At 47.0% G+C, this 71,414-nt stretch overlaps 3 protein-coding genes across 7 annotated transcripts in view; 1 reads left to right on the top strand and 2 right to left on the bottom strand.

Moving 5' to 3' along the window:
• Positions 1-11,175: 11,175 nt before the first annotated feature.
• On the bottom strand, positions 11,176-30,394 carry erlin1 (ER lipid raft associated 1). Of its 5 annotated transcripts, none has more exons than XM_056292444.1 (12): positions 30,309-30,394; positions 22,715-22,843; positions 15,991-16,072; positions 15,790-15,836; positions 15,563-15,624; positions 15,280-15,405; positions 15,074-15,147; positions 14,815-14,873; positions 14,570-14,661; positions 14,319-14,408; positions 14,086-14,165; positions 11,176-13,978 (listed from the first exon to the last, which is right to left on the bottom strand). In XM_056292444.1, exons 2-12 carry the CDS (start codon positions 22,825-22,827, stop codon positions 13,790-13,792), a joined length of 1,014 nt encoding a protein of 337 aa, XP_056148419.1. In that variant the 5' UTR covers positions 22,828-22,843; positions 30,309-30,394; the 3' UTR covers positions 11,176-13,789. The 5 variants fall into 5 exon arrangements, with proteins under 5 accessions (XP_056148419.1, XP_056148416.1, XP_056148415.1 ...); XM_056292441.1 differs by lacking the exon at positions 30,309-30,394 and adding an exon at positions 24,459-24,694; XM_056292440.1 differs by lacking the exon at positions 30,309-30,394 and adding an exon at positions 24,375-24,470.
• LOC130123268 (inhibitor of nuclear factor kappa-B kinase subunit alpha-like) lies at positions 30,314-50,214 on the bottom strand. Its single transcript, XM_056292418.1, has 22 exons — positions 49,993-50,214; positions 48,988-49,197; positions 48,798-48,892; positions 47,896-48,013; positions 47,527-47,596; positions 47,321-47,409; positions 47,139-47,228; positions 45,945-46,069; positions 44,539-44,646; positions 43,156-43,291; positions 39,160-39,360; positions 37,739-37,841; positions 37,502-37,625; positions 35,828-35,979; positions 35,684-35,745; positions 33,496-33,605; positions 33,344-33,393; positions 33,112-33,220; positions 32,380-32,527; positions 32,000-32,043; positions 31,801-31,900; positions 30,314-30,503 (listed from the first exon to the last, which is right to left on the bottom strand). The coding sequence occupies exons 2-22, from the start codon at positions 49,090-49,092 to the stop codon at positions 30,444-30,446; spliced, it is 2,199 nt and encodes a 732-aa protein (XP_056148393.1). The 5' UTR covers positions 49,093-49,197; positions 49,993-50,214; the 3' UTR covers positions 30,314-30,443.
• Positions 50,215-64,496: 14,282 nt separating this feature from the next.
• Positions 64,497-71,414, top strand: part of LOC130123281 (tissue-type plasminogen activator-like) — a 7,103-nt gene continuing 185 nt past the window's right edge. Inside the window, exons 1-11 of the mRNA XM_056292436.1 lie at positions 64,497-64,708; positions 65,852-65,981; positions 66,103-66,163; positions 66,724-66,880; positions 67,000-67,097; positions 67,783-67,836; positions 67,989-68,169; positions 68,284-68,429; positions 69,053-69,193; positions 70,029-70,177; positions 70,989-71,414. The exon at positions 70,989-71,414 is cut by the window's right edge and continues 185 nt beyond it. Coding sequence (XP_056148411.1) covers positions 65,934-65,981; positions 66,103-66,163; positions 66,724-66,880; positions 67,000-67,097; positions 67,783-67,836; positions 67,989-68,169; positions 68,284-68,429; positions 69,053-69,193; positions 70,029-70,177; positions 70,989-71,183 — 1,230 coding nt within the window. The 5' untranslated portion in view covers positions 64,497-64,708; positions 65,852-65,933 and the 3' untranslated portion in view covers positions 71,184-71,414. The remainder of the gene's footprint in view (positions 64,709-65,851; positions 65,982-66,102; positions 66,164-66,723; positions 66,881-66,999; positions 67,098-67,782; positions 67,837-67,988; positions 68,170-68,283; positions 68,430-69,052; positions 69,194-70,028; positions 70,178-70,988) is intronic.

Genomic DNA, 71,414 nt, shown 5'->3' with positions numbered 1-71,414 from the left:
ACAAGTCCATCTTTATCAGTGGTAGTCTCTACAACTCTGGCCAGCCGCCATTCATTCCTGGGCAGATCATCAGCTTTTTCAATGACTATATCACCTGTTTGAAGATTTCTCCTTGCAGTGTGCCCGTGCTGTCTGGCAGCAATGTTGGACAGATATTCTTTTCTCCATCCACTCCAGAACTGTTCTGCTAGATATTGAACATGTCGCCACCTCTTACGTGCATACATGTCTTCGCTGATGAACTTACCAGGTGGTGGTAAGGCTGTGACAGATTTCATGGTGAGCAGGTGATTTGGGGTGAGGGGTTCAAGGCTGTTAGGATCATTCAGGTTGTCCACAGTGAATGATTGACTTTTTACAATAGCCATAGCTTCATAGAAGTATGTGCGAAGTGAGGCATCGTCCAGCCTACCAGGGGAGAATAACAGAGTGGAACGAAGGACACTTCTCACAGTTTTGATTTGTCTTTCCCAGACACCGCCCACATGAACTGAATGAGGTGCATTCAAGTTGAAATCACACTGCTTCTTGGCTAAAAATGGTGTCAGCCAATCAGTGTCCATATCTCTGAGGGTTTCTGTGAATTCATTCTTGGCTCCTACAAAGTTGCTGCCTTGGTCACATCTAATCTGACATACTGATCCTTGTATGGCAATGAAGCAGCGCAAGCTGATGATGAAGGAATCTGTAGACATGTCATCCAGCATCTCAATGTGAATGACTTGGGAGCAAAAACATATGAACAGCAGACTGTATCTTTTGTGTAATTTATGCCCTTGTTTGGTGAGAAATGGGCCAAAACAATCCATTCTACAGTATTTGAATGGTGGTGATGGACCTACACGTTCTGACGGAAGATCAGCCATTTGCGGTTCTTCTGTGGGTCTCCTGAGCTTCCGACATGTCACACATTGATGCATATAGGATGCCACAGCTCTTTTGACTCCTGGGATCCAGTAGTCATATGATCCGATCTCGTTAATGGTGAGGCCTTTGTCTTGGTGCCTGACCTTCTCATGATAATGAGCAATTATCAATTTGGTGATGTGGTGATCTTTAGAGATAATCACAGGGTGTTTGACTGAGGGGAGCAATGCAGCACAAAGTTGTCCTCCCACTTTGAGCAGTTTATCTTGATCTAGGTAGGGGTCAAAGGGATACAGCTTACTGCGAGATGAAAGTTGGATTCCTTTGCTCAGTGACTTTATCTCTTCAGGATACACTTGTTTCTGTAAATCCTTAATGATGATGCATTCAGCAGTCTCACGTTCCATTACTGTGCTGAGACTGTTTGACTTGTCCTTCTTGGTCTGACGATAAAGACATGCTACTGCTTGAATAGCTTTAGACCATGAAGACAACTTCGACAGACGATCGGAAAGAATGACTCACTCTGCTGTTTGTGTACTCAGTGTCTGAGCTCTTTTCACTTCAGGGTCTCCTATTGTTAATTCTTTAATGACATCTGCTGGAGTGACTGGAGGAAGCTCTTTGACAGTGACCCTGTGACACATATTGCTGACATTTGGTGAGTAGTAGCATGGTGATGAGCGACCCACAATGCTCCATCCTAGGTCTGTGTGAACTGCATAGGGTTCGTCATCTCCTCCTAGAATCACTTGTCTAGGTGCTAGTGCCCTTGAACAGTTGTAGCCTATCAAAAGACCAATCTCACAATCCTGCAGTGGTGGAATTTCATCTGCTGTTGTAGTAAGAGGATTCCATTGCCTGGCCGTTTCACAAGTGGGAATGTGGGTGCGGTTCACTGGTATGCAGTCTTTAGTGTAGGCTAGGGGAAGTTCAATGATGATGGTGGAGCTGTAACCTCTTACTCTGAGACCTGAAACCTTTTCACGCTGCATGACAGAGTCCTTTCCAGCCAGAGTGGTTAACTTAAGTCTGACTGGACATGAGTTAGCTTGTAGTTCATTGCATATTTCCTGTTCAATAAAGACGGTGTCGCTTTGGGTGTCAAGTAAGGCATAGACTAGTTTTTCAGAACATGGATTACTCTGAGAGGATACCCACACTGGCACGATCATTGAGGTGTTAACAGATGGTCCATTAGTATCCACATTGAGAGACATTGTAGTAGCGGTTTCGTGTGTGCTACTTTGGTTTGAAACTGGTGCAGTTTTATCTTTGTTCATGTAATTGTCATCATGCAGATATGTAGGATGCTTTTCTTTACAGGATTCACAGGAGTGTCTGTGACGGCAGTCTGTTGCACTGTGGCCTGGCTTCATGCAACCATAGCAAAGTTTATTTTCTTTCACATAATGTCGTCGCCTCACTAGAGACTTTGTCACAAATTCAGGACAGTTGTGAATCTGATGTTTACAGTCTCGACAGAATATGCATGTCTTAGCATTTCCCTTTGTGGATCTTTGATCCTCGTTCTCTGTAATTGTTTGAGTGTGGAGGACACTGGCCTTACCCTTCTTGTCTCTGGAGTTGCATTTCTCTGCTCTGAAGTGCGAAGAGCATAGAGGGAGGTAATTGGATTGCAGGCAATCTCAGCTTCCATTGACATGAAGGCTGCAAAGTCCTGAAAACTTGGAAATACATTAGTCTCAATTAAGGCCTGTGTGACTTAACGGTTCCATCAAGCTGCTGCCCAATCAGGTAATTTCTGAACAAGCTTCTGGTTCTCCTCACAGTCATTTAGTATGTCAAGTCCTTTAACGTGTGGTATGGCTTCTTGACATGCATTCAGGAAATCGGAGAAGCTCCTGAATCCTTCAGCATCCTTTGACCGGATCTTTGTCCAGTTCGTGAACCTTTCTCTAAATGCTCTCTGTTTAAGAAATGGTTGGCCATAACGGTGGTTGAGTTTGTTCTGTGCATCCTTGTAGGCTTCATCGTCATTTCTGGAGAAGATGCCATCAAGGATTTTTCGAGTGGGGCCACCTACGTACTTCTTTAAATAATACAGCTTGTCTGCTGAGGAGATGCTACTTTTGTCAATGAGTGACAGAAATGAGGCCTTCCACTCAGTGAACTGAATTGGATCACCATTGAACATAGCTGGCTCAGGCATGGGGAGTACTGTTGAGGGCTATGCTATCTTGGGCTGCTTGTGCAAGGTAAAGCACATCTGCCTGTGGAGGTGATGGGGATACTCTAGCCACTGGGACATTAGTGGATGGTTGAATGGAAGCTGAAGACATAGGTTGCGGTGGAGCTACACGCTGCAATGTTCCAGTGATAGGATCAGAACAACAGACACTATTATCCTGCCTAACTTCCTGTTCATACGTTACCAGTCTGACTCATGCTGTTTTTACATCCTTTTCTGCCTTCAGTCTTTCCAGCTCACGTTTGTGAGCTTCAAATTCTCGTCTCTGCTTTTCCTCAAGGAGTTGAATCTTTTCTATTTGTCTTTCCTCCAGTATCATTTCATACTCTACCCCTTTGCCGCTAACTCAGCTGCTGCATCTGCCCGTTTGGCTGCTATAATGGAACTCGTGGAGAATCTATCAAGCAGCTCACGGAGATGCTGTTTTACCCTTTCACCATCGAAAGCTCCCTTCAATGCCTGATATCCTTTCATAAGTGATTTTGACAGTGTCCTTTGTTACTGCCTCACAAGTGTCAATCCGGTGTCTTGTTTCATTGGGTGGAGTGATGTGGTCTTGAATGTCCATGTAAATGCTCATAACATTATCCTTCCCTTTCTCCGGAGCGTCAATAAGTGATATGAGTTGAATCTCAGGAATGTCCGACTTAAGCCGTTCTCTTGCCGTGCGGGCCTGCACTTTCCATTGTTCATACATATGGGTAAATCTTTCTCCCTTTTATGGGCCTCCTCCTTCTGAAATGCAAGCATCTTCTCCGTGGGATTCCGTTGGTGACCAGAGCGGCGAAGCTCCTCCCTTTCTGTTCCATTATGAGGGGCTTCCACCTGCTGGTCTGGTTCTCTACAGTTGTGAGGTAAATTTGCTGACGCTTCCATTTTTATTTTTATTTTTTCACGCAGGAGTACCACAGCTTTAGACCATCACATCAAATCCTTTCATAACAGTCATGGACGTCAATCAGAAGAATAGCAGGAAAAGCTGTTTGCTTTGATTCTCCTCATTCCGGCTCGACACAACAACTGCGCATGAGCATCAGACAGTATAATCGAATTTCAAAATAAAAGTGCATTTTAAGAAATAATACTCTAACAAATATGCATGAGCACAAAAAAGAGCACTTCCCAAAAACAATAATATAACTCACTTTAAGGTTATTTACACACGTATTGAGGGTTGCCAGCTGGGAGAGATTATGCACAACATCTATAACTCAGATGAACATTTCCAGTAAAACATCCCCTTTAAGTACTTTTCTTCAGCTCACACATGGTTTACAAATCAGCCACTGTAACGCCGAAAAAGTTAGGTCAAAACTTCCCAACATACCTTTCAAAAAGGGGGAACCCACGGGGATGATTTACTCTATGAATAGTGCAGTAAAATAGTGGTTGTGAGATCATGATTGCGAGATATTAGTGAAACACAGTTGTGCACGGCACGGCCTACATATGATGACTCTAGGATGACTGCTGTAAGTTTTTGTTTGTTTTTTGTTCGTTTTTGTTTTTTTAGAGGCATCGGTTCAGAAATGTATTGGTCTTGAAGTAAAGCCCAAAAAACAGTTCTGCAGAATCTTCGAGCTAAAATGCACATTAACAATCATTTTTCCATGTGCTTCATGCAGCTCTTCAGACAAGTGTTAAGTCATGTCATACCAGCCCAAGCATTTCTAAGGTTCATTAAGGACAAAGAGAATTAACATATAACCAGAAGAATAGCAACACAACTGCCCTCCTCCTCGCATTCGTTAGCATTCATGAACCCCCTTGTCATTTGCCACATTTATTAAATTCAACAATACTAAACGTCTGCTATCTGACGTTGTGGCAATGCAGCTCTGGTTCTCCGGCTCGGCCTCAATCTTAAGAGGAAGGTTGGGACTGTGCCCTTCACCAGGCCCCTGCGATGTCTGCTTTAAGTGACCTGAATACATGTGTAATGAGTTACGCCACATAGACCAATGTCCACTTCCGGTGTGGGAAGATGGCGGCGCGAATTCATGTTTGTGGCGGCCTCACCCAGTACCGGCCATGCAGTGTCTTTGTCCACGGCTGCGTCTAAGTTTGTCTTCACCTGATGGCTGGGAGAGCTTGGTTCGCTGCGTCCTGTTGGCCCAGGGACCCTGGCCCTGACCGGAGCTTCGCCCGAAGAGGAAACACAGTGGGCGGTCTGACAGGACGCAGTTCCAACAGTCATCCTGGCTGGCGTTTGTTCTCCTGGACACTGATTTTTTTTTTCTTTTCTTTAGTTTAGATATATGTTAGTTTGGATATATGTGGTCTTGTAGTTTCCGGATGTGTTTTTGTCTTTGTGTTGCACTGCCGTGGGCTGGGGGAAATGATGTTTCATTTCATTTCATGTGTGCAAGTGCATGAAAGGAAATGACAAAGTCTTTCTGATCCTGATTCTCAGACGCAAGTGTTTGTGTTCGAAGCCTATGAGACCATGTGGAGGATAACATGAGAGGGTTCACAGACTGATCATTTACATGAGTGACATTCCACAATACTCTGTATTATATATTTGAGAAAATAATTAGTACTCTTTGAAAATGAGTGTCTTGTAATAACTATGTTTTGTGCGACTTATGTGCCTTGACACAACCATGACCTCTAACCATTTCCCTAATAATGCTAAATAAAGAAGCTACTAACCTCTTGACTTTCCTCTACTATGTCAGCTTGAAGATTGCTGAGGAGAGCTAAAAGATGTGAAACACCAACTTCCTGTCATCTTAGCTGCTAAAAGATAGACCTGCCAAGTCATTGTCTTGGGTGTAACAATGATCCCAAGCGCTCTGCTGTCCGGAGCTTGGCTCCTGGTAGGGTCACCCAAGGCGGATAGGTCAAGGGGGAGGTTCCAGACGGAACGCGATCCAACAAAGACCTAAACGGCGGAACTGGTGGAATATGTCTTCAGGTCACACCAGCAGTGAAGGCGGATGAAGGCTGCAACAGAGGGTGGTCCCCAATCGTCTTGGTTCTCCATGCCATTGGACTCTGGCCACCCCCTGCCAAGGACCGTGTGGTGGCTGCAGGCGCATCAGCCACTCCACGTAAAAAGCTGTCATGCACAGGCGTCCTTCCATTATGCAGCTCCAGGATTGGCCTCTATGCCCACCTGAAAATCCAGAGGGACCCAGAGGGAAGACGGTCATACTCGACCCCGAGTGACTACTGATGATAATGATGAAGTCATATTGTCTCAGTGGGGTCTGCCTGGGGGTCTCAATGCCTAGCTTTGTCGTATTGCACCAGATAAGACCCAGTATCCCTGTCAGTCTTTATCTGTTGGTGTGTTGTCTTTGATCGTGGGTGTGAAAGCAGTCAGACAACCTGCTGGTCCATATCAGGGGTGCCAGATGTCGACCACCTGGGTATTGGTCTTTGTGACTTGAGATGTGATTGCAGATTATCTTCACACCAGCCACTCGCCAGCACCCAGCTCAAAGCAGCATATCACAGTTACGCCTACCTGATGTCACTTCATCAGCTGATAAAATCACAGACATCACTGACCCACTTCAGTTTGCTTTTCAGTCATTCTAGATGGATAACTATAAATTGGCAAATTAATCTCTTGGAAAAGCACGACAAAGAACACAGAAAAATATATTTGTGTACTTTAGCATCCGGATGTGGGCCACTTCGGGCAATGGTGCGGCACTGATGGCCTTCTTCTGGCCCTGACAAAATGGATGTGAGCCTGAAGTGGCCCACATGTATAATAGCAAATATGGTCCAAATATGCCAAATCAAATGTGGTCCTTTTTTGGCAAAGATGCGGTGCTCTCGGCAACATGTAATCTGGATGTGACCCTGAAGTGGCCCGTGTGGTAAATGGTGAATACGGCCCAAATATCACAAAACAAATATGGGCCACCTTTGGCAAATATGGGGCACATGCAGCATTGCTATGGCTTGGTTCTGGCCCAGATCTGCCGAACAGGACCACCCAAGTGCCATCATTCCACGCCGTATATGGGCCAGATGAAAGTGTCGGGTGTGGGACGGGTCCAGGCCACAGTCATTTTGCTATCTGGGGGGGGGGGGGTCACTGTCCTTAAGGTAGTGTGATTTCTGATCCACTGGCAAAACCAAAGTTGGCAAATGACATTGTACTAATTAATAACCAGGACATGGGGATTTTCTTTACTCATTGCAAGACAGATATACAAAGCAATCGTGATAGATCAGGGAAGGAAAAACCATAACAGGCACTTAGGTACGGTGCATAAAAGACAAAGTATGATGTGACTCCAAACATAATACACTAAACATACCTTTAAAGGTGAAAAATTACAAGAATTATAGCATGAGCGTGTTGGTACAGGCATTAACAACAGATGTGCAAAGTACTACAGGGTTGATTAAATGGCAAAAAAGGCCTAAGTGGCCGATGTGCAAAACAAAATGTGGCTGATAGATAACCTGAGTAGTACAACGGATCGCCACCTTGACGTCGTGGAGAAGCTTGCGTGTAACAATGATCCCAAGAACTATGCTGTCCGGATCGTGGCTCCTGGTAGGGTCACTCAAGGCGGATAGGTCAAGGGGGAATTTCCAGATGAAGCGCGATCCAACGAAGACCTCAACGGCTGAACTGGCAGAAGACGTCTTCAGGTCACAGCGGCAGTGAAGGCGAATGAAGGCCGCAACAGAGGGTGGTCCCCAACTGTCTTGGTTCTCCATGCCATTGGATTCTGGCCACCCCCTGCCAAGGACCGTGTGGTGGCTGCAGGCGCATCAGCCTCTCCACGTAAAAAGCTGTCACGTGCAGGCGTCCTCCCATTACGCGGCTCCAGCATTGACCGCTATGCCCACCTGAGGACCCTGAGGGACCCAGAGGGAGGATGGTCAGACTTGACCCCGAGCGACCGCCGAAGATGATGATGACCAGTACAACGGAGGCCAGAAGCAGAAAACAAAAGGCTAATCTACCAAAACAAATGCCTCAGTGAGTCAAAAGACCCACAATGGTGCTGGCTCACTTTATGACCCCTCGTCAGACCTGAAGATCTGAGAGCAGTGGCTCCCAAACCGCATGTGGGCCCAGCAGGGTGCCAGGCATGTCCACAATAAACCTACTTTGTGAAGAGACAGGGGGAAAAAAAGGCACACTTAATTTATTTTCTTTTTAGTAATATAGTTTTATTTAGATGAAAAGAAAGAAAACGTTTATTTCCATACATTTTGACTCAATGCAAACGATACCATGATTTAATCGTATTAAAAAAAAATCACTAAAATCATATTTAATGTTGACATGTCCGCTTCATCTGATCATCAGAAGGCCATGTTAAAGACCGAGAAGAGCAATACTGCACTGGCGGACACTGTAGGTAGGATTGTTAATGATCTCACAGGAAATGGGGAGTTATTGCTTATTTTGACTAAACAACATAATTGTTGGGTCCCAGGCCAAACAGTACCCTCCTCAGGTGAGTCACGGCACGAAAAAGAAAGACTCAGTGATTGAAAGATTGCTCTGTCTTTATAGGGATTTAGCATCTGTGTGGTTGTGTGATTGATATGACACCAATGCCAACACACCCACACACCCACACACCCACACACACACACACACACACACACACACACACACACACACACACACACAGAGGATCGGAATGCAGGGCTGACTGTTGGAACAGAAGAGCTTTTGATTAACGTGACTGTTGCTGAATCATTGACTATCATGCTGTTGTGCTTTTTTGGGGGGGTGGGGGGGTGGGGGGGTATACACCCCTCCACACTCCTCTGCCTGCAGACCCTCCCTCACTCTCCGCCAACAGATCGGAGGGACGCCTTGCCTTTTGGCCACGGGTCGGGCCGGGGACGGGGAGGAGGAAAACGCGGGGTCATCCAGGCAGGAAGGAAAGAGGGGCACTGGACCTCACCTTGACCTCGCTTCCCCCGGGAGGGCGCGACGGCGTCAACACGCTGACACGGGTTTCTATCCCCTCGACAGCCTTTCCCCATCCGAGTAAAGACCGCATCCGTCTCAGGTTTGCAAAGTCAACACTTGGGTTGGCCACCAGAGACGGGAAAGAACCATTTCATCCTCGTTAAGCCCAACGACGAGGAGAGACAGTAGGGCCGAGCGCACATTTTTTTTGGCCGGTTTATTTACACGCAAAATGCGCGCGCGGCGTGTTCCAAGAACAAATCTCTCACAAATCTCGAGACGCAGGGTAGCCAAAGCAAAGTCCGGGGTCAGACCGAGGGCCCAAACACAAGCTCACTTCATTCTGGCAGCTGGACCTCCGTGTTATTTCTCGGCGCCAGCGAAGAAGACAGCAGACGCAAAGGATTTGCCGGTGGAGGGGCGCCAGAGGCGTGAGTGTGATGTTGAGAGGTTGAAGGAGAGGAGGCAGGCTATCGTCCATCCTTCATCCACTCGTTCGCGCAGCAGCAACACGCACAGGGGTGCAGCCTAACACGCATAAGAGGCCTCTGTGGGCCCCTTTCCTCTTTTGTCTGTCACGCATCACTTTTTTGGAGCTCTAGCATGCTGTGTACTATATGCAATCGCGGATCGTTAATCTATTTTAACCCCGCTTCACCCATCTCAACTATCTAAGTGTATCACTCCAAACTTTGATACATCTTAGGGTGCCGATGCTGACACCCACCATGTTTATTCCCCAGTAAACTCAACAGTTGTTTTCCCTCATTCCGCCTTCGCTCCCTTCCCTTCTTTCCTTTTTCTGGAACCCAGATTGGGGAAAGACTGCGTCAGCGCCCACTCGCGACAGGATTTACACGAGCCGCATTGAGAGACGCTCGTGGGGGGGGATCGGACTAAACCATTTTGGCACCTTATGTAAGGGGTGAGAGGGGCCTCCACTGTTTTCTTTAAGGCCCTCAACCGACGCACTGGGTCAGTTTTAACTGAAGTTAGGACACTAATTAGCTAGAGATAAGAATTTGCAAGCCGAAACGAACTCTTTTAATTCCAGGCTTCCCGACGCCCCGCCCCCCCCTCTCCTGGGCCCTGGTAGCCCCCCCCCTCGCCATCACGACGCCGCTGAACACGCACACTGTCTGTCATGCGTCTCCAAACGCGTCCTGCTGACCACTTGCGATCAGACGTCGTCACTCCGAAGAGTTCGTTACCGTCTACGTCACTTCCGTTACAAGGTCAAAGCGCCTCAGTCAAGCGCCGGATTCGCCACCTAGCAGTGAAAACAATAGCTAATGTTTGAGGACGTTTCAAGCGCTAACATACACGTACGGACTCTATTCCCACTGTCGAGATTGACATGACACAGTCATTTGTACTCCAACCACGTACGCTCTCCTCGCCCTCCACTTTTGCTAAAGTTGGCGCGCTGCTACCAAAACAACCGCCACTTCCGGCACCGATGACGTATTTTCCTGTTACGTTCTTGTCGGGGACGCATCGGGACGGTTTAGCGTTTGCGCTACAAAACGTGTGTAGTGGCTTGAGTGACCGGTTCACAAAACGTTGTGGTGGTCGTTTACACTTGTATTTAGCGCTGCCCACTTGTGATCCGATCGCAGTATAACTTATTTTAAATCACTTGTGATCCGATCGCAAATAAACATTTTGAATCACTTGTGATCCGATCGCAAAAAAAAAAAAAACTCATTTTAAATCCAAGTGTAAACGGGGTGATTGACCGAGTTTCCCTCCTTGGGGCTGAGCTGGCTGGCCGCGCGGAGGCCGGAACTTAAGGCCTAGGAGTCATTCTCTAGGGACAAATCATCACGCGCGCGTGCGTGCGCGTGCACACAATCTGTCCAATGAGTATTTACGACGCAGAGATATGTAGGTCAGAAGACACGGGCCACGTGGACGTTACCGTGTATGTCGTTTCTCACCATCGGCCTTCCACAGCCACGTTTGTGCGGTCTTTTTGGCCCGTACGTCACAAAAGCGGTCACGTCCTTCTTTCGCTGTAAAACAGCGCCGCTCTCACCCGTCGACTATCGGTGCCATTTACCGCAGTAAATCCTCCCGTTGGAGCCGCCGACTGGTTTTGAGGGTTTAACATGGTCGTGTCGCCACCCTGTGGCGCCTGCCTGTACTACACCACGTTGACAGCACTCATCCACACGGAGGGAGGGGGAGAGGTATCAAAATAGGCTTTATTTTACATTAAAGAACATTGTCAAAAACTTGATGAAAACATCTTGCATATAAACCTTTTAAAACAAGGAGGCAATATTTGAATTTAGCAGATCGTACAAAAGGAACTTTCACAAAATTGCTAATTATTTCCAAAAGAATCACAACCCCCACCGAGTTTTGCACCTTTATAGATAAACCCAACACCAAAGGATAACGAGAGTTTTAGTCGTCAGCTGTGATTCTGAGGTCAAGTACACATCAACACAATCTCCACACTCTAGCTAGCAGCGTTAGCCGTCAGTGGATCCTTTCTCTGAGCAGGCCAGTGTATATGCAATGTATATGTACTGTATATGTATATGTAAGCGCTCCCGTGCGCTGGCAGCCTGTGGCACTGAGCAGGTCTTCATCTGTGTCATACATTCAGCTCATCTACTGGGAGGCGAGGTGACGTGACCTTCCTCCACGTGTACACCCGCACACGCCAAAGACAAAAACGTTCTGTAAAACTCATCTTTTTGGTCATTTTAAACAAAACTGCCCACTGTCACCCTGCACTTAGAAAATACTTTTAAGGCTCAACAGTTTGAACAAACTCAGGAATTTCTGTTCACCTTAAACGCAGGGATCCTAAATGATTCTGGCCCGTGTTTCAGCAGAAACAAGGAAACCGGTCCAGAATTGTCACGCGGTACGATCACATCAGTGTTGCCTCATTTGTTTATAGACTCGTGGTTTATTAGGTTTATCCGTTACTGTACCTCTACCCATTACAAACCTGATGAGCAGGAGTCGATTTAAGAACTGAGAGAGACACTCACAGCAGTGGTTAGCTGATGCCGCTCGAAGCCTTTAAAAGATTTTAAACGTTACTCATCTCATCCAGAAGAGCTGGAAGGCAACCTCTAAAACCTCAGCTTCAACAACTGAATAATCATGACACACTGCAGAAACAGTAAGGATCACGCTGCTCCTGTAATTTTCTTTTTTATAAATACTTGCACAAACCAAAGCAATAAGCAGTACGGCCTTGTTATGACATGAACAGACTCAGATTATTCTACTGCCGAGAGGTCTTCTTATTTTCAGATGCAACAGATTTCCAATTAAAAAAAAAAAGAAAGTTGAAATTTTATGCATTTTGAATGTTAAAAAGCTGTTATGATAGGTTTAATTTCTGCCCCCCCCCCAGCAACATGGGAAGTTAGTAACACGCATGTTGTGTTTACCTTGCATAACTGAGAACACGACAGACTGATGGTACATCTTTAACTCGTTTTGTAAAGTCTTTTCCTGAGAGTTAACAAGCAACCATGCACCACGTGTGTGTTAACAGGTGTCTGGATCACCGTCAGATGGCAGAAACTTCTTCATGTACACAAGACCTTGATGAGATCTTTGTTCAAAACCAATTAGACAAGACTACACATACTGCATGACAGGGTACGTGGATGGTGTTGGCTGAAAGACTCACTTCTATGTGAATGCCAGGGAATCGATATAACGTTTTAACAGAAAATCACTTTCTTCTGCAGCCCTAAATGCTAGACAGGTTTCACAGTAGATGGCGAGGCAGGTGAAGCGCAGCCTCTCAAGAATTTCTGTGGATGACGCCCTTTGATTAAAAACGAATATTAACAAACTTACCCCCGTTCTAACACATCTAATGACCCACGACACTACAGTTTTAACATGACAACACGTACCTATTCCCAACTACAGACCCAGCAGCCCTGTTCAACTTCAAAAACCTAAGGGCACGGACTTATGCACATTTGGATTCAAGTTTTGATGGGGGGGGGGGGGGTGTGGAAGGGCCGGGCTCCTTTCAGTGTCAAATCAAACAACAACAAAAAAACAAACAAAACATTTCACAGTGACAAACATGCATCATCTGCATATTAGGCTGTGACTTGCGTGGAAAAGCCTCAAGACGAATCCTTCTGTCCACAATCTCAGATTTTGGCCAACAAGTGTAGGCAGATAGCTAAAGGCAACCCACACAAGCAACCCGTAGTAGGTGTAACCTCCCAGAGTGCTAAAAAAAGATGGCACAGAGATGACCTGTCCACATTTAAGACACAGACACTTACATATACCTTATTTAGAATTAGTGTCACCTGTCAGATTCCAGTTTAACTAAATCATAGGCAGTGATTCTCAAAGAAAAAAAAAAAAAACTTATTTCGGCATGGATCACTCATCTTGCATATAACAGACAAAAATCAATGGGGTTCAACAAGCAAAATAAAACGCCGCGCTGAATGCAAGCTCATGTAAAACAGTTGAGGCCCGTTAATGTTGGCCTCGCTGAACCTTACCGTCCCCTCCCCAGGCAGAAGCATTTAAAATGCTTTGAAATTTTCTAAGTACGGCGTTGCCTTCATTCTTAAAACATTCCATCATTTCACTTCCTGTTCCTTTTCCCTTTATCTCCAAAAATCCTCTCCACTCCCCCTCAGCCATTTAAGATTAAGACTAAAGCATGCACGGCACCCGACTTGGAGCAAAAGATATTCCACCCATAATCCATCAGTGCTCTCTCCCTCATAGATGGGACAAGCCTCGAACAGGTTCCCCTGCGCTATGCAGAGAGGCGTGGCTGTGGACTATTACAGCCCCTGTGGCTGCTCTTTATGGTCTGGGTCAGCGGTAGAGAAGGTAGGGGGGCGTCCCGACTTAGGGTGACTGTTGCTTCCTTCCACAAACATGTTAGGTATGTCCTGGCCAAAGTAGATCTTACTGTTGGCTGCAATGGCCTGGTACTTCATCAGCTCAAGATATTCTGGAGTCAACTTCAACTGAATAGAGAGAGGAAATGGTTCAGTGAGGATTTCAAGTGTGAGGAATAGATGCAGTGTGTTAAAAAGTGTGTTGGCAAGAATTTCATAGCAGCATCATCATTTACCATATTGGATTCGGCAAATTTGGCCGCAGTGTAATACTCTGCATCTGCCTTAGCCTTTTCTCTTGCCAGGAAGGCAGCATCTGAAACAGAGATGCATTGTTCATGAAACTGCGACAGACAGGCACATGACAAACCAACTGATCAGAGGCCCACGGGTACAGAGAACACTTAAAGACGAGGCCAACCATACATTGCACAGAAGATACAGAAACCAGCAAGCCAAGGGCACGAACCCTCTATCTCAGAGATCCTCTTCTCGGTCTCTTTTTCCATCACCTTCTGCTGAAAATGGATCTCTGCTACCTGGGCCAGCTTCTGAGCCTCTGTGCCAGGCAGAGAAAGAGTGGCATTAACAACTGATGCCAGGCAGGGGCTGTCACTAGGGGTTGTATGTGGATTTCTAAAAGCGCAGAGGGCCACTGCTAAAAACACAAAACGATGACTATGTGAATGAAGGCACGGCATGCTAGACTGTTGCTTTTACCAATTATGGCTTTCTTCCTTTCAGTTTCTGCTTCCTTTTCCACCACTTTCTGAGTCTGAGCAGTTATCAACAGACGAGTCTTCTCTGCTTCCCTGCACACACACACACACACACACACACAAAAAAAGAAGACAGATAAGGGATACAAATATTTGGTTCTGTCTGTTTGTATAAAGGCCCGGTGGGTGGTTCAGAAACATAATCATATACACAGTGACTAATTCACCACAAGTCAACAAACTCACATGAGTTCAAAGTTTCTTCTGATAGACTCAGGAATCTTAGGCTTGGTAACACGGACTGCCTTGAGTACAGAATTTTGAAGGAAGACAGGAAGAGAAGGAAAGCAAATTGACACAGAGGGAAAGCAATAGCTCATTAAACTGCCAAAGAATCTGTCCAGATCAACAGACTGGTATTACTGACATCAGGGCTGGTCTATTGTACTGAATTTGAGTGAATTGTGAGTTAGAAATGTCACGACAATAGTGTTTCAATAGATACCTGTATTGTAAGTCCAGGAGCCATGACGTTGAGGTCTTTCTGCAAGGCAGTCTTCAGATTCTCATCTATGATGTCTATCAGACAAAGCAGACATGTAAACAAAAACAACTGTAGCCAACCTACTCAGGAAATGAAGAGATGAAACACAACCAACATTCACTTTATTAAGACTGGGTGATACTTAGCCATAGTGCAGCTCTACTCACCAAACAGCTCAATGTAGACCTCCTGCAGAGTGTGTACACTGCAGAATTGATTGAGTTCATGGTGAATCTTGTTGAAGATCAGTGTTTTATCATAATCAGCAGTGTAGTTCTTCACTATGTCCACCACTGCAGAGACAGATAAAGAGAGAGAGAGAGACATCAAGAATGGTGGAATGTGCAAAGTCCCAAACCAATGTTCTAACATTGAAACTCATAATGACTCAAGACCAGTACTTGGTTTAGTGCTGAGGAACTGTGAGAATTCATTAAGTTCAATGTGTACCTGCTAAAGGGACCAGCATGTTAACAACCTCTATCCTGTCAAAATAGATCATCACACCTCCACTGTGAAGAAAACAAAGAGTTCAAATCAGGGACATGTTTTTACTCTGATTTATTTCATGCCTGATCAGTTATTATCATTATACTATATTATACCCGATCAGTTATTATCATTATACTATATTATACCCGATCAGTAGCTGTGCCCATGCATAAACTCACACTCACCTAGTTCCACAAGGCACATTCTTGATCTCATCAGTTTGAAGTGTAGTCTGACACACAAAGATTTAAATATGATTTGAATGCCATCCAAATACTGTCTCAAGTTCATATCAGATCTTTTCTGCATTCTTTTCATCAGTTGCCTGAACAGATAAACTGCAAACTTTAGTGCTAAATGTTCTCAACTATGAAAGGTGAGGGTACCTGCACTGATCTGAAGGTGGTGATGAAAGGCAGCATGATGTGGTATCCAGGACCATTGGGACCTGTCAGCAGTGCTCCTCCTCTGAAAGAAATAACTACAAATGATCCAGTCACTTCTAAAATCATCAGGCCATATTTGATTGCATTTTCATGAATTGCATTACAGCCCCGCATGAAGTCTAATTTGGTGTGCTGTGTTTGTATGCACCTTTCTATCCCCAGCAGAAATACCTATGTAATTCAACAAAAAAATCGCCTCTACATCAAAAAATTAGTTTGTTCGAAGATGTACCAACTTTGAGCCCACTGCAAAAGGCAATAGTGAACAGGGTACATGCATCAATTCCTAAATAGACCATTTCGTTCTGGAACACCCTAAATATCACATCTGGGTTTCTTGCAGTCTGGATACAGCCTCTTGAACATCCATCCATTCATCCATCCATTATCCGAACTGCTTATCCTGCTCTCAGGGTCATGGGGATGCTGGAGCCTATCCCAGCAGTCACTGGGTGGCAGGCAGAGAGACACCCTGGACAGGCCGCCAGGCCATCACACAGCCCCCCCCCCCCCCCCCCACACACACACACACACACACATTCACACCTAGGGACAATTTAGTACGGCCGATTCACCTGACCTACATGTCTTTGGACTGTGGGAAGAAAGCGGAGCCCCCGAAGGAAACCCACAAAGACATGGGGAGAACATGCAAACTCCACACAGAGGACGACCCCCAAGGTTGGACTACCCCGGGGCTCGAACCCAGGACCTTCTTGCTGTGAGGCGAACGCGCTAACCACTGCGCCACTGTGCTGCTCGCCTCTTGAACGTAAGTAAGAAAATTGCCTTGTGTCAAGCTTAAAACCAGAATGACTTAGTATTCCAAATTGGGGGTCGACCAATTTATCAGCCTGGCCAATTATCGGATCCAATATTCAGCATTTTTACGATTACTGGAATTGTTATTTTTTTTAACTGATTGCCGATAAAATAAATAAATATAAAAATACACTACTTTGGCTCTGATGCAGCCGCCTCTCTCTGTCTGTAATCACCACTCTGTGGGCTCGAGCAATGTCCCGCCCACAGCACTATTTGATTGGCTACATGTCTTGAGTAATCGCCTGTCAACACTCACGGCTACTGTGCCACAGACGGGCACAGAGGAACATATTTGCAGACTGGAGCAGCTCCGGTGAGCGAGTGGAACTGTGTTTTGAAGGTAAGGCAGCAGATATTGATATTATATTAACGATAATGGGATAATAGTGTTTATTTATGTAGCGATAGCTATATCTTTGAGTAACGTTGGTGCCAGTACAACTGGAACTTAATTTACAATTTCATTTAGCAGATGCTTTTATCCAAAGTGACCTACATCTGAGCGTTAATACAACACAAGCAAGCAAGGATCTAGTTAGGAGACAATGCAAGTAAGTGCCAAAAAAACTAGGTTCGAGTCCGATAGGACATAGGTGTCAACAGGCAGTGCACAAAGGCAATGCATGGGGTGCATAGAAGCGATTTTTTTTTTTAAATACCATCAGGTATGGAGGTGCTTGAGAAAGAGTTGGGTCTTTCGCTTCTTCTTAAAGATGGAGAGGGACTCAGCGGATCGAGTGGAGTTTGGTAACTCGTTCTACCACTGGGGAACTACAGAAGAGAAGTCTGATTTCGGGCCCAGTTGTGGCGGAAGTGCCAGGCACCTTTCATTGGCAGAGCGTAGTGAGCAGGACTGAGTGTAGACCTGAATGAGGGAGTTCAGGTAGGCAGGAGCAGTTTTTGTTGCCGTTTTGTAAGCGAGCATCAAGGTTTTGAAATTGATGCGGGCAGCAACTGGGAGCCAGTGGAGGGATATGAACAGCAGAGCGACATATGCTGTTTTGGGTTGGTTGAAGACAAGACGTGCCGCCATGTTCTGGATCATTTGCAGAAGTTTGAAAGTTCATGCAGGGAGACCTGCCAGTAAGGAGTTGAAGTAGTCAATGTGTGATATTACAAGTGCCTGTACCAGGAGCTGTGCTGCATGCTCAGACAGGTAGGGTCTAATTTTCCTGATGTTGTATAGGGCAAATCGGCACGACCGAGCAATCGAGGCCATGTGTACCTTACAGGTTAGCTGGTCATCAATCATGACACCCAGGTTTCGGGCACACTTTGTGGGCATGAGTTGGGTTGATCCGAGCTGAATATTGATCTGTTGTTGTAAGGATGGACTGGCTGGGATGACAAGGAGCTCAGTCTTAAGATAGGTTGAGCTGAAGGTGGCGTTCTTTCATCCATGCAGAGATATTGGCAAGGCATGATGATATCCGTGCTGAGACTGTGAGGTCATCTGGCAGGAATGATAAGATGAGTTGTGTATCGTCAGCATAGCAATGGTATGAGAAACCATGGGAGCGGATGATTACACCAAGTGAGGAGGTGAGAAGAGGAGGGGAGCGAGCACTGACCCTTGAGGTACTCCTGTGGATAATTTTAGCTAGCATATTGCGAACGTAACGTTACTCGCCCTTATGAGTTGGTGTTTTTACATTGTGGCAAGTCTGTTGCCATGAGGGGGTTTGGACAAAGGGATGTAGGCAAACATCATCGGTCACAGATATATTTATTACGACACATACATACAGACTACACGAAGAGTAGCCCGAACAAGCCACAGATCTGGCTGGCACGGACAGTTTTCTAGTCTTTCCCCAGCACAGCTTGTGCCCCTTCCCCAGCTCCACTTCCTTGTGCCAACAGCCAACTGGCAGGAGCCCCACCCGATGCACTGTGCTGTCTGTGGCCCACATGGAATTTCCCAGCCTGTATCCACAACCCAGAACTCCCCTGCGGTGTCTGTCTGCTCCAGCTCTCTCTCTCCATCCGCGCCAGCCCCCCTGTCTCTACCTCTCTTGGTCATCTGGTACATTCGCCTCCGCCCGGTATGGAGGTGGTAGTGAGGCTCCGCTTGCTATGCTGGCCCAAGAGATTACTCGGGTGGCTCAGCGGGGAGGATAAAGGCTCCGCAATCATGCCAATTCGCTTCAGATGTGTCTTCCTCCCTACTGGCACTAACAAGCCCCAACCCCACTGCCATACATATTTTATAGGTAGCTGATGGGCATAATAACATAAGCTAATGTTGAGTCTCATAGAGCTAACATGAATGCAATAGCGAACATAAACAAGTTTATTTGCTGATCCATAATTTAGCCAGCTGATTAACAAAAAAATTGACAGGTGACATTATTTCTTGCTGCTGGGAGCTCCCTGCACTTTTTATTCTAAGATCATGTTGAAAAGCTCTCTGCTTAAAGGCATTTCAATGAAATTTTGTGTTGGAGTTTGAGTAACTCTAGAATTTGACACCAACATTTTCATTATCTCAGCCAGGCAACAGACTGGAGTGGATAATGGGTTTGGTTGCATGCGCGCATGAGTTTTTTTCGACTAATCTCGCAAACTACTGGACCTATAAGCCCTTTCTTGTTTTTGTGTAGTTATGAGTGTATGATGAAGAACCTCTCGTGGTTGTGGTGATTCAAAGCCTTCAAAAAATGTTTGTTCTTGCTATTGCTGCTCGCTCTCTTCATTCAATCTCTAGCTCGCTCGACCAACACTGCCTGCTCTGAGTCAACCGTGCGCATGCGCAACTCACATCTATGGTTGAGTCAGATCTGGCAGTGATATGATCAAGACCAAAACATTATATATTCAGGTATGAGTCTTGAAAGTAAACGAGAAGTCGATTGTATTTCACAAGCCAGCAAATTGTTACACTGCTGATCTCAGCACAGAAGAACTGGAGGAACACTGGATCAACCAAAAATAATTTGCTGTATTCACCTCATCACCAAGCGGAAGTGACATAATCTCCAATGTTAAAATTCTGCTATAAAAATACAATTTCAAGAGTAGGATTAATTACAGTCACGAGCTGGAAATAATTTCAGTAGCAACAATAAAACATTTCCCATGGCTGAGCTATGTTTTCTTACCACTGTTTTATTAATGAAAGTCAGAGTAGCCATTCGCCTTGATTCATTTTATATTATTAACATGACGGTTAAACAAATTTGAAGTCTTTTCTTAACGTTGTTTTATTGCATTAGAATAAAATGAATGAGTGAATCAGGAAGTAAAGTGGATTAGCAAAGAGGAAGTGAGGGTAGCTATGAAGAGGATGAACAGTGGAAAGTCGGTTTGTCCAGATGACATACCTGTGGAGGCATGGACGTGTTCAGGAGAGATGGCAGTGGCGTTTTTAACTATACTGTTTAACACAATCTTGGAAAGTAAGAGGATGCGGAGTGGAGAAGAAGCATACTGTACCCACTTTCAAGAATAAGGTGCCGACTTTCAAGAATAAGGGTGATGTGCAGAGCTGTAGTAACTTACAGAGGTATAAAGTTTTTTTGTTGTTTTTTTGGATTCCCCCCTCCCCCTTTTCTCCTCAATTGTACCCGGCCAATTACCCTATCTTCTGAGCCATCCCAAGCTGGCCAATTGTGTCTATAGGTACGCCCAACCAAGTCGGAGGTAACACAGGGATTCGAACCAGCGATCCCTGTGTTGGTAGGCAACGGAATAGACCACCACATCACCTGAACACCCCTCAGAGGTATAAAGTTGATCAGCCACAGCATGATGATATGGGAAAGAGTCGTGGAAGCTAGTTTAAGAGGAGAGGTGATGGTTAGCAAGCAGCAGTATGTCTGTGAATGTTCTCATTCATCCGGGTCATGGTTGTCCAAAGGAATTGAATCGAGTGCAACTGGACTTGGTATATATCCGTGAAATAAATAAATAAATATTATATATATATATATATATATATATATATATATATATATATATATATACACACACACACACACCAAGTCCAGTTGCACTTGATTCAATTCCTTTGGATAAGCAGCAGTATGGTTTCATGACACGAAAAAGCACTATAGATGTGATGTCTGCTTTGAGAATGTTGATGGAGAAGTATAGAGAAGGTCAGGAGTTAGATTGTGTATTTGTGGCTTTAGAGAAAGCATATGACAGGGTCCTGAGAGAGGAGGTGTGGTATTATATGAGAAAGTCGGGACTGGCAGAGAAGTACGTAAGAGTGGTGCAGAATATATATGAGGACAGTGTGAAAATGGTAAGGTGTGCACTAGGACTGACGGGTGGGTTCAAGGTGGAGGTGGGATTACGTCAAGGATCGGTTCTGAGCCCTTTCTTGTTTTCAATGGTGATGGACAGGATGACGGATGGGATCAGGCAGGAATCTCCGTGGACTATGATGTTTGCAGATGACATTATGATCTGTAGCTAGAGTAGGGAGCAGGTTGAGGAGAGCCTTGGAGAGGTGGAGGTATGCACTGGAGAAAAGAGTAATGAAAGTCAGTAGGAGCAAGATGGAATACCTATGTGTGAATGAGAGAAAGGACAGCAGAATGGTAAGGATGCAAGAAGTAAATGTGACGAAGGTGGATGAGTTTAAATACTTGGGGTCAACTGCTCAAAGTAATAGGGAGTGCGGAAGAGAGGTGACGAAGAGAGTGCAGGCAGGTTGGAGTGTGTGGAGAAGAGTGTCAGGAGTGGTTTGTGACAGAAAGGTACCAACCAGCAAGAGTTAAAGGGAAGGCTTACAAGATGGTAGTGAGACCAGCTATGTTGTATGGTTTGGAGATGGTGGCACTGACAAAAAGACAGGAGGAGGAGCTGGAGGTTACAAAGTTGAAGATGCTAAGATTTTCGTTGGGCGTGATGAATGACAGGATTAGGAACGAGTGTATTAAGGGGACGGCTCAGATTGGACGGTTTGGGGACAAAGCAAGAGAGGCAAGATTGAGATGGTTTGGACATGCACGGAGGAGAGATGCTGATTTTATTGGGAGAAGGATGCTGAAGATGGAGTTGCCAGGCAAGAGGAAAAAAGGAAGGCCAAAGAGGGGGTTTATGGATGTGGTGAGGGAGGACATGCAGGTGGCTGGCGTGACAGAAGTAGATGCAGAGGACAGTAAGAGATGGAAACGGACGGATGATCTGCTGTGGTGACGCTTAATGGGAGCAGCCTAAAGTGGTAGTAGTAGTAGTGTTATTGCATTGGAATGAATGAAAGTCAATCAGCGGAGCGGCCATTCGCCTTCATTCATTTTATATCATGAAAACCATGATGATAAAACACATTTTAAATCTTTTAATAAGGCCTTTGAAATGATGATAGCTGGATCTCTGTCATTTAATATTAGACTTGCTTTTGTGTGAGGGTCTGCCTATGAAGCTGTGCATCCACAAACACACAGACAAAACAGATTTACTAGGCAGATTTTCTAGCTTGAACACTTCATATTAATTTGTTTTTTCCATATTTCCCGTTCAATCGACTTGCGTGCTGTGCAAAAGTCTGATAGTGGCAGGAAAAACATTGCTTTTTCTGTCTGTATTTCCCTTCTCCTGGTGGTGAGAAGGGAAAAGGGGTGGTTTGTCGCCAAGTCTGACCAACCGGAGAAGGAGAGATATGTCCGCCTGGCGGAGATCTGCACTCTACTGAGTGCACTCCTCTAGTTTTTACTGCAAATGTATATTGGTTCCAAAGATCGGCTATCAGTCTCCTTGATTACTAATGATCAGTATCGGCTTTGAAAAAACCATATCGATGAACCCCCTTTTCCAAATATCAAATATCTTTGGTATCCATGTGATCACAGTAACATGGCAGACATAAGAGGTTACAGTTAAGCATTACCTGTAATATACAGCGAGGTGTCCTTCCTCTATCCTGTGAATTGAGGAGTGCAGTAAGATGGCCATCACCCCCATTACAGATGCAACTACTGCCCCTACATGCGCCATCGTCATCCTCACCAGCACTTGCCTACACACAAATTACATATTTCAGTTGACTAGACATAATTAAGTTAATGCCATTTCATAAGATCCAGCCATAATTCAATGGATGTTACTCAACTTATCTAGGCTGTTGTCTTACTAATGTTACCTAATGAACCAATCCATCAATCAAACAATCTTTAAATAAGGTTTGCACATTAAAAGGCAGTGCAGTGAGTTTCAAATTAAACGAAAGTGCACGGACTAAAAGAATGAACCGGTAAAAGAGCAAAACAGATAGACAAACCACAAACATCTGGCAAAGCTGATGTTCTCAGGGGTTAGACGTCCCTCTCCTCTGGGGTTAGCGACACTTTTGACTCCGGGACACAAACCCGGTTCTTTTTTGTGGAAGAAATCAAATCCCCCCAGCCCCGAGACTCTTAAATGAGGAATAAGTTCACTTTAACCTTTGTTTCAGCGGGACTCGAACCCCCTTCCATCAGCTGTGGTGGTGGTGGCGAGCCTATACAACAGCATGTCACGTGATTGCGAGGGGTATTAATCTGTCACATTACTGCAGTGTTTCTCAACCCAGTCCTCAAGGAACCCCTATCCTGCAGATTTTCTTTGCAACCCTGAATAGGTACCCGTTTGTAGTAATTCAGCAGTGAATGTCGGAGTTTGCACACCTTGCATAATCAAGTGCTGTGAGACGATTGGTTGAGTACGTAGAAGCAGAGCTACGTATGCAGGGTTACAATGAAAATCTGCAGGATAGAGGGGTCCTTGAGGACTGGGTTGAGAAACACTGCATTACTGGAAGTGAACGTGGACACTGAATGTATGGAGATTCTGCAATCTGGCTGCAGAGAAACCCGCCCGGCCAAATTTAAACCGTGTCACGCACACGATCCCAAAATAGCGTGTCCGCGCATACATTAGGTCTGTTAAAACATGTGCTCATTTCTGTAGGGGAGGTTACCGTCCCGTCGCTAACCCATACATATATATATATATGTGTGTGACTAGCAAAGCTTTGCATTTGCTGAAACTCTGTCGTAGTGACACGTATCTTAGCCAGCTTAAAGTCCCAGCACCAGCCTAACACCGCTGAGCTGCTGTCCCTGTAATCTAGCTGGCACTGTTATTTCAACATTCAGGAAACGCCGAGACCTGGAGGAACCGACGCTAGCAAAGGCTGTTAAATTAGCACGTTGCTAAAACGAACCGGAACAACCGACCAGCTCGTACCCCCCTCGACAACGCAGAAATAGTGCAAAGCGCGACTATTTCAAAAATAACAAAACAACCCCCCAAGCGAACCAGTTGACAGGCCATTCGGTAGCACGCATATACGCTATCGACGTTATTTAGCTAACCGACGTTAGCCTAGCTAGTCAGGCAGCAAAGGCTAGCTATAGGATAACGTACAAATCGGCGTTTCCTCTAGCGCGATGCTAACAAACTAGCTCGCTCGTTAGCTGCCAGCCGGGTAGCCGTTAGCCGCGCAACACGCGGCTCGTATTAAACACGGGTGAAACGTGAAGTAAAAGCCACTTGTAGCGAAACATTACCCCGCAGTGGAATCTAGTCACCTCCGCTCTTCTTATCGCTCCATCCACGACGACCCATCCCCCTTCGGTATGCCGCCCACTTGCCTTTCATTCCTGATCCGCTCAGTTCCGTTTCCCAACCTGGGGGCGGAGACCCCGCACGGGGCCCGGTGACATGACAACAGGGTCGCTATGGAACCTCTCGCGCTGCTCCGGACATAACCCCCGCCATGTTCAAGAAAATGCGGGCTCCTTCCCCCGGACCTCTTGCCTATACGTTATCACCTGACTTGTGCCCCTCTGGCAGAACACGTGACTGTTCTGTAATTATGATTCTCGGCAACATTTTCTCGCTGTAAAGCCCACTTGAGGCAAATGTGTAATTTGTGATGTAAACTACTAATAAGGCACGTTAGTCCCTGGCTAACGAGCCGAGCGGTTACAATGTAACCGGTTATTTTCTTGCCCGGTGCGGGATTCGATACCGGGTGTACTGCACCACAAGGCTAAAGGGTCGGACCCGTTAGCTAGGGGTTAACGTGTCTTAATACAGTGTTTCTCAACCGGGGGTCCGCGGACCCCTAGTGGTCCGTGGTGTAATTGCAAGGGGTCCGTGAAAATAAAATATCTTTTAAAAAAAAAGATCCTATGACATTTATGGAAATAGGATTATTTTACTCAAATGTGACTGAGACCTTTATCTACCTAAACTATAAAGGGTAACAGGACTTTTTTCTCTAATTACATGTTTCACAAGTGTAATTTATTGTATTCTAATAAGAGATCTCGCTCCCGTTTGCATTGTTAAAAGTGACTGCATAAAAATTCTGTTGTTACATATATCTGAAAGTTACTGAATACATATTCTGTTTTGTTACATATATCTGAAAGTTACTGAATACATATTCTGTTTTGTTACATATATCTGAAAGTTACTGAATACATATTCTGTTTTGTTACATATATCTGAAAGTTACTGCATAAGAGTTCTCTTTTGTTAACTATATCTAAGTTACAACTGAAAGCTCTTATTTTTGCCCCAAAGAGTGAATAAATGCTATAATGCAATTTAAAATGCAGTTTCTACTGTTTCTATCAAATTGCAACCCCCCTCCCCCAAGATCAGGTGGAGGGGTCCTCAGGGTAGATCAAAAATACGCAGGGGGTCCAGGACCCCAAAAAGGTTGAGAACCACTGTCTTATTAGTAGTTTACAGTGGTATTGGGCTATACAAATACAACTGACCTGACATTGTACTTGTCAGTGATGGCTGGTACTATTTGTTTTGCATCGTCACACTGTGTTGCTCTGTTAGTCATTCTGAACACTGTAAAAACGGCAGGAAAGTAGACGCGTACAATTTCTCTCATTGACCGCACGAACGCGCGTCGTTTATTATTCTCGCACGCTCCACCCGGACAAACATGGCGCCGCGTTGCCACGGCAACGCACCAACCTCTTAAAGCGAGCGCGTCAACTTAACAGGACCAACAGGCTATGGTGAAGTATGTCCATAAGTCCATTAAGTGTCCACTTCCTTCTTACTTGGCATTGTAAAACTCAAACAAAAATAGAATAAAATAAAATACAGAATGTCATGTGGTAGTAATAATAATAATAATAATTTTCAACTTATGAAGAACTTTTCAAAACACGGTTACAAAGTCTCGCACAGAAAAAAAAACTATTTTAAAAAAAGTGAGTCTTAAGAGGAAATGTGAAAAAACAATACTGACTTGGCAAGCCTGATGTCCTCGGGCAGCCCATCCCAAAGTCCAGGGGCCGTGATGGCAAAAGCCGGGCTGACGGCAGCCCCACGCTGGGGGGCGCAGGGATTTATGGGATTGTTAATGTTCAGGTTAAAATTGTGTTTTGGTTCATGTTGTGGTTGTTGTTGTGTTGTTTGTCGGGGGGGTTGGACTCGGACTGGGTAGACGACCATTTTTTTGGGGGCGAAATAAAAGACCACTCCCGGGTCGAGCTGCCATTAAAACGAGATCTCTGCCTCTTGCCACCTTCTCTCAGGCCAGCTCGCCACGCTGGTGTCAGAAGTGGGATCTCGCTGAAAAACGGAGAGGGAGATGCACAGACTGGAGCGGGACCCTGAGCGGACCCGTTGGCGCTTGGAAAACCTGGCACGGAAAAGACGGAGCCCGCCGGGGACGGATGTTTTCCGGCCCTCCTTGATGGCTCCAGTGCACCGCGGCTCCACCGACCACTAGAGGCCAGGAGGCCCAATAGAGGGGAACGCCGGCTGTCATTTGAGGAACTATGTATTGGGTGATGGGGTCTTCGAGGACAACTGGCCCCTCAGGTGGGCGCCATGTAGCGACCGGAGGAGGCAGTCGCTCGGACTGACGGCGGCTCGAGGAGTGCAGGGGCTCGAGGGACTGTTAATGTTTGGGTTCAAATTGTGTTTTAGTTCACGTTTTGGTTATTGTCATGTTGTTTGTTTGGGGGTTCGACTTGGACTGGGTAGACGACCATTTTTGGGGGCAAAATAAAAGAGCACTGCCGGGGTCGTGCGGTGTATGGGACACGGGAGCTGCCATTAACCCACACAGCCTACAGCGAACACGTAGAACTGCTCCTCAAGGAGAAGCAAGTAATACTTGGAACACGTGAGCCACTTCAGAGGGTGCAGATACCTATTTTACATAGACGGGTTAATATAATATGTTTATTGGCCGTGAAAACTGGCTGCAACACAGGCAAAACACCGTGCCCATCGAGAGCCATCGTTTTAGCGTTTTCTGCGGGCCAAACGTCCACCGTTTAGTCTGGTAAGAGAACTTTTAAAAGAGACTTGTCATGAAAGACTATCAGCATGACCAAATCCATCTAAAGGCTACAGTATGCCAATATGCCACATGTATAATAGGCCTACACCTGGACCTTCTCCCGGCCTAGATTGACAAGATGCACAATCCTCCACAACCACCGTAGAATATAACCTTAAGTAGCGCTGTCATTACCATGCCAACATTTTTTAACAGATAATAAAATTCAAATTAAAAACAACATCATGTAAAGAGCAATAGTGTAGCGAATCCTGCCTTGAGATAAATGTGTGTCAGGGCATTCCGTGAAAGTCCTCTTTGGGAATGACAAGGAATGAAAAAATAAATATCCCAAAGCAAAGTTCAGGCAAAAACATTTAAGGCCTTTATCACATGGCTAATTGAAGTGATGATATTCAGATTTCTTTTTTTGACCCCGCACCTTTTTCCTCCCTCATTGATTGTATTTGGCCAATTACCCCACTCTTATGAGTCATCCCGGTCGCTGCTCCACCCCCTCTGCCGATCCGGGGAGGGCTGCAGACTACCACATGCCTCCTCCGATACATGTGGAGTCGCCAGCCGCTTCTTTTCACCTGACAGTGAGGAGTTTCCCCGACTGACCAGAGGAGCCCCGACTGACCAGAGGAGGCGCTAGTGCAGCGACCAGGACACATACCCGCATCCAGCTTCCCACCCGCAGACACGGCCAATTGTGTCTGCAGGGACGCCCGACCAAGCCGAAGGTAACATGGGGATTCGAACCGGCGATCCCCATGTTGGCAGGCAACGGAATAGACCGCCACGCTAGCCGGACGCCCCTAATGTTCAGATTTCTGATGTGTTTCAGTGACACACAGGCCTCCACCAGGGAGTAGTGCGCCGCAACCACAGTGGAAGAGGACAGAAGCGTTTGTAAGTAGGTGAGTAAACCACACGACCAGGTGATAACAACAACTGTAACGTGATACGTCGCCCCCTACACTAGGTACGACAAAACCGATGAGTATAGAAAATTGTGTACTGAGATATTACAGAAAAATAAAAATTAACAAAATGTAAAAACAAACACAGTAGGTCCATAGTAGAGGACAACCGTATTCAAGTATTCTGAGGTTCATCCATGGATGCACTGTGTGTATATATATTTAATTAAAAAATCAAAAAGGGAAAATCCAGATCTTCATTTAGTCCTGGACGGCTGGTTGCATTTGTTTGCGGGGTTACACTCCACAACGCTTATCATCTCATGTAGGTAATCTTCACCAGCCGACCTTAATGGCGTACTTGTCCTGCAGGTACCTCTGTGTGTGACCATTGTGGAGATTACATTAAGCACAAAAGCCTGTAAATAACATGGGCGGTAACTGATATTCCTTATCCAACACAGTACCATGACTTCACTTGAACCACAACGCTCGATGGCCACATCTGAAGTCACCTCTAGGAGCAACGATGTCCAACTGCATCGGCAGGGGTTGGAATAAGTATTCAGAACTTTTACTTAAGTAAATGTACTTAGTTACATTCCACCACTGTGCATCGGTGGGTTTAGAAAGATGGACATAAGAATGTGCTGAATAAAGCTCACTTTTCTTGACAATAGTTCTGATCCTACAAGCTTCTGCGGTGCTGTATTTGGTCCCGGTCGCTGCTCCACCCACTCTGCTGACCCGGGGAGGGCTGCAGACTACCAAATGCCTCCTCCGATACACGTGGAGTCACCAGCCGCTTCTTTTCACCTGACAGTGAGGAGTTTCGCCAGGGGGACATAGCGCGTGGGAGGATCACGCTATCCCCTCCCCACCCCCCACCCGAACAGGCGCCCCGACCGACCAGAGGAGGTGCTAGTGCAGTGACCAGGACACATACCCACATCCGGATTCCCACCTGCAGACACCAAGCCGGAAGTAACATGGGGATTCGAACCGGTGATCCCCGTGTTGGTAGGCAACAGAATAGACTGCCACGCCACCCGGACGCCCCACCTTTACAGTTTTATCTGTTTGATTTCTTCATAATTCAGCATTTTATATAACGTTTGCACATTGTTCCATATGAACCATCTCTGTATCTGGTCTAGTTTCGAGGACTCGCTATTTTCAGGCGACGTTCTACGTGACCGTCACCTTCTGGTCGTGTGATGTACTCACCTATCTACACAGGGTCCTGCCCTCATCCACCGCATGGCTGTAGGATGGGTGGGGGTACAACTCCCTTGTTGCCTGGATGAAGGTCTCCACAGGGTTAAAACACATTTGAGTCTTCTTCACATCAGCTGTGCAATGAAGGAGTTTCACTTTCCATTTTCGATCCCAGGAACAGCAACTCCGCTACTTTGACAAAATGGCTGACTTTTTGCATTTGTCCCCCCCCCCCTTTTCTCTCCAATTGTATCCAGCCAATTACCCCACTCTTCCGAGCCAACCCAGTCGCTGCTCCACTCCCTCTGGCGATCCGGGGAGGGCTGCAGACTACCACATGCCTCCTCCGATACACGTGGAGTCGCCAGCCGCTTCTTTTCACCTGACAGTGAGGAGTTTCCCCAGGGGGACGTAGCGAATGGGAGGATCACGCTATTCCCTCCAGTTCCCGCTCGCCCCCTGAACAGGTGCCCTGACCGACCAGAGGAGGCGCTAGTGCAGCGACTAGGACACATACCCACATCCAGCTTCCCACCCCCAGACACGGCCAATTGTGTCCGTAGGGACGCCCGACCAAGCTGGAGGTAACATGGGGATTCGAACCGGCGACCCCCGTGTCGGTAGGCAACGGAATAGACCGCCACGCTACCCGGACGCCGACTTTTTGCATTTGTTGATGCAAATAAAAGTCTTGAATGTCCTCAACAGTCTACACGTGGCTAGTACCTGGTCGTACTGACAGTAAACTAACTGCAGGCGGTTCAAATTAAACGAGATCTGACTGAATTTCGACGACGGTTTGATTTCCAAACGAAACACATGGCACCTATAAAACCAACACGTCTTCCTTCATTTATGGTTTGACAGCAGCAAATTCTCTCTCGACTCACAATAAAATAAATAAGTAATGTCTACAATCAATTTTGGCTTTCAAGTTTCAAACACACGCTTAAGTACAGTTACACGTTCAAGTTAAAACACGACTAGCTTCCAAGGTTTCGCTGTTTCACACCCCAAAAAGTAAACTTAACTCTAATACGTCACTGTGAAAGCTGACACCGTGCGGGACGTCAACGCTTCCAGCGAGTGTGATGTCAGTGAGGCACTCGTCAGTACATTTGGCTTATTACGCCTGGCCCGCCCTCGCAGAGCCCTCCCATCGGTGTCTACAGCTTCTGAGGTTGGGTTTGCTCCGATCCATGTCGCGTCCAACTCCAGTCCTCATCCTAGAGAATCAACAAGCATGTTTTCACCCTCTTATCGTAAAGACAAAGACCTTTTATTTATTCATTTATTGATTTCCCCCCTTTTTCTCCCCAATTGTACTTGACCAACTACCCCACTCTTCCGAGCCGTCCCGGTCGCTGCTCCACCCCCTCCGCCGATACGGGGAGGGCTGCAGACTACCACATGCCTCCTCCCCATACATGTGGAGTCACCAGCCGATTCTTTTCACCTGACAGTAAGGAGTTTCACCAGGGGGATGTAGCGCGTGGGAGGATCACACTATTCCCCCCAGTCCCTCCCCCCGAACAGGCATCCTGAGCGACCAGCGGAGGCGCTAGTGCAGCGACCAGGACACATACCCACATCTGGCTTGTCTGTAGGGACGCCCACCCAAGCTGGAGGTAACATGGGGATTCGAATTGACGATCCCCGTGTTGGTAGGCAACGGAATAGACCGCCACGCTACTCGGATGCCCCGACAAAGACCTTTATATTGTAAAATGCCCATGATAATAGGGGTGGGAATCTTTCGGAATCTCACGATTCAGTTCAAAATCGATTCTAGCTTTGGTCCATAGAGGTGTTAATTTCAGGATCTACTCCAGTCCGCTGTGCGCTAAGAAAGCGGTGTGGCAAATTATGGCATGAAGCAGACTAAAGTCTGTATAAGATGATGTAGTTATTATGTTGGAAAAAGTTATATTGGGGCATCCGGGTGGCGTGGCGGTCTATTCCATTGTCTACCAACACGGGGAATGCCGGTTCGAATACCCGGGTTACCTCCGGCTTGGTCAGGTGTCCCTACAGACACACTGTACCATGACATATACTATAGCATGAGTATATACTGTAGCATGACATATACTGTACCATGACTATATACTTTACCATGATATACTATACTGTACCATGACTATATACTGTACCATGACATATACTATAGCATGAGTATATACTGTAGCATGACATATACTGTACAATGACTATATACTTTACCATGATATACTATACTGTACCATGACTATATACTGTAGCATGACATATATTGTACAATGACATATACTATAGCATGAGTATATACTGTAGCATGACTATATACTGTACCATGATGATATACTGTACCATGACTATATACTGTAGCATAACATATACTGTACCATGAGATATACTGTACCATGACTATATACTGTAGCATGACATATACTGTACCATGAGATATACTGTACCATGACTATACACTGTACCATGAGATATACTGTACCATGACTATATACTGTAGCATGACATATACGGTACCATGACACTGTGCTGCATATCCTGGGTGGTTTCTTGCAGCAGGGCGGTCAGCTGACCCAGATAACGCTGATTCTCCTCCAGTAAGTGATGTATCGACCCGCTAGAAGATGACAGACGGGATCATCAGCAGATTCTGGTAAACATGCTGTGACATGTGTTGAGCTGTGCCACTGAGCTGCCTGTTTTGACGGAAACTTACACATCAGTGGGACCCAGAAGAGATCTCGGTGTCGGAGAGTGTGCCTGAGGGGACAACCGCCAAATACATTAGCTCCAGGATCCCACTTCCTGCTTGCATGTTTCTACTGTTACACTTCTGTTATACTTCTATCATATGAGCGCTTGTTGGAACTAAAGTGCATCTTTTGTAATCCATCCATCCACTGTGCAAACCGCTTATCCTGCTCAGGGTCGCGGGGAGAACATGCAAACGCCACACACAGGACGACCCGGGACGACCCCCAAGGTTGGACTACCCCGGGGCTCAAACCCAGGACCTTCTTGCTGTGAGGCGACCGCGCTAACCACTGCGCCACCCTTTTGTAATGTATTTTGTAACGTCATTTGTGATATACTTACACAAGTGACCTTCAGCAGGTACCAAAATTCTCGCTGTCTCTTCATTTGCATCTGCATCACTGCCGCCTCTGCGGCTTTTATGTTCTCTACCGCCCTCTCTAACTTGGGGAACAAATCAACGATGCGTTGCTTACACACCAGAATAGTACTGTGGAAGGAAGAGAGAAGAGAAAAATCAGAAAACGCGTGTCCCACCACATGTGACTCATCATCGTCATCGGCGGTCACTCGGGGTCAAGTATGACCGTCCCCCCTCTGGGTCCCTCAGGGTCCTTGGGTGGGTGTAGAGGCCGATCCCAAAGCCGCATAATGGGAGGACGCCTGCGTATGACAGCTTTTTACGTGGAGAGGCTGATGCGCCTGCAGCCACCACACGGTCTTTGGCAGGGGCCAGAGTCCAACGGCACGGAGAACCAAGATGACTGGGGACCACCCTCTGCTTCATCCGCCTTCACTGCCGTTGTGACCTGGAGACACTGTCCGCCAGTTCTGCCGCTGAGGTCTTTGTTGGCTCGTGCTTTGCCTGGAAACCCACCTTGACCTATCCGCCTTAGGTGACCCTACCAGGAGCCAAGCTCCGGACGGCATAGTTCTTGGGATCATTGGTACACACAAGCTTCTCCACCACGACAAGGAGAAGATTTGTGAATCAATAATATACTGCATTGTGTGTGTGTGTGTGTGTGTGTGTGTGTGTGCATGTAGACCAGATGCGAGGGTAAAGTACAGTACCTGAGATGAGTGTACAGATCTTTCAACACCCTGTCCTGGTTCTGAACAGTTTGCAGGATGGCCTTCACCATCTCTAAGCTATCACTGTAGCCATGTGGCGGGTCAGGACCTAAACAACGTATATCGAAATGACAATCGTCACGCCGTGAGTTCAAACACCCACCTTAACCCACACAGTAAATGTCATCTCAAAGTTGCCACCTCAAGTCAGTCGGTTAGAGCCTGTACTTACTTTTGCATTTAGCCTTCATTTGCTTGTAGAGTTCGATGGCCCTCACCTCCCTGTAAAGCAGTTCAAAACTATTATCTGTACACAACTTTTAAAAATGACCAAAAACAAAAAACAAAAAACGACAATGTACAAGCAACACCAGAGGCACTGACAACTGCTCCAAGACGTCTCCTTGTCTCCTGGCGAAGGGACTTCTCTGTAGCTCCACGATCGCCGAATGCAGAGACACGATCTCCTCGTCCAGATACCCCACCTCCGCCACCTGCAGCAGAGGAACACCGTGACGTAGCCACAGCACAGTGAAGACAGGTGCGACGGGGGTCGCCCGACCCGCGGAGCACCCGCTGTGCAGCACGGCCTTGTGATGAGACAGGAAGTACGGGTTTAATTACATTTCTTCGAGCCGAAAACATGTTGGTATTATTTCCCTAAGGTGGTAGGACGGATTGCCCCGTCAGGCACAACAAGGAAAACTAGGCCGTCTCTTCCAAGAAGGTTGAATCAGTTCACCTGGACACAACGTTGATTGACAGACACGTTTCATCATCATCTAAGCCAGTGTTTCTCAACCGGGGGTCCGCGGACCCCTAGTGGTCCGTGGTGTAATTGCAAGGGGTCCGTGAAAATAAAATATCTTTAAAAAAAAGATCCTATGACATTTATGGAAATAGGATTATTTTACTCAAATGTGACTGAGACCTTTATCTACCTAAACTATAAAGGGCAACAGGACTTTTTTCTCTAATTACATCTGTTTCACAAGTGTAATCTATTGTATTTTAATAAGAGATCTCGCTCCCGTTTGCATTGTTAAAAGTTACTGCATAAGAATTCTGTTGTTACATATATCTGAAAGTTACTGAATACATATTCTGTTTTGTTACATATATCTGAAAGTTACTGAATACATATTCTGTTTTGTTACATATATCTGAAAGTTACTGAATACATATTCTGTTTTGTTACATATATCTGAAAGTTACTGAATACATATTCTGTGTTACATATACCTGAAAGTTACTGAATACATATTCTGTTTTGTTACATATATCTGAAAGTTACTGCATAAGAATTCTGTTTTGTTACATATATCTGAAAGTTACTGAATACATATTCTGTGTTGTTACATATATCTGAAAGTTACTGAATACATATTCTGTTTTGTTACATATATCTGAAAGTTACTGCATAAGAATTCTGTTTTGTTAACTATATCTAAGTTACAACTGAAAGCTCTTATTTTTGCCCCAAAGAGTGAATAAATGCTATAATGCAATTTAAAATGCAGTTTCTACTGTTTCTATCAAATTCCAACCCCCCTCCCCCAAGATCAGGTGGAGTGGTCCTCAGGGTAGATCAAAAATACGCAGGGGGTCCAGGACCCCAAAAAGGTTGAGAACCACTGATCTAAGCGACCTCTTCAGTCTCAACTGACCGCAGGTGTCCCCACCCTTACAAAGGACCAAGGCTCAGCGTTTTCAGTTTTGCTTTTTCAAAGCCTTCCAGCATGCCGAATTTCGCCACAAGAGGTCACTGTTGCATAACCTCACACGAACAGGAACAACTTTTGGCTCCGTGGAAACATAAAATCCGGGTGAAAATCAGTTTAGCTCCTTTTAAAAAAAAATCTGGGTATTTTTCGGTAAAAACCGAAAACGCCGAGCCTTGTAAACGATACCGTACAGTACAGCTGCCTAATAACCGAAACCAACGACCGGTGTCACATGCAAACACGGGTGCGACCATCGATCGTGTGTACTCTTCACAGAGGACAAGGCCCGCAGGAAGATGTTTTAAGTAGGGGGGGCCGCCAACTAAAACAAAAAGTCTTGTGGCGAGCCGGTGTGGAAGAACGAGTCGAGAGGCAGAGATCCCGCGCCCCCATAGGCCGCACGACCCCGGAAGTGCTCTTTTATTCACACCGGCCAGAACGGAGCAGAACTGACAATGACGTAACGAGCCCCCCGCCCCCGCCGCAAGTTGCGACACCAGCCCCAGTCCCACAGTCAGTTAGTCAGTAAACGGTCTCCTACTTAGTCTGAGTCGAACCCCCAAAACAACAACACAAGAATAACCACAACACAGACACCACATCACTAGCCAGTGCGCTCCCCCAGCGCAGAACCGCCGCCAGCGGTCAGATCGACCGCCTCCCCTGGTCGCCACGGTATGACGTCATTGCTTTGTTGGTAAGGTGCGGGTGCAGCAGATTTGGAATGGAGACCCGCCCCAACCCCCCCGCCTTCACGGTCCTCTTAATTTCCACTCCATATCCAAACTGTAAGTGGGCAGGAGAGCGGCTAAAAACCGAGGGTCTACTTACCCTCCAAGGTGTCCTACCTGTGCAAACTCGGCCGCCTTCTCCTCGTTTTCCTGCCAGGTCTTCAGCATCTTTTCGGAGGCTGCGGAAAAAGGGTTTCAGCGTGAGAAAACAACGGTCACGTCTTGCGGAAGAGCTGCTGTGCTGACTGCGCGTCCACTCACAAATGCCCGTGTGCATCTGCTCTCTGTACTGGTCCAGGTCGTGGTGGATGCTCGTCTTGAAGAACGCCAGCTTGGCCCGGAGCTGCTGAGACTGGGAGAAGAGCAGGTTCTTGTACCGCGTTAGGTTGGTGTTGTAACGCAGCAGACTCAGCCTGCACAGACGATACAATGCAAAGACGAACAACTTTCACCGCCGTGCCCTCAGCTCCTCGTGGAAAGACTTTACAGCAAAATATGAACTTTCAATGGTTATCGCGGTTATAACGGGGCGGTTTGAGATGCAAAGGCACAGCCAGCTTGATTTGAGACCCGCTGTTATTGCCTATTCTGATCACTGGTGCCCTGGTTAAGTACACTGGCAGGAAGTGGTAGAGTCGCACAGGAAGTGATGCATTTTACGTAACAACCTGTTAACCTTAGAAGACACTAGAGGCCTGGTGGATGCTAAATCGGATTTCCTTGATAATTTAAAATGTTTCTTTTTTTTTTGAACCCCCCCCCCTTTTCGCCCCAATTATATCCGGCCAATTACCCTGGTCTTCTGAGCTGTCACTGGTCGCTGCTCCACCCCCTCTGCCGATCCGGGGAGGGCTGCAGACTACCACACGCCTCCTCCGATTCATGTGGAGTCGCCAGCCGCTTCTTTTCACCTGACAGTGAGGAGTTTCCCCAGGGGGGCGTAGCGCGTGGGAGGATCAGGATCAGAATCAAAATTGGGTAAATCACGCTACTCCCCCCAGTCCCCCCCCCCTCTCTGAACAGGCGCCCCGACCGACCAGAGGAGGCACTGGTGCAGAGCGACCAGGACACATACCCACACCCGGCTCCCCACCCGCAGACACGGCCAGTTGTGTCTGTAGGGACTCCCGACCAAGCCGGAGGTAACACGGGGATTCGAACCGGCGATTCCCGTGTTGGTAGGCGATGGAACAGACCGCTACGCTACCTGGATGCATGTGATCTTATTTTTTTCATCCATCCATCCACTATCTGAATATCCTGCTCTCAGGGTCGCGGGGATGCTGGAGCTTATCCCAGCATCCTCGCGACCCTGCCGGGTGTCTCCCCGCCTGCCGGGGAGACACCCTGGAAAGGCCACCAGACCATCACAGGGCCCACACACACATTCACACCAAGGGACAATGTAGTACGGCCGATTCACCTGACCTACATGTCTTTGGACTGTGGGAGGAAACCGGATCACCCGGAGGAAACCCACGCAGACACGGGGAGAACATGCAAACTCCACACAGAGGACGACCCGGGATGACCTCCAAGGTTGGACTACCCCGGGGCTCGACCCCAGGACCTTCTTGCAGTCAGGCGACCGCGCTAACCACTTCGCCGCCGTGCCACCAAAAAAGCCTGGAAAACCATCCTGAAATGAAGGTAACCTATCCTACTGAAACTAACACCTAGTCCAGACCTACATCATGTTGTTATCTGTGTCCTCGTGACTGAATTATTGTGTTCAGAATTTTAGCACTCGCTCTCTTCTTACCCTGACCTGTCTGTATGCCACTTCCCAGCCCAGGAGGACGTGTATCGCCAACACACAGGCCTGGCCGTGGTGTTGTAAGGCTGCTGCTGCGAATTCTGACCAGGGTGCCGCTGTTGTGGCGCGTTATCACATGCACTTTTAAGGTGTTTGTGTGTGTGTGTGTGTGTACTTACATTGCAGCCCGTTGTCCCTGGTACAGGCGTATGTAGTCATCTTTCAGCCCGCAAATGTAGCTAACTGCTTCCCCCCACACCTTCCTGAGTGCAGCCAGGGGCAGCTGGGTCTTCGTCTCCCTCACTGAGATGCCCGGACGGCGCACGATAAAAGATCGGCAGGAGGAAAAAGACACGGTGAGATCAGAACATCTCCGGAAACAGACCCACACCGCAGTGTTTCGTTGTTTAGCTGACCTATAAAGTTGACGCTGTCTGGCAGGGGTCTGGCGGTCAGCGGTCCGGAGTACTTGGTCAAGCTCTTATCGAAGAGGTAGATGATGGAGCTGTCCCAGCCCCGCTGAGGCAACACAGAGCAGAAGAAGACGGCGTGTTAATCATCCGTGAGCCGCCCCTCTGAATGAATCTAGTCCATCAGAGAAATATGTTGTCTATAAATTGTCAAAAATAATAGGCGTCCAGGTAGCATAGAGGCTTATTCCGTTGCCTACCAGCACGGGGCCGTCGGGTCGAATCCCCGCGTTACCGCCGGCTTGGTGGGGCATCCCTACAGACACAATTGGCCGTGTCTGTGGGGTGGGAAGCCGGATGCGGGCGTTTGTCCTGGTCGCTGCACTAGCGCCTCCTCTGGTCGGCCGGGGTGCCCCCCGGATCGGCAGAGAGGGGGTGGAGCAGCAACATGTACAGCTCGAAAAGAGCGGGGTAACTGGCCAGATACAATTGGGGAGAAAAAGGGGGAAACTGAAAAAAAAAAAGGTTGTCACAAATAATGACAAATACCCTTTGCAAGTTCCCAGAGTCCAAAAATAGTGTCTTACATTTTTGAGGGGGGGATTTTCTCCCCTCTTTTTCTCCCCACTCTTCCAAGCCATTGTGGTGGTCGCTGCTCCAGCCCCCTCTGCCGATCCGGGGAGGGCTGCAGACTACCACATGCCTCCTCCCCATACATGTGGAGTCGTTAGCCGCTTCTTTTCACCTGACAGTGAGGAGTTTCACCGGGGGGACGCAGTGCATGGGAGGATCACACTACCCCCCCCCCCCCGAACAGACGCCCCGACCGACCAGAGGAGGCGCTAGTGCAGCGACCAGGACACACACCCGCATCTGGCTTCCCACCCGCAGACACGGCCAACTGTGTCTGTACAGACGCCCGACCAAGCCGGAGGTAACACGGGGATTCGAACTTGCGAGCGCCGTGTTGGTAGGCAACGGAATAGGCCCCCCCGGACGCCCCCTCATACAATGTCTTAAAATTATTTACTTAATTTGACCAGCGCCCCAACTACACCTAAATGATTCAAGAAGCTGTAACCAGCAATAAGTCATTCTTGCAATTACCCTGCTCCCAAAATCATTACTGATTTTCTGCCAATCCACAAATGTATTAATTAATAATTAACTAATCAATAAAAAGTTTCAGCACAAAAACATGTATAAGTAAGCTATAGTGTTTGTACACAAAATGTAATAATGTGTGTGTGTGTGTGTGTGTGTGTGCGCACACCAGTCCATCTGGAAGGCAGTGTGCCAGTGGTCGGCGTGGGTCGAGGGAGATCCCCGACTCCAGTAGCAGTTCCTGGCTGAGCGGCGGTATGTGTGTGTGAGTGTGTGTGTGTGTTTATGTGTGTGTTTATGTGTGTGTGTGTGTGCGTACACACCAGTCCGTCTGGAAGGCAGTGTGCCGGTGGTCGGCGTGGGTCGAGGGAGATCCCCGACTCCAGCAGCAGTTCCTGGCTGAGCGGCGGTATGTGTGTGTGAGTGTGTGTCTCCAGACGCTGCTGCAGAGAGTGTAAGCCCTCCTCCGGATCCAAGACCAGCGAGTGCAGCTGAGCCGACGTCATGTCCAACACGTGAATCACCTATGAGACACGAGGGGGACACGAGAGGCGCGTGAGATCCCCAAGAGGACACGTGAGACTCAGGGAGGAGCGTCGTAAAATCAGGTTTCCACCCAGTGTGAGTACGGGAGAGACCCCAACCACTTAAGAGTTTGGACTTTATTTGTACACGACAGAACAAAGAAAACACAAAATATAACAGAAGTATGCACAGGAGATGAAAAACTCCATGGGGTTTATAAAGGTGCACCACCTAAATACTAAATAAACTATATATATATATATATATATATATATATCATCTCATCATCAGCTGCTTCTCCGGGGTCGGGTCGCGGTGGCAGCAAGCTAAGTAGGGCACTCCAGACCTCCCTCTCCCCAGCAACGCCCTCCAGCTCCTCCTGGGAGATCCCAAGATGTTCCCAGGCCAAATTGGACATGTGGTCCCTCCAGCTGGGTCTACCCCGGGGTCTCCTCCCAGTTGGAAGTACCCGGAAAACCTCCAAAGGAAGGTGCCCAGGAAGCATCCTAATCAGATGCCCGAACCACCTCAACTGGCTCCTTTCAACGCGAAGGAGCAGCGGCTCTACTCCGAGCTCCCTCCGGATGTCCGAGCTCCTCACCCTGTCTCTAAGGCTGAGCCCAGACACCCTACGGAGGAAACTCATTTCAGCCGCTCGTATCCGCGATCTCACCCTTTTGGTCACTACCCAAAGCTCATGACCATAGGTGAGGGTTGGAACGAAGACTGACTGGTAAATTGAGAGCTTTGCCTTCCGGCTCAGCTCCCTCTTCACCACAACGGTCCGGTACCACATCCGCATTACTGCTGATGCTGCACCAATCCGCCTGTCAATCTCCCGCTCCATCCTACCCTCACTCATGAACAAGACCCCGAGGTACTTGAACTCCTTCACTTGAGGAAACAATCATCCCCGACCCGGAGGGAGCATTTCACCATTTTCCGGTAGAGAACCATGGCCTCAGACTCGGAGGTGCTGACTCTCATCCCGGCCGTTTCACACTCAGCTGCAAACTGCCCCAGTGCGCGCCGGAGGTCACGTTCTGGTGAAGCCAACAAAACCACATCATCTGCGAAGAGCAGAGATGCAATTCTGAGGTTCCCAAAACAGAGTGTGTTTATATATGTGTGTGTGTGTGTGTGTGTGTGTGTATATATATATAAAATATAAAAGTTCAGTGGCACGGTGGCGTGGTCTCCTCACAGCAAGAAGGTCCTGGGTTCGAGCCCCGAGGTAGTCCAACTTTGGGGGTCGTCCCAGGTCGTCCTCTGTGTGGAGTTGCTCTCTCTGTGTCTGTGTGGGTTTCCTCCGGGTGCTCCGGTTTCCTCCCACAGTCCAAAGACATGTAGGTCAGGTGAATCGGCTGTACTAAATTGCTCCTAGGTGTGTGAAAGTGTGTGTGTATGTGTGTGTGTGTGTGTGTGTGTGTGTGTGTGTGTGTGTGAGAGTGTGTACAGCCACCATCTCAGAAGCCTGGAGGCCTTCCATGTGAGATGTCTCCAGAGGATCCTCGGCATTACTTGGGAGGACAGAGTGCCACACGCAGAGGTGTTGGAGCGGGCAGGCAGCTGCAGCGTGGAGTCTACCCTAAAACACCATCAACTCAGGGGGCTTGGGCGTGTTATTCGCATGCCCAGCGAACGACTCCCACGTAAAGTCCTCTACGGCCAGCTACGCCTTGGTCAACGCACTGCTGGTGGGCAGAAGAAGCGGTTCAAAGACCAAATGAAGACCACACTGAAAAGATGTCAGATCAACCCCTCTTCTTTGGAGGAACTTGCTTCCTGCCGCACCACCTGGCGCTTTCACATCTCAGAGGGAGTGAAGTATATGGAAAACCAGCGCGCACAACACCGTGTAGCAAAGTGTGCGAAGAGGCATGCTCGCAAAGCTACCCCCCCCCCGCCCCCAGCACCACTTTTACATGCCCGGTCTGCAACCGCAACTGTGCATCCAGGATCGGACTATTCAGCCACCAGAGGACCCACAAACAGGAGAAGATGGTCATCATCGGACACGATGGACAACCAGCAAGCAAGCAAGATCAGCCCTGTGTGATGGCCTGGCAGCCTGTCCAGGGTGTTTCCCCACCTGCCGCCCAATGACTACTGGGATAGGCTTCAGCATCCCCGCGACCCTGAGAGCAGGATAAGCGGTTCGGATAATGGATGAATATATATACACTACCGTTCAAAAGTTTGGGATCACCCAAACAATTTTGTGTTTTCCATGAAAAGTCACACTTATTCACCACCATATGTTGTGAAATGAATAGAAAATAGAGTCAAGACATTGACAAGGTTAGAAATAATGATTTGTATTTGAAATAAGATTTTTTTTACATCAAACTTTGCTTTCGTCAAAGAATCCTCCATTTGCAGCAATTACAGCATTGCAGACCTTTGGCATTCTAGCTGTTAATTTGTTGAGGTAATCTGGAGAAATTGCACCCCACGCTTCCAGAAGCAGCTCCCACAAGTTGGATTGGTTGGATGGGCACTTCTTTGAGCAGATTGAGTTTCTCGAGCATCACATTTGTGGGGTCAATTAAACGCTCAAAATGGCCAGAAAAAGAGAACTTTCATCTGAAACTCGACAGTCTATTCTTGTTCTTAGAAATGAAGGCTATTCCATGCGAGAAATTGCTAAGAAATTGAAGATTTCCTACACCGGTGTGTACTACTCCCTTCAGAGGACAGCACAAACAGGCTCTAACAGGTACTATTTAATGAAGATGCCAGTTGGGGACCTGTGAGGCGTCTGTTTCTCAAACTAGAGACTCTAATGTACTTATCTTCTTGCTCAGTTGTGCAACGCGGCCTCCCACTTCTTTTTCTACTCTGGTTAGAGCCTGTTTGTGCTGTCCTCTGAAGGGAGTAGTACACACCGGTGTAGGAAATCTTCAATTTCTTAGCAATTTCTCGCATGGAATAGCCTTCATTTCTAAGAACAAGAATAGACTGTCGAGTTTCAGATGAAAGTTCTCTTTTTCTGGCCATTTTGAGCGTTTAATTGACCCCACAAATGTGATGCTCCAGAAACTCAATCTGCTCAAAGAAGTGCCCATCCAACCAATCCAACTTGTGGGAGCTGCTTCTGGAAGCGTGGGGTGCAATTTCTCCAGATTACCTCAACAAATTAACAGCTAGAATGCCAAAGGTCTGCAATGCTGTAATTGCTGCAAATGGAGGATTCTTTGACGAAAGCAAAGTTTGATGTAAAAAAAATCTTATTTCAAATACAAATCATTATTTCTAACCTTGTCAATGTCTTGACTCTATTTTCTATTCATTTCACAACATATGGTGGTGAATAAGTGTGACTTTTCATGGAAAACACAAAATTGTTTGGGTGATCCCAAACTTTTGAACGGTAGTGTATATATAACTTCATTAAATGAAACACTCAATGGTAGGGAAAGTGCTCAACAAGGAGCAAACTAATCCAGTGATTCAAGTAAATTCCTTATGAGACAGCACAAGCCTGTTTCATGCCATAAGCAATAGCGTTGCAGGATAAACACAGCTGAAGATCATAACATTAATAATGGTTCTGTTGGATTATCAGCATTGACAGACAGACAGAGCCAGCACTAACTACTGTCAATAGTACTGTCAATGCTGCTTCTTTGGCACAGCTACATCCAACAGTCATAGTGTTATTATCCGCAGCTGCGTTTATCCCGCTATGCTTACACCAGAGTAACAAAGCAGATGAATATTACTACCATTTCTAGTTTTATATGTGAGTTTGGGAATGAAGAAGGAACAGATTTTGGCAAGCGAACATTTACCTTCATGTTGAGAATATTCTGTAGGGCGGCGTAGCAGCTGGGCTGGTTTGAGTCGGAGTCCAGGCCTCCGCCACGAGTCACAGGGTCCCACACTAACAGCATCTGCAGGAGGGACTCCACTGGCTCCAGCAGTGGCCTACACACACACACACACACACACACACTAGGATGAGTGATTATTAATGTTATCTGTGTGCACAAGAATCTCTACAAACCTCACAATGTGCCTAAATGTTCATTCTTCCAGCTGCGGGAACAGGCTGAATTTTCAAACCCTTGGCATCAGTTAGATACTCGCATATGGTTGCCAAGACCATCCAGGTTTTAATCCCTATCTCGGGTCATCGATCTGGATTGAACATTTAATTTTGTAGCTAGCCCGACGCCATATCAGAGTGTTCCATCCATCCATTATCCAAACGGCTTATCCTGTTGTCAGGGTCGCAGCGATGCTGGAAACCTATCCCTGCAGTCATTGGGCAGCAGGTGGGGAGACACCCTGTACAACTGTAAAAGCGAAATAACAATATATCCACTACGGATTTGGAAAATGCAATTATTGAATATTTGCCAGCACGGCCAAATGTAATTGACAGAATTTTGACCCTTTAGGCCCTGTGATGGCCTGGCAGCCTGTCCAGGGTGTCCCCCTGCCAGCTGCCCAATGACTGCTGGGATAGGCTCCAAAAGGCTGGATTATGAACCGGGCATGCCGGGCGAGTGCCCCGGGGCCCCGGACCATGACGGGCCCCAAAAAGTCAGGGGTATTGTGTTCGCGTATAGTAGGGATCCCCAATCATACCCTACAAGGGATGTCTGTTCCAAACCTGTGTCACGATGCAGGGCCCAAACTACTCTCTATTGATGAGGGGGCCCCAAGATACAGTCTCTACTGATGCAGGGCCCCAAGCTACAGTCTCTACTGATGCAGGGCATCAGTTTCCACAATATGCCCATATGTCACTAAATTATTTGCTCTGAAACAAACATTTATTTCCTGTTGGTAAGCCATTCTAAGTGGGAAGAAGGCTTCGCAATATGTTCGCGATGCTGCTACTCTCATCTCTGTTTGTTTTGTGATTCAAAATTGTGTTGTACCTTGTAGTTGCCATCCAAATCCCATGCAGATTGGCATAGCGTCAACTACCATGTTGGCTATTTGCATTAGTTTTACATTTGACAATGTTTAGTATTGTTTGCGTAGCCTATCTGACGGGGGGGGGGGGCAACGGACATGCGTGCCCCGGGGCCCCCTGGTGGGTTAATCCGGCCATGAGGCTCCAGCATCCCCCGCGACCCCGATTGGGATAAGTGGCTTGGATAATGGATGGATGAATGGGTGACGCTTTAGAGAATCAGTGTTGCCTGTGTTCTTGTGTGCACCTGCTGAGATTGTGGGGGTAGGGCAGATGTGTAGAGAATCTGACTTCTCCATTCATGTCTTCTACTGCCATGATATCCTCAGGAGCTTTGTTCTTCACTTTACTTGTCCTACAAAAATAGACAAGAAAAAGAGTTTTAAGTTGGGTGAGAACTTCTACCTAACAGTCATAGATTGAAAATACATTGTAGGCAATACGGGATTGAAATACATCCAAATTTTGGATGGAATGTACATACACACCAAGGTGGACATATATAGGTTCTGAGATCCCCCTCCCCAATTGCAAATGGTTGTGTCTGTCACCGCAAAGCAAATGTATCATAAATTGTATCATCTTCCACTTCTGGTATGGGAAGATGGAGGCGCGAATTCATGTTTGCAGTGGCTTCACCCAGTACCATATGGGAAGATGGCAGCATGAACTTATGTTTGCGGCGGCCTCACCCAGTACTGTCCATGCAGTGTCTTTGTCCACGTCTGCATCTAAGTTTGTGTTTCCGTTTGATGGCTGGGAGAGCGGGTGTTGGATCGGCTGGGAGAGCTTGGTCTGCTTTGTCCTGTGGGCCCAGAGACCACGGCCCTGCCTGGCGCTGTGTCCGAGGAGGAAACACCGAAGGCGGTCTGACAGGACGCGGAAACGGGGCAGGCTATGCTAACTGCTAGCCCACGCAGACCGGCAGTTCGGATAACACTGAGGGCGGCCTGGCGGGGGCCTCACCTAGCGTTAACTGTTGTTTTTGGTGTCATTGTGTGGAGTGCGGGGAGGTGTGTCAAAGGTGTCTGGCTGGTGGAGCTGGCGTTGGATCAGCTGGGGGAGCCTGGTCTGCTGCATCCGGTGGGCCCAGGGACCACGACCCTGCTTGGAGCTGCACTGAGGGCGGTCTGACAGGACGCAGAAGCGGGGCAGGCTAACTGCTAGCCCATGCAGACCGGCAGTCTGACAGTCATCCTGGCGTTTGCGCTCGTTGACAGTAAAAAATTTTGTATATGTTGGATATATGTGTTCCTGTAGTTTGTATATGTGACAAATAAATGTTCCTGTTTCCTAAATATCACTGTGTAATTCTATATGGAAAGGGTCACGTGGCTAAGTATTGCGCTCATACATATTCAAGGCTCGGCATTTTCGGTTTTTACTGATTTTCCCTGAAAAATACCCAGATTTTTAAACTGATTTTCATCCGGATTTCACGTTTCCACGGATCCAAAAGTTGTTCCTGTTCGTGTGAGGTTATGTAACAGTGTCCTCTCGTGGCAAAATTCGCCATGCTGGATAGCTTTGGAAAATAAAAACCAAAAACGCTGAGCGTTGTACATATTTGTATACATGCTTTCTCCAGGGTCCGTCCTAAATACAGTCCAACACGGGAATATAAAGGTGTGATGGGAAATTGTACAGACTTACCACTGCACAGGCGGCATGTGGTGCAAAAAGGGACGGAAACCACAGGTGCACTCAAACAGCATCGTCCCGAAGCTCCAGTAGTCCACAGTAACGGTGTAGGGTTCGCTCTCATAAAGCTCTGGAGCCTGGCACGCATAGACACACACGTGTCAAACAGCGTTTAAAATCAGATGTTTTACAGATTTTACAGTTCAATATCACAAGCTTCATGCCTCATATGTAACCGTCTTATCATAGACAACATATAGGCTATGGCAAGACCCATAACCTGTAATATAAGACAACTTATAGCACATTAATATTGCTCATACTTGGCTCTGCACTCATATTCATATTGTTACTTTTTATTATATTTAGTTTTTTATGTCTTACCTGATTTATTTTGACTTGATATGTTATGTGTAACTGAGCAATGTACCAAGTCACATCCCTTGTATGTATATGATCATACTTGGCCAAGAAAAGTAGGGATGGGGGGTGTCCGGGTAGCATAGCGGTCTATTCCGTTGCCTACCAACACGGGGATCCTGGTTCGAATCCCCGTTTTACCTCCAGTTCGACTCCCTGTGTTACCTCCGGCTTGGTCGGGCGTCCCTACAGACACAATCGGCCGTGTCTGTGGTTGGGAAGCCGGATGTGTCCTGGTCACTGCACTAGCGCCCCCTCTGGTCAGTCGGGGCGCCTGTTCGGGGGGGAGGGAATAGCGTGATCCTCCCATGCGATACGTCCCACTGGTGAAACTGCTCACTGTCAGGTGAAAAGAAGCGGCTGGTGACTCCACATGTATCGGAGGAGGCATGTGGTAGTCTGCAGCCCTCCCCAGGGTCGGCAGAGGGGGTGGAGCAGCGACCAGGATGGCTCGGAGGTTGGGTAGTTGGCCAGATACAATTGGGAGAAAAAAAAGGGGGGGAAATAAAATAACAAAAAGAACTGATAAGAGTACCGCTAAAGTACCGGATAAATAAGCAGGATCGGTAAGAGTAGTAGTACCGTTGATACCCATCCCTAATAACTTGACTTGCATTGACTTTAAACAAAGGATACCCAGGCGCTTAAAAAACAAAGGAGAACAGTATTTCTCACCTCAGCAAGAAAAAACACTAATTCAGATCTCTGCGGTGAACAATAGCCCCCTGTGAGGGTTTGACAACTTGTTTTCTTGTACTGAAAACATCATGCTGCCAAATGACTTACCAGATACTGCAGAGTCCCGACAAAGGACGTACAGAGACTGCCCTGATCTAAGTCCTTGGCATAACCCAGGTCTATGATTTTATGGACCAGCTGAATAAGAGAAGAAAAGATGGAGTCAAGAGGGGGATTAAGCTGGTAAAGAGCATCATGTACATATTGAGTGAACTAGGACGTGAGTTCACCTTCCCATCCATCTCCTGCAGCACTATGTTCTCTGGCTTGAGGTCTCTGTGGATAATCTTATTTTTATGGAGATATTGGATACCCGAGCCTGTGGGAACATGCTCAGTGATTGAGACACAGGTATCAAATTTCATAACCTCGCACTCACATTTTAATTTCATAACAGCAGCTTTAACGACAAGAAAGATTAACGGAAAATCATTACCAATGTCACTGAGCAGCGAGAGGACTTCGCTCTCTTTTAGGCCACAGCAATTTTCTGGCTTGTTCAGCATCTATTCGACCACAGAGAGAATGAAAAACCAGTTACACTGGGATGTTAGAGAACGTAAAAAAAGCATCCTGGGTCGTTATACAACGTTTTTATTTAACCTGCAGTTTTAACCTATCGTAGCAAATTCAGGGGGGCAGCCGGGAACCGCCACAGCCGGGACGCAAACCCGGGTCTCCTGCACCACGGGCAACTACCTTAACCAGTCGACTAGCCCTTAGCCAAGGGCTAGCGAGTCTAGTCATTCGTGATCGTTACACTATGGATGAGGTTATGGAGTGCCGTCATCTAGTCATTCTCTACCTTGCGCAGATCTCCTTTGCAGCAGTACTCCATGGCTAGCAGCGGTAGGTCATTCAGAGCAATGGAGTTCATCTCCTCTGGGACTTCCCTGGCTCGAACTACATTTACATGGTTTAGCCTGAGAAAAGAAGGTTGGACATACCATTACGGATAATCGAGAAACAAGGTGGTTAGAGTTTCAGGGGTGACATTTTTCATTTGCACAGCGACATATACAGCAGACAGCTAATCCCTCACAGTCTCTAGGTGACATTGGGTTGCTCCAACTACTCTGACTCTTCCCCAGCATTACAACAAGCCCTCATGTTTGGTGTGGTCATAGCAAAAATGGTTATGCTGTGACTGGAAATCAGTCTCCTTGCTTTAAAAATGGCTAAATGACACGGTTTCTTGCCTATTCCTTGAAAAAAATCGGTATATATACTCTGTCCGATGCCCACCCCCAAGTTTCTTAAGATCTGGGGAGCCTTTATTGAACATATTAAGAGGGAGAGATGTCAAGCTGGGAACTAATTGTATTGGACTGTACTGTACTGTACTGTACCGTATTGTATTGTATTGTGCTTTGATTTGCCACGATCTGTTTTCCAGCCTTTGTCCCGGGCCTTCCTTGACCTCACTTGGTCTTGGTTCCGTGAACTCTGTTTCTGGCCCTCAATCCATTTATGGACATTTTAGGTGCACTTTTTCTGTGAGCTGGCAGTTTATTTTATTCTGTTCGACTCTGTCACGCCTATTTGTTCGTTTTTTGGGGTTTTTTGTGTTGCACAAAAGTAAATATTTTATAAATAAAATATAAAAAAGAGAAACAAGGTGGTTATTACGCATTTATTTTCTGTGTAAAGAATCGTGTGCGTGCACATGGGCTACTTGGCAACTACAAGAGGACCAGCTGGACTCACTTCTTCATGATCTGGATCTCCCTGCTCCAGCGGACTTTATTCTTGGAGTTCAGCTCCAGGCGACAAAGTTTCACAGCGATCTTCTCTGAAGTCTCCTGCTCACGCACAGACTCAGATAATGAATGAAGCCAAAAGGCAGGCGGAGGATGCTGAATGTATGTGCCATCTAATGTAAATTGAGAGAACTTACTAGGTGTTGGTACAGGTAAACTTGGCCAAACCCCCCTGTCCCCAGCTTCTCCTTAATTTCCCATGGGCCACACAGCTGGTTCTGTTTGAGCAGGGCCCTCTCCATAGTGTTGGGTTCTCAGCTGAATCAACAGAGGTGACCTGTCAGTGACTCCGCCCACCCAGCCTTAAGCCCAAGTGACTTGAAGGCTTAAAAATGCATATGGACAACCTGTTGATGATGCACACGTTCCAGATATAAGCGCTTGAAAACTACTTGCATGGTAAACCTGGCAAAAATTTAACACCCCACCAATTTCCGCAATTCGGCTGCATTAAACGAGGAGATTACTGGATGAAATGGACAGTTTTCTGATAATGCAGAGGATCAGATATGAAGAACTTGAAAACTGCATGCGTGTTAAACCTATCAAAACCTAACGTCCCACTCCACCAATTTCTGCAACTACTGCTACTACTACTGCTACTACTACTACTACTGCTGCTACTACCACTACTACTACTACTACTACCACTACTACTACTACTGCTACTACTGCTACTACTACTACTACTGCTACTACTACTACTGGAACTGCTACTACTATTACTGCTACTACTACTACTACTGCTACTACTACTACTACTGCTAATAGTACTACAGCTACTACTACTACTAGTGCTACTACTACTACTACTGGAACTGCTACTACTATTACTGCTACTACTACCACTACTACTACTGCTACTACTACTGCTACTACCACTACTACCACTACTACTACTACTGCTACTACTACTACTACTACTTCTACTACTGCTACTACTACTACCACTACTACTACTACTACTTCTACTACTGCTACTACTACTACCACTACTACTACCACTACTACTACTACTACTACTACTACTGCTACTACTACTACTACTACTGGAACTGCTACTACTGATACTACTACTAATAGCACTACTACCACTACTACTACCACTACTTTCGGCTGCTCCCGTTAGTTCTGCAACTCACCTGCACAAAAGGAGATTTTGGGGTAGAAAAAGACGGCGGTCTTCATTTGTCAGGTCATTATCGCAACGACAACCCTCAAAATTGTTTAAGAGGCCGTTTTCTTATTTTGAAAACGACGTTCGCGAAAGTCAACCGGAAGTCACCTAGCCTCTCCAGGCCGTCGGACGCGTCCTTACCGTCTCTACAAACTCCCGCGACTGGCGTGAAGAACTGCGAGCGCTACCAAAGCCCCTCCACGCCAGAGTGAAAGTATTAACCACTCACGTCGGACGTTTCCGACGGCGCATGCGTACAAGCGCAGCCGCTTAGCAAACCATGCGGACGGGCGCACGAACCGGGGAGCGTCGCGCGCAAACCGGTTCATATGGTCTAAAACGTAGCGGATTTTTTGTCACGACGTCAAGCCAAAGAAAAAAAAGACACCACGCCGTTCTGTCCGGGGATTCCCGAAGTGAAATTGTGCCGAACTTTTGCGGCGTCCCCGTTTCAAAAATAACGCTGAAAAATGAGCGGCGCACCGACTGAGCTCGCCCCCAGAAAAGACCCCCAGTCAAGTTTGCGGCCATTGCATGAGCAAGCTTTACTGGAAATAGTATGGGAAGTAATAAATAAAAAAACAAATAAACAAACAAACAAATAAATAAATAAAATAATAGATAGATAGATAGATAGATAGATAGATAGATAGATAGATAGATAAGTAAGTAAATAAATTTATTTCAATAAGTAGGACCCTCCCCGAGGCAAATTCTCTGGAACGGCTTTTCTTCTTCTTCTGTTGTTGAGTGGAGGATATTCATTTCGAAATGCTTCATCATATTTCCTCATAAGCTGTACTGAGTAAATTTACTCACGGCTCTGATACGTGCGTGTGTGCGTGCGTGTGTTGTAACAGACGGAGGACAGTGAGCCATGGCCGTGCAGGATGCAGCAGTGGTAAAACTCGCTGGAAAGAGTTGAGCAAATTACATTAATGACGATAGCTATCGGCTTGTGATATCGTGGTATTGCTTGCGATATTACTGCAGGAACACACGTAGAGTTATTGGGAATATTTTTTTCTTGAGATACTGTAGCGAATCCGGGGGACAGCGCAACCACAGGAACTGCCGCGGCCGGGACGCGAACCCGTATCGCCCGCACCGCAGGAGACACCGCTAACCGCTAGACTAAAGGGTCAGACCCGCGAACCAGCGTGTCTCCTTACGCATGCACGTTACAATACTTTATTGATCCCCATTGGGAAATTACGCTCTGCATCCAACCCATCCTAGCTAGCGTAGCGGGCAGGCACCGTGCAGCGCCCGGGGACCGACTCCAGTTCCTCTTGCCATGCCTTGCTCAGGGGCCCAGACAGGAGTATTGTACATGCATGTCTTTTTGACGGTGGTGGGGGGGGGGGACCGGAGCACCCGGAGAAAACCCACCGCAGACACGGGGAGAACAGGCAAACTCCACACAGAGGACGACCCGGGACGACCCCCGAAGTTGGACGACCCCCGGGGTTCGAACCCAGGACCTTCTTGCTGCGAGGTGACGGTGCTAACCGCTGCGCCACCGTGCCGCCCTCCTAATACCTCGATTAAATGACCTTACCCGTAATGTTTCTATGCAGGTCGTCAAATCTTTCACCCGTTAACTAATATTCGTCAGTGCTTGAGTAAGGTTTTACATTTCGTTGACAAACCTGAACTGCCTGACAAGAACTCTACTGACTGGTGCCAAGAGGGAGGTCACGTTTCTCAAGCCTTTTCGTGTGTTTCTCCTACACCGTTTTAATCTTTTCCTTTAACTAAAAGAAGAAAAGGTTGGACGGTTCGGAGACAAAGCAAAGAGAGGCAAGATGGAGATGGTTTGGACATGTGTGGAGGGGAGATGCTGGGTATATTGGGAGAGGGATGCTGAATAGGGAGCGGCCAGGGAAGAAGAAACGAGGAAGGCCCAAGAGGAGGTTTATGGATGTGGTGAGGGAGGACATGCAGGTGGCTGGTGTGACAGAGGAAGATGCAGAGGACCATCCATCCATCCATCCATCCATCCATCCATCCATCCGTTATCCAAACCGCCTATCCTGCTCTCAGGGTCGCGGGGATGCTGGAGCCTACCCCAGCAGTCACTGGGCGGCGGGCGAGGAGACACCCTGGACAGGCCGCCAGGCCATCACACAGGGCCCACACATTCACACCTAGGGACAATGTAGTACGGCCGATTCACCTGACCTACACGTCTTTGGACTGCGGGAGGAAACCCACACAGACACGGGGAGGACACGCAAACCCCACACGGAGGACGACCCGGGACAGGAAGGGCTGGAAACCGATGATCCGCTGCGGCGACCCCCAACGGGAGCAGCCGAAGGTAGCAGCACCTTCGTAGAACTGCAAGGCCTCCGACCGCAGATCCCTACAGCGGGTAGTGAAGACAGCCGGAAAGATAATAGGAACTGCTCCCCCATCCAGCCAGGCCGTCTATGATGCACGGTGCGCCCGGAAGGCTCCCAGCATCACGAAGGACCCACATCCACTTCGCCCTCCTACCCTCTGGCAGGAGGTACCGGAGCATCCGTGCTGCCTCCGCCAGACTATGCAACAGTTTCATTCCTCAGGCTGTGAGCTTCCTCAACAGCCGTCCCCGTGAAACACAATTGCGTTCCCTTGTATGTATGAGACGTGCACACGAGGCAATGACAAATAAAAGCAGCCTAAGTTCGAGTCCAGTAGTAGCATTTATTCATTTTAATCTACAGCTTTTATTGTTTTGTTTTTTTTACATTTTGATTCATTTATTTATTCTTTTTTCTTTTACGATTTCGCCTCTTTATAGGATTTCTTCTCTTCGTAGGACTTCTCTCAAACACACGGCCGCTGCAGGGATTCTGTTTATGAGCAACAGGGGGCCTGTTTGGTCATATTGTGCCGCAGATTTTTCACTTACAAGGAAAGATAAAATCTTGGGGTTCCCCCTTTGCACTCATGTGCAGCCAGATACGCATAAACGATATGCATTTTTTTCCAGTATGCATGCAGACAGACACACACACACACACACACAAAAGAAAGGTCGGTGTATATTCACTACAACAAACCGGGTCATGTGGTGATCTATCACAGAGGCCTTTAGCAGATGAGCATCTCTCCGACACGCTGTATTCAGTCTTTCATTGAAGAACTAAAGAGGATGTCTGCACACTGAAGGACATATCCCCCAGTCTCAGTTACCAGCACCATACCAACATGTATGTTGTCATTTTCCATGAAGTTATCGTGTTATCATTAGTTATTTTATTATTAATTTATTGTCATGAAGTTGTTAGCTTCCGTCATTTGGACTGCCAAATGACGGAAGCTAAGCAGGTACGGGCTTGGCTAGTACTTGGATGGGAGACCTCCCTGGGAAAAACCTGAGTTGCTGCTGGAAGTGGGGTTGGTGGGCCAGTAGGAGGCAGTCTTCCCTCTGGCCCTAATAAAAACAACAAAATATCAAGCCCCAGTGCCCCAGTGCGGTGACAGGGACTGCTGTAGGAGACGCCGTCTTTCGGACGAGATGCTAAACCGAGGTCCTGACTCACTGTGACCCTCAGGTCGTCGGTTGAGGATGCCCCGTATCAGGACTAAGATACAAGGCTTCCTTTGTCCCCACTGCCATGCAGTTGTTAACCGGCAGCTAGCAGTCCTCTGCTGTCTGCAGATCGCTGGTTTCCTTGGTCTATATATTTAAATCCCCCCCCTGGTTCTCCTTGTCCTGTTGTCAATCCGGCCTTGGTGTTTGCATGTTTTGTTTTGGCTGCAAACTAATTTCCCTGCAAGGGACAATAAAGACACGTTGACTTTGACTTTTGACATGTCCCATGGCACTTATCGCGAAGAGTGGGGGGTCCCCCGGTGTCCTGGCAAAATTCTCCCTCCTGGCCACCTCGTCACCCCCCCCCCCCGTGTAATTGGCTCAGTGATTCCTCCCTCTCCACCTCGAGCTGCTGTGTGGTGAGCGTTCTGGCGCAACATGGCTGCCGTGCATCACCCAGGTGGTGCTGCACGTTGGCGGTGGTCGACGGGAATTACCCCCTTCAATGGGAAGCGCTTCGGTTTCGGGTGTCTAGGAAAGCGCTATATGAGTACAATGACTGTTATGACATTATGAAGCAAGGCTTAATGTCAGTGTTTGAGAGCAAACTCATCCTAGCAACGAGTACACCAGCTGGCATGCCCAGTGACTCAAACCTCAGCGGTTCATCAGCGACGTGTAAACCTAAATGTGCCCCTTTCTGTGTCACTGGTGTAACATATATCGCGTCACCGAATGAGGAAGGAGTGAGATTTTGAGTCAAGGGTCTGCTGTGGAACGGCAGAAGTCCAGATGCAACGATTCTCTGTCTGTGTGGGGGAAATAGGGCCTCAGGAATACGCTTCGCAGGGGGGCCTTTTCGAAACAACGCCTCTGGTTTTCGCTTGTGTATCTGCAGAGGGCGACTGCAGGAGGAGCCACCATTTTGCTGCGACCCAGCACGACGTGCCCCTCCCGGGATTCCGGCCCAGGCAACGTGGACTCGTTAATGATATCGTAGCCCCGGTGTTAATGACTGAAAACCTGGCTCAGTGGACTTTGACCCTTTAATTCCTTTCTTTCTTTATTCTAGGGTTTCTATCCCAATGAATTTACCAAGCACTGTTCTGCCGATGAGATGATAAATGATAGTTTATAGATTATAGAGTATAGATTATATAGATTAGAGTATAGATTATAGACTATATATATACATACACTACCGTTCAAAAGTTTGGGATCACCCAAACAATTTTGTGTTTTCCATGAAAAGTCACACTTATTCACCACCATATGTTGTGAAATGAATAGAAAATAGAGTCAAGACATTGACAAGGTTAGAAATAATGATTTGTATTTGAAATAAGATTTTTTTTACATCAAACTTTGCTTTCGTCAAAGAATCCTCCATTTGTAGCAATTACAGCATTGCAGACCTTTGGCATTCTAGCTGTTAATTTGTTGAGGTAATCTGGAGAAATTGCACCCCACGCTTCCAGAAGCAGCTCCCACAAGTTGGATTGGTTGGATGGGCACTTCTTTGAGCAGATTGAGTTTCTGGAGCATCACATTTGTGGGGTCAATTAAACGCTCAAAATGGCCAGAAAAAGAGAACTTTCATCTGAAACTCGACAGTCTATTCTTGTTCTTAGAAATGAAGGCTATTCCATGCGAGAAATTGCTAAGAAATTGAAGATTTCCTACACCGGTGTGTACTACTCCCTTCAGAGGACAGCACAAACAGGCTCTAACCAGAGTAGAAAAAGAAGTGGGAGGCCGCGTCGCACAACTGAGCAAGAAGATAAGTACATTAGAGTCTCTAGTTTGAGAAACAGACGCCTCACAGGTCCCCAACTGGCATCTTCATTAAATAGTACCCGCAAAACACCAGTGTCAACATCTACAGTGAAGAGGCGGCTGCGGGATTCTGGGCTTCAGGGCAGAGTGGCAAAGAAAAAGCCATATCTGAGACTGACCAATAAAAGAAAAAGATTAAGATGGGCAAAAGAACACAGACATTGGACAGAGGAAGACTGGAAAAAAGTGTTGTGGACGGATGAATCCAAGTTTGAGGTGTTTGGATCACAAAGAAGAACGTTTGTGAGACGCAGAACAAATGAAAAGATGCTGGAAGAATGCCTGACGCCATCTGTTAAGCATGGTGGAGGTAATGTGATGGTCTGGGGTTGCTTTGGTGCTGGTAAGGTGGGAGATTTGTACAGGGTAAAAGGGATTCTGAATAAGGAAGGCTATCACTCCATTTTGCAACGCCATGCCATACCCAGTGGATAGCGCTTGATTGGAGCCAATTTCATCCTACAACAGGACAATGACCCTAAACACACCTCCAAATTGTGCAAGAACTATTTAGAGCAGAAGCAGGCAGCTGGTATTCTATCGGTAATGGAGTGGCCAGCGCAGTCACCAGATCTGAACCCCATTGAGCTGTTGTGGGAGCAGCTTGACCGTATGGTACGCAAGAAGTGCCCATCCAACCAATCCAACTTGTGGGAGCTGCTTCTGGAAGCGTGGGGTGCAATTTCTCCAGATTACCTCAACAAATTAACAGCTAGAATGCCAAAGGTCTGCAATGCTGTAATTGCTGCAAATGGAGGATTCTTTGACGAAAGCAAAGTTTGATGTAAAAAAAATCTTATTTCAAATACAAATCATTATTTCTAACCTTGTCAATGTCTTGACTCTATTTTCTATTCATTTCACAACATATGGTGGTGAATAAGTGTGACTTTTCATGGAAAACACAAAATTGTTTGGGTGATCCCAAACTTTTGAACGGTAGTGTATATATACGTATATATATTATAGAGTATAGATTATAGAATATAGATTATAGATGATATATTATAGAGTATAGATTAAAGATTAGGCGGCATGGCGGCACAGTGGTTAGCGTGGGTAGTCCAACCTTAGGGGGTCATCCCGGGTCGTCCTCTATGTGGAGTTTGCATGTTCTCCCCGCGTCTGCGTGGGTTTCCTCCGGGGGCTCCGGTTTCCTCCCACAGTCCAAAGACATGCAGGTCAGGTGAACTGGCCATACTAAATTGTCCCTAGGTGTGTGTGTGTGTGTGTGTGTCCGTGTGCGTGTGTCGGCCCTGTGATGGCCTGGCGGCCTGTCCAGGGTGTCTCCCTGCCTGCCGCCCAATAACTGCTGGGATAGGCTCCAGCATCCCTACAACCCTGAGAGCAGGATAAGCGGTTTGGATAATGGATGGATGGATTATAGAATATAGAGTATAGAATATAGATTATAGAGTATAGATTATAGAGTATAGATTATAGAGTATAGAATATAGATTATAGAGTATAGATTATAGAGTATAGATTATAGAGTATAGAATATAGATTATAGAGTATAGAATATGGATTATAGATTATAGAGTATAGATTATAGAGTATAGAATATAGATTATAGAGTATAGAATATAGATTATAGAGTACAGATTATAGAGTATAGAATATAGATTATAGAATATAGAGAATAGATTATAGAGTATAGATTATAGAGTATAGATTATAGAGTATAGAGTATAGATTATAGAGTCCTTCTATCAGGTCTACGTGGCGCGGCTGTTCACGTGGCTCAGGCCCTGGGCTGTTCCTCTTTCAGTGTTGTATTGTGTAAATTGTGTGAACACAACATCCATTGCACGTTGTCCGTCTTGGGAGAGAGATCCCTCCGCTGTTGCCCTCCCTGAGGTTTCCTCCTATGTTTTCTCCCTGTTAAAGGGCTTTTTTTTAGGGAGTTGTTCCTCATCCGATGCGAGGGTCTGAGGACAGGACGTTGTGTTGCTGTAAAGCCCCCTGAGCCACATTTGTAATTAGTGATATTGGGCTGTCCAAATAAAATGGGCTTGACTTGATGTGGTAGAGGGGAAGGAGAATGGGTTATAGGCTGCTCACCCTTCTTCTCCCTGGCCGACTTGTCGTCAGCATCGTCGTTCAGTTTAAAATGAGACTATTCGCCCTACTACAGAGCCATCGATGCGTTATTTTGTGCGCTTTTTTAAAAACATTGCACAATAATTGCTATGCAAAGTAACACAAATCAATAAATGTTCCTTTTAACCTTATCATTATTATTATTATTGCACTAATCCCGCCGTCCCTCATGCTGTCTGTATTTTAGTGTTATCCCATTCTGCTCATATGCGGCCTGTCTCGGTCTCTTTCTCAGGAGCCGTGTTGCGACACTAAAATAGAGGATGAATCACCGCACCCTGCGGCAGCAGCGGGCGCTTGTCTCAGTTCCTTCCCCATTACTTTTTTATTTTTTATTTTTACAATGATGTCAGCGTTTCCTATGTGCACACCGCCCCGGCCGACAGACAGCCAGGTGGGTAATGGCGGTCGGTGATGCTTCATGGGAAATCACAATCCCTGGAAATCGCATAACGCAACACACACGGCCTTCCTCTTTAACGCACACATGCGTGCATGCTCGTTCGCGTGTGAGGGGGTTGTGTTTACGTTACACGGAGTGGCTGCAAAAAGCCGCACTGTGGCGAGTTTTAGGTACAAGATCTCCGTCGCACCGCCGGTGCAGGTTTCCACAGCCGTGTTATGGAGGCGTCGGGTAGGAGGAAGTGTGTAGTGAAGCCCTTTCACATTTACTCATTTAACGTGAACGGTGCTTATCTAACAGGCTCTGCCGTCCAAAATAACTTAGCAGTAGCAGAAGTGCTAACTTACAAGAGGCTCGGCAGTCAGCGGATAAATGTGGGCGTCTCCGACGGTAACCATAAAGCGCCCAATAGTAACCTCATCTTAGCCATGAGCGCATGTCATCGTTAGTGCATTTGGTGTAAGTCTGCATTAGGATCCATTCCCATTATCCAAACGGCTTACCCTGCTCTCAGGGTCATGGGGGATGCTGGAGCCTATCCCAGCAGTCACTGGGTGACAGGCAGGGAGAGGCCCTGGACAGGCAGGCCGCCAGTCCATCACACCTAGCAACGGTTTAGTACGGCTGATTCACCTGACCTACATATCTTGGGAGGAAACCGGGGCACCCGGAGGAAACCCACTCAACAATAATATCCGGTCATTCAGAATCCGCACTGCAAAGCCAGAGCTACTCACTGCATCAGACAAACAGGGTGGAACGACTCTGCAACAAGATATAAAGGACAAACCCCCCCCCCCCCAAAAAAACCCCAACAACAACTACAATAAAGACAAAATCCAGAGAATAAGAACAGCAGAGAGGCATCGGCTGCACGGAGACTCCAGTCCGCATGGGCTCTGGACCAGAAGGCAGGCGAGGGAAACTCTGGACAGGCCGCCAGTCCATCACAGGGCCAACACAGTCACACCTAGGGACAATTTAGTACGGCTGAGTCATCTGACCTACATGTCTTTGGGAGGAAACTGGAGCACCCGAAGGAAACCCACGCAGACACGGGGAGAACATGCAAACTCCACACAGAGGACGACCCCCAAGGTCAGACTACCCCGGGGCTCGAACCAAGGACCTTCTTGCCGTGTGGCGATCGCGCTAGTCACCGCCCCACCGTGCCTCCCCAATCATCAACATGCAGTTAGATCATCATCATCATTAGTGCCTTACAGCATCAGGAGAAAGTAATAGGAGGCACAAATTACAAAGTACATTAACACTGCAGCATATTAGTATCACAGGCATGCAGCCAACCGTGCATATCTCATGTCCAGTGCAGTTAGCAGCAGGGTGCGATAGTCACAGCAGACACCAGTAACAGTAAGTGATTCACATTAGCAAGACAGTGTCACAAATCAGTCCCAGAGTTGTGCTCAGAGACGCTTAACAACCGAGGCAGGCCTGGAAAAGGAAGGTTTTTAGACCATTTTCATTTCCAATCAAGGTGCCTAACTCACACTATAAATCCAGAAACACTTACAATATACAGTGATCGCAAAGAGAAAATAAGTGTCTGTTCTCACATTGCCAACATAGCAACATTTTTTTTTTTAGTAAAAATTGGATCTGTAAGCCCTGACACATTCCCTGTCACCCCACAAAGGTCAGGTGGCATGTTACAGCAGAGGACTGATATTCAAAACACACAATGGGATTCAATGTGGTGATTATTTTGTACGGTGGTATTCATGGAGGGCCACATCACGGGCAGGTTTTCTCTCCAATCCAACACTACACATTTCACTTATGGTACAGGTCCTCTGGTTGGAGGTGTGCTGAAAAAAAAAACCCTGCGTACACCTGGTTCTTCGTGGTCCATAGTTTTAAGGCTGCAGCAGAAGCCTGGGAGTGACTGTGCTGGCTCAGCAGGAGGTGAAAATTCATTCAACCATAAGAGTCCCCGTGAGAAGAAGAGTCAAGCCCTTCTATCTCAGAAGACCCTCCATCTCAGAAGACCTTCCGTCTCAGAAGACTGTCCATCTCAGAAGACCCTCAGTCTCAGAAGACCTTCTGTCTCAGAAGACGTCCCGTCTCAGAAGACCTTCTGTCTCAGAAAACCTTCTGTCTCAGAAGACCTTCCTTCTCAGAAGACCTTCTGTCTCAGAAAACCTTCTGTCTCAGAAGACCTTCCTTCTCAGAAGACCTTCTGTCTCAGAAGACGTCCCGTTTCAGAAGACCTTCTGTCTCAGAAGACCCTCAGTCTCAGAAGACGTCCCGTTTCAGAAGACCTTCTGTCTCAGAAGACCCTCAGTCTCAGAAGACCTTCAGTCTCAGAAGACCTTCTGTCTCAGAAGACGTCCCGTCTCAGAAGACCTTCTGACTCAGAAGACCATCCGTCTCAGAAGACCTTCTGACTCAGAGGACTTTCCGGCAGCTTTCAAGTGGGTTTAACCACAAATTGCTTTGGCTTGACAGTTTTCTTTGGTTAGTCTTCTCTTTGCTGCATTGTGCTCTTGCTCGACCAGTAAAACATTTTAGTGCCAATTGAAAAATGTGTAAGAAATCACAGAGAAGGCCACTTGTACAAAGAGGGGCACATTATGGCACAATGCTGCGCCATGTTAAGTAGACTATTTTGTGCCACGCTATATGAACAGACTCCTCTTCAGAGACACTGGTTCTCAAGCTAGCATCATGCAGTTGCAGAACGTCTGGTTATTTCCTCCCTCAGAAGTGTTGGTCAGCCTGGTTTCTCAAGGCTTGATGGGATGAGGTCATCTTCATGGTTACGATTTCAGAAAAGAAATCACCTGTGGTTATTACACATGGGAGCGTGTCTCAATGTTTGTTTGGGGGAATATTTTTGGTCGCTGTCACGTCTCTCTTTGGGACGTAATGCAACACAACGGGTGACACTTTTTCTGTCTATTGCACAAAAGAAAAAAAAAGTGATCATCTCATTTCATTTCATTTATTAGTTTAGTTGGCAAGGAGGGGGAAAAAATTGCTGTAAATGTGCCGGAATTAGCCAGAAAGGCCAGTTTTCACCCACAGCCCCCCCGAGTAGATAAAAACTAAATTACAATCAATAAAGAAAAAAAACGCGTCACAGATATGACATATGTAGGCAAAGCGACGCTGCACTGCTAAATGAGAAGACACACAGTGGATAAAGGATGTAGAGACGGTATGTACTAGCTACACACAACAGACATGCAAACAACCACACAAACAAGCAACAGCAAGCATAGGGCCTGTGGGTTATTTAGTGAGTGCACTGACGATTGTTGATGAGCCGTGAGTTTAACTGTCGCTTTTTTTTGCCCAGGTCCAACCGTCCTGCTCACTGTGGGTTTCTGAGCTTATATAAAATGTGCCTGGTGCAGGATTTATCCTCGTGCTGAACTGGAACTAAAGCGTCTTCAGTCAGACTCACACTAGTGTCTGAGGATGGCCCCACGTTGGAGGGAATATTTCCAACCCACTTTAAAATAGAATAATAATAATCCATCCATCCATCCATTATCCAAACCACTTTCCCTGCTCTCAGGGTCGTGGGGATGCTGGAGCCTATCCCAACAGTCATTGGGCGGCAGGCGGGGAAACGCCCTGGACAGGCCGCCAGGCCATCACAGGGTACACACACACACACACACACACACCTAGGGTCAATTTAGTACGGACAGTTCACCTGACCTACATGTGTTTGGACTGTGGGAGGAAACCCACACAGACACGGGGAGAACATGCAAACTCCACACAGAGGACGACCCCCAAGGTTGAACAACCCCAGGGCTCGAACCCAGAAGAACCTTCTTGCTGTGAGGCGACCGTGCTAACCACTGTGCCGGGCCACCGTGCCGCCTAATAATAATAATAATAGTTAATAATAATGTTGAAATGTGCAAAAGTTTAGACGTGGCTTTTACAGTGGATTTTAACTTCGTTCTTAGGCAGCTTAAAAAACACCGGCTCAAACACCACCTGCTCGTTCTGTTTTACTCAGCCATTATGGAGTCCATCATGATGTCTTCTACTACAGTATTACAGTATTACAGTACGGTACGGCGGCACGGACGGTCAAACACTGAAAAAAACTGCAGCGGATTGTCAACAAGGCATCTAAAATCATAGATAACCCACTCCCCTCAGTTGAATCTCTACATACTAACCGGCCTCTAAAGCGAGCAAAGAAGATCACCTCCGACCCCTCACATCCTGCTCATCACCTCTTCCAGCTCCTTCCCTCAGGGAGGCGCTACAGGTCACTGTCAACTAAGACTAAACGCGTCACAAACAGTTTTTCCCCCCCTAGCCATCAGGACTCTGAAGTCCCCTCCTCACACAAGGAGTTCAAGTACCTCGGGGTCTTGTTCACGAGTGAGGGTAGGATGGAGCGGGAGATTGACAGGCGGATTGGTGCAGCATCAGCAGTAATGCGGATGTTGTGCCGGACCGTTGTGGTGAAGAGGGAGCTGAGCCGGGAGGCAAAGCTCTCAGTTTAACAGTCAACCTTCGTTCCAACCCTCACCTATGGTCACGAGCTTTGGGTAGTGACCGAAAGGGTGAGATCGCGGATACAAGCGGCTGAAATGAGTTTCCTCCGTAGGGTGTCTGGGCTCAGCCTTAGAGATAGGGTGAGGAGCTCGGATATCCGGAGGGTGTCTGGCCTCAGCCTTAGAGATAGGGTGAGGAGCTCGGACATCCGGAGGGAGCTCGGAGTAGAGCCGCTGCTCCTTCGCATGGAAAGGAGCCAGTTGAGGTGGTTCGGGCATCTGATCAGGATGCCTCCTGGGCACCTTCCTTTGGAGGATTACAGGGCACGGCCAACTGGGAGGAGACCCCGGGGTGGACCCAGAACGCACTGGAGGGACTACATGTCCGATCTGGCCTGGGAAGGCCTTGGGATCCCCCAGGAGGAGCTGGAGGGCGCTGCTGGGGAGAGGGACGTCTGGAGTGCCCTACTTCGCTTGCTGCCATCTCGACCCGACCCCGGAGAAGCGGCTGATGATGAGATGAATGAATGAATAATTCATACAAGGTGTTTTTTTTTACTAATAATAAGTGAGAAATTCTGCCAGTGGATCTAGTGGAAATACACTTGTTAACAAGATGCACCGCCTAAAGACAAGTCCTTATAGCTCAAGGACCTGTCGCTTGTTGGGTGACTGTGTCTTATATGAAGTGTAATGAGATATTTTATCTTAATATAAGACACAGTCACCCAACAAGCAACAGTTTCTTGAGCTATAAGGACTTGTCTTTAGGCGGTGCATCTTGTTAACAAGTGTATTTCCACTAGATCCACTGGCAGATTTTTTTTCACTTATTACTAGCAAAACCGACCTCGTACGAATTATTTTATTTCTTATTTTTGAAGTGCCATTTTTTGCAGTGTTCCTGTTACGTCATTGTTGTTGTTTTTTTTACAATATACTTTTTTTATATACATCTACACATCTGTACATAGTAGTACAATGTTTATGTTAACCTTGTTCAGCATTTGTTGTCTTCGTTTTAGCTCTATGCCTAATCTGTGTAAGTACACGGAGAGCAATGGAGGAACCGGAGTCCAATTACTGGTATGTGTAGGTCTACACATCCATCCATCCATCATCCGAACCGCTTATCCTGCTCTCAGGGCCGCGGGGATGCTGGAGCCTATCCCAGCGGTCATTGGGCGGCAAGTGGGGAGACACCCTGGACAGGCCACAAGGCCATCACAGAGTCCCCCCCCACACACACACACACAACTAGGGACAATCTAGTACGGCCGATTCACCTGACCTACATGTCTTTGGACTGTGGGAAGAAACCGGAGCCCCCGGAGGAAACCCACACAGACACGGGGAGAACATGCAAACCCCACACAGAGGACGACCCGGGACGACCCCCAAGGTTGGACTACCCCGGGGCTCGAACCCAGGACCTTCTGGCTGTGAGGCGACCGCTCTAACCACTGCGCCACCGTGCCGCCAGGCCGACACATACTTGGCCAAACAAAAAATGATTCCGATTCTGAAAGAGTACATCAAACTCCAGCGCAATTTGACTCTTTTGTGTGTGCCTCAAAAAAAAATAAATGCTGCATTAGTGCGTTATCCTTGTAAAAGGACTCACAATTTGGCACAAACGTGCAACTTGCTGAAGCACCATACCGGGCAAACAAATCCCCGTTTGGCAGTTTCTACTGAGGTTTGTCTTTACGGTGTGATGCAGCGGTATGTCACTTTATTTTGGCAAGTTATTGTTTTAAATGTGCATTTCGACATCATGTTTTATTGTGCAATTTTACTGTACACATCCCCATTAAGAACAAAGAAAGCTCTGGTTTAAACTGAATAAAATTATTCAGAACAGAACATGGTGGCTCTTGCACATCTCGATCATACTTCCTCTCATCGTCATCACCAGGACACAGTAACCATATTTGGTTGGTTGTTATATGTACGTACACATGGTGTCGTGATTGTTAGCTATGTGTCAGAGGATGTGACATATTCTTTGGTTTAGAATTTGACAATAGCTCGTCCAATATCACTTCTCATGCATTGTCTCAAACTCCGCCCCATCTGCTGCCTCTTTTTATAGAAAGGAGATGAGGGCACCTTGCCAATCAGCCATCCGGTCGTTCAGAACCTGAACTGCAAAGCGAGAGCTACTCACCGCACCAGACAAACCGATACAGGGTGGAAGAACTCCGCAACAAGATAAAAAGAAGAAAATAAAAAACAATAAAGATAAAATCCAGAGAATAAGAAGAGCAGGGAGGCGTCAGCTGCACAGATTCTCCTGTCCGTACGGGCTCTGAAACAGAAGGTAAGCGGGAATTGGTTTCAGAAGGCTCTAACAAAGCTTTACAGATGACAGCATTGCTTGATGGATTGCTTGTGCTTGTCTTCTTAACATCTTCAACACATTCTTTAAATTAAACGCTTACTTTTTGGATTCCAGATATTCCAAATTTTGCCTTTTAATAACACTGAAACCATATCACCATGGTCTCTGGTTGTTACTATCCGACAGCTGCATACTGTATCTACTGTATGTGCTGTATTCACGGCAAAGGACACACAGATATAACTTGTGTCGGACATAACAAACATCTCAAATATGATACCATGATGTGAGACTGCTGCGGGGGCCGTCGACAAGCTTACACTGACTTTGAACACACTGTACAGATAAGCACTGCAGCATGTTTTCAGTACAGCATGCACAGAGTTGGCATGCTGTATCTACTGTTCCATGCACAGAGGTAGCATGCTCTACCTACTGCTTCCATGCACAGAATTGGTATGGTCTACTGCTTCTATGCACAGAGTTAGCATGCTCTATCTACTGCTTCCATGCACAGAGTTGGCATGCTCTACTGCTTCTATGCACAGAGTTAGCATGCTCTATCTACTGCTTCTATGCACAGAGTTAGCATGCTCTATCTACTGCTTCTATGCACAGAGTTAGCATGCTCTATCTACTGCTTCCATGCACAGAGTTAGCATGCTCTATCTACTGCTTCTATGCACAGAGTTAGCATGCTCTATCTACTGCTTCCATGCACAGAGTTAGCATGCTCCATCTACTGCTTCTATGCACAGAGTTAGCATGCTCTATCGACTGCTTCTATGCACAGAGTTAGCATGCTCTATCGACTGCTTCCATACAGAGTTAGCATGCTCTATCTACTGCTTCCATGTTTGCAGCCCCAACAGTCAGTTTTTCACTATGCAATTAGACAATGCAGATTATGTCATGTGCAAAAGTAAAACTTTGTGTGAGGTCATACTGTAAGCCAGACGCAGTGGTTTCCATTCGGCGATGTAAGCGTGTTTGCATGCAAGGGCTCATATGTCTGCATGTCTGTGCAAATCCTCTCCATATAAGGGAAGAGGACATTTTCAGTCTCACGAGATGAGTATCGATGTTAGGTTCTCATGTCTGCAAATTGTTGGGTCTTTCCAGTCCATCTATAGAAAGAAACAGCCCCCATCCCTCCTCTACACAAACACACAAAAGGAGAAGAGGAACGAGACAAGTGGGAAACATGAACCTGTTAGTCATTCTCACACTCACAACAATCAGCATTGATGCGGTAAGCAACAAATAAGAGGAAATTACTGTTGGATTTCAGAAGTGTCATCCTCACTTAACTGTTGTTATTCTGGGGTTGACAACATTGTCTCATCAAGATTGTCTTTGTATTATCCTATCAGGTTTTCTCAAGGGACTGGTCAACGAAAAGATTTTCCCAGTCACCTTATGGCACAAGTCGAGGTAAGGAGCCTGTGGATTTGACTTTTGAAATAATAACTTTAGGGGTGTCCGGGTAGCATAGCAGTCTATTCCGTTGCCTACCAACACGGGGATCGCTGGTTCGAATCCCTGTGTTACCTCCGGCTTGGTCGGGCGTCCCTACAGACATAATTGGCCGCGGCTGCAGGAGGGAAGCCAGATGTGGGTATGTGTCCTGGGTTGCTGCACTAGCGCCTCCTCTGGTCGGTAGGGGCGCCTGTTCGGGGGGGGGGGGGATAGCGTGATCCTCCCACGCGCTATGTCCCGCTGGCGAAACTCCTCACCGTCAGGTGAAAAGATGTGGAGGGCGACTCCACATGTATCGGAGGAGGCATGTGGTAGTCTGCAGCCTTTTCCGGAGCAGCGACTGGGAAGACTCAGAAGAGTGGGGTAATTGGCCAAGTACAACTGGGGAGAAAACCAACAAATAAATAGATAAATAAATAACGTTAACAACTGACTTGTTACCATTAACTAGTCGGCTTCACGGGGTGCATGCTCTGCCAGTAACTTACACAATTCTTCACGCTCTTGTTTTGCAGGGCGATCGACCAGGTTGTGCCTGGATGAGGATGGCAGAAGTTACAGGGGTTCAGTCTCTGTGAGTGCAGGCGGTAAAAGATGTCTCCGCTGGCAAAGGTCTGAATATGAGGGACGATACGCAGCCTCAGTGGGCCTGGGCCCCCACAACCACTGCAGGTACATTGTCCAAGCCACACATGCATACACTCCCACTGCCTCACCTGCCACCAACGGCATCGGTGAAAAGAATCACGTACATCCTGTGACGTTAATTTACAAATGACTTTCAACATTAGGAACCCAGACCAGAGCCTGATGCCATGGTGCCACGTCAAGAGAGGAAGGAGGGTCGTGAGAGAGTTCTGCAGTATTCCTAAATGTGCGATGGAAAAGGGTAAGTGAATTAACAAGGGCTCATAGTCACATAGATGCGAAGCGCAACTGTTGCGCGACTTTGTTGTGAATTGAACAATACAGGATCATTGTCTTAAGTTTGTAACTGGAAGTAGGTCTAGTACTGACTGTACATTTTCAACTGAGTAGCTAACGTTAGATCTTATTTACATCATATCCTGACTGGACGCTTAACACTGACATTGTAAAATTGACGCTAACACAAAGTCAGCTTGTCTCAATCACGTTCTTAGCTAAGCAACAGCCCAGAAAAACAAGCCGACACATCAGAAACACCTCAGAGCTTTTATCAGAAGGTTGACTTGTTTGAGCAGGTTAAAGGTGATAGAACACGTCTTACATGTCTGTTGATGGAGTTTCTGTGAAATCCTACCTCGAATGAAACCACATGGACGATAAATACCAAGCGATAGCCTATGAGGGAGAGGCCGAGAGAGCATAGTGACGGAGGTGCACAAAATTATATTTTGCCAATTTCCCTGCCAATGAGGATTACAATATGAATTTAAAAACGCCAGCATATACTTTGAGACACTCCCACTCGCAAACATCCCAGCCTCCCCACATATATCGTTTATGAGGTGCCTCACGTCTAAAAATAAAACAAAAATGCCAGATCAGCGACTTAGATGCTGAGAATACCTTCCTCTTTTGTCCTAAAACAGGTCCAGTTGCAACAGCGAGGCCTCGTGTTCATACCACTCGTGCTGTGGATACAGGTAGGCTCTTCGGTCTTACTTATGTCTTCTAAACCATATCATTTTTTTCCTATGAAATACTTTTCTCCATGTGTATCCCCCAAACAGTCCAGACTGCGAGACAGAGTCAAATCTCAGTAACTGGCACTGACTTTGCATTTGTGTCTCAACAGAGCTGACCTGTGGCCAGAAGACAGAGCGGAAGCAGTTTAAAATAGTCGGCGGTGCTCTCACGTCCACAGAGGCCCAGCCGTGGATGGCAGCCATCTTCAGTCAAAACAGTGCCTTCCTGTGCGGCGGCTCCCTCATCACGCCCTGCTGGGTCCTCACCGCCGCACACTGTTTCTCTGACGGGTGAGTCGCAAACACAGGCAACTAGCACATTTTGCACTTGAATGTGTACGTGCCCCCCCCCCTGTGTGTGTTAAATATGTGTCCATTTTGTCTCTCTCTTTCTCACTACCTCAGTGAGAACACCCAAACTAGACGCATGGCTGTGTATCTGGGGAAAAACGCCATCAATGAAACTGATGTTGACAGGGAACAGAGGTTCAACGTGGAGCGAGTGATCGTACACCAAAAATACAGCGACGACAGCTACGATCACGACATAGGTGTGTATATCAATAGGAAAACCAGAAACCACCTACCTCGCACGGCCATTTTATGGGGCCCCACAAGGAAAGGGGTCTTTTTTAGGGTCAGGACTTGGTTTTGGGGTTAAGGTTAGAATTAGGGTTAGGTTAAGGTTAGGCATGTAGTTTGTGTGGTTGTGGTTCGGGTTAAGAGCTAGGGAATGAATGTAAGTCAATGCCGGGGGGGGGGGGGGGGCTCACAAGGATAGATTTGCTAAGATGTGTGTGTGTGGAATTGATATTACAACATTCTCATAATCCAGTCTAGGGCCAGTTGGGCCCACCACCCAGGTTCAGCTAAAACTGTTATTGCTTGATATAAAACAAAATCTGTTGAGAATCCATTTTTTTGACAAGTATTGGAGAAGAATATTCCGGCGAATCAGACTAAATAACAGTCTGACCCAATTGAATTATCGGGCAACTGCCTTACTTCTCGCTCCAAAGTAATCCTCGTCATTGCTAGAATGACAGCTACGTTGAAAGTTCAGAGCTACATATGTGTGCATGACTATTTGTGTCCATGTGTTCAATGGAGGGGCTGTGCGAGCTGCGTGACGCCCCCGTGAGTAAGTGAAGTGTTTTTGGTTCACCCCTTGCAGCGCTGGTGAAGCTCAAAGGCCGAGGCGGCGCATGCGCGGTGCGCACGCCTACAGTGAGGACGGCGTGTCTCCCCCCTGCGCTCACCATGCTCCCCCCGGGGGTGGAATGCGTCGTGGCGGGATACGGCAAGGAGAGCAACAGTACGTATTAAAGTACCGCTGAAGCGGGACCAGAAGTGAAACACTAACGTCCCCTAACGTCACATATTTTGTACCGTCTCTTCCTACTCAAAGATATGTAACTATAAAAGGTAGAATTCGGGTTTTGCTATTTCTCTGTCAAAGCCCACCCTTTTTCTTCTTCTGGTGCGCATGACGTCACCAGACAAGCGCGGCCAATCGGATCAAATCATGAAAACCCACGCGCCTTTACCAAGAACCCTTGATTGTACTTGGCGCTCAAAGATCCGCTCATGAATATCAACGAGGACTAGACCACGCCCTCGCAGTTCTCGAGGCGATGAGTCAAGTCAAGCCAAGTCAATTTTATTTGTATAGCCCAATATCACTTTACAGCAACACAATGAGAGCAGTATAAAAGGTATAAAAAACATATAAAGGTATAAAAAAACACACTATTAGTCGTTTACGTATAAAGAATTTGTTGCTCAATGTTTTATCACGACTCGTTCAAGGATTTTTGACATGACAATTTAAATCTGATTGACCTTGGTTCAAGTTTAACTTTAAAAACGCCCACCCTGAGTCCTCTCTCTCTCTCCTTCCCCACCATTGTTTGACCTTTACCAGCAACTGATTTTTAAGGAAAGCCCAACCAGTACCCAAGTCCTAATCAAAAACTCAAACACAAATACATGCTTCAATTCATGCTAGAGGCCTCCCTTATGAGAAATCTGAGTGTCTGTAGAGGGACGCCTAAGGTCATTGAGAGGTGGCTGACCCCCTTCAGACGCCGCCATAATTCGAACCCTGACCCCCAACCACTTAAAACTGATGATACTTTTATCCTCCACAGGAGCCTGGCACTACTCGAAGCTGTTGAAGCAGACGAAGGTGTCACTGCTCAGCCAGACAAAATGTTCCAGCATATCGCACTACGGAAGTGCCCTCACCAAGAACATGTTCTGTGCAGCCAGCCCTACCTGGAGCACCGACGCCTGCCATGTGAGTAAATAAGTGGATGTTTTTATGGGTTTTTCTTTTGGATGCACTGACAACGATACCGATATGCGATATCGGGCCGATACCAGGCGACAAATGAGGTATCGGTATCAAACATTTTAACCCAAGACTGAAATCCGACACCAAAAGCCATGAGTAACGTGTCATAGATAAAAGGAAAACGGCTTGATTTACTGCATTTACTGCCTTTTTTGGCAAATGGTGCTTCTTTAATGGTGGCAGAAATCCCCGGATAGCATCCGGATGTGGGCCACTTCAGGCAATGATGCGGCACTGATGGCCTTCTGGCCCTGACAAAATGGATGTGAGCCGGAAGTGGCCCACATGTATAATAGCAAATATGGCCCAAATATGCCAAATCAAATGTGGGCCTTTTCTGGCAAAGACGAGGCGCTCTCGGCAACATGTAATCTGGATGTGACCCTGAAGTGGCCCGTGTGGTAAATGGTGAATATGGGCCAAATATCACAAAACACATATGGGCCACGTTTGGCAAATATGTGGCACATGCGGCATTGCTATGGCTTGGTTCTGGCCCAGATCTGGCAAACAGGGGCGGACCGCCCAAGTGCCGTCATTCCACACGGTATGTGGGCCGGATGAAAGAAAGATTAAAGTCGGGTGTGGGACGGGTCCGGGCCACAGCGGTTTTGCTATCTGGGTCTGATTCCTTCTCAGTTATTTTGCCCACTGACCCCAAACTAACGGTCTAATGGATTAAACCGGTACTCGTATCCGCTAACACTACTGACCATGTACCACAAGCGCTGACATTTCTGTGCGTCCCTCACAGGGTGACTCCGGCGGCCCCCTGATGTGCGAGGTGTCGGGCCGTATGTTTGTGTTCGGGGTGGTGAGCTGGGGTGAAGGCTGTGCCCAGCGGAACAGGCCGGGTGTTTACACACGCGTCACCAACTACAACAGCTGGATCGCTGAACAAACGGGGCTCCCTGCCTTCACGGCTGGAGTTATGTATTCAACAAAATGACCGCTCAAAAGCCCAGTTACCGAGGACGGACGGACGGACAGAATTGGAGGGCAGAAGTGAATTTGGCAGCTACTTTTGATACATGCACAGTGTTTATTACTGAACCTCCTGAGACCTGCTCAGCCCTGGTCTTTACCATGCGTTTGCTAATGGTTAGAATTGCATTGGTTGTGTAATTTTTATGATATTTATCTATTATTTTATTGCATATTGAATATATATTTTTGTCTT

Source organism: Lampris incognitus, chromosome 13 (assembly GCF_029633865.1).
Source record: "Lampris incognitus isolate fLamInc1 chromosome 13, fLamInc1.hap2, whole genome shotgun sequence".
Lineage (NCBI taxonomy): Eukaryota > Metazoa > Chordata > Actinopteri > Lampriformes > Lampridae > Lampris > Lampris incognitus.
This window is presented reverse-complemented; position numbering and strand designations above follow the sequence as displayed.

Bases quoted from the DNA above. Each gene is read 5' to 3' on its own strand.
- erlin1 (XM_056292444.1), bottom strand. From the start codon at position 22,827: ATGACGATGGCGCATGTAGGGGCAGTAGTTGCATCTGTAATGGGGGTG. The intron at 15,406-15,562 runs GTACACATTGAA...CTGTCTCTGCAG, and splicing joins CATGCTGGTCCCTTTAGCAG to TGGTGGACATAGTGAAGAAC. The intron at 13,979-14,085 runs GTAAATGATGAT...CTCTCTATTCAG, and splicing joins AATTTGCCGAATCCAATATG to TTGAAGTTGACTCCAGAATA.
- LOC130123268 (XM_056292418.1), bottom strand. From the start codon at position 49,092: ATGGAGAGGGCCCTGCTCAAACAGAACCAGCTGTGTGGCCCATGGGAA. The intron at 32,044-32,379 runs GTAAGTATATCA...TTGTCCCCTCAG, and splicing joins ACCTGCTGAAGGTCACTTGT to GCACACTCTCCGACACCGAG. The intron at 30,504-31,800 runs GTACCGTATATG...TTGATTCTCTAG, and splicing joins ATATGCAGCACAGTGTCATG to GATGAGGACTGGAGTTGGAC.